The following is a 58,962-nucleotide window of genomic DNA, read 5'->3' on the forward strand; positions in this document are numbered from 1 at the left end:
TTCACTCCACTCTTTTTCCTCATGGTGTAAAATCTCATTGACTCTTTCCATTTTACAACTGGTGGCTTATAAATCAAAGTTATCTGCAGCCTTACTGTAAGTAGAGGTTTTATTCGTAAATCTGAATGCAATGAATGGATTATAGTCATAAAGTACTGTGCAAAAGTCAGAGACCACCCAACGATTATGTAATGTTAAGCAGTTAATGTTACTCATTTTTCAGTATGAAAGGTTTTGTTCCAAAACGCATTACTGTTTTTTTTTTCTTCAATATACACTGTTGGGAGTAGTCTTACTACATTATGATTAATAACATCTTCATTAGTGAAATAAATGTTAGCTATTATTGTTTTCAAAAACTACATACCTAAAATTGCTACAGCAATCTGGAACAAAATACTTCATTTATTTAACAGATAATTTCAGTGAATTAAATATAGTATCAAGTTCTTCAGTATTTACTGTGTCCACCCTTTGCGTTTATCACAGTATCTATTTTTTCAGTAGACTTGCTTTCAGTTTTGGAAGTAATTTACAGGGATGTTTTCCCACTTCTACAAAATCTGTCTCAGAAGTTGGTTGTATGTTGGTTTCTGGTTCTCTCAAAGATGAAAGCAACGTTAGTCAATATTTTTTTCCATTGATTTTGTTTTCTTATACATATATCTTACATAGAATGTCCTCAGAAACATCTTCTGAAAATGAATAACTATGATGTAATGTCTATTTTGACTGGAAATTAAATGTAGGGTAGTCTTTTGCACAGGACTGTATTTCATGGCTTATATGGAACATGCACTAAGCCATGTTGCAATCAGCTTCAGATTCATGTGGTCTACAAATACAGAGTAATACAGAGTCTGTAGAGTAAAATCGACTCCACCAGACTTGGAGGCCAAAGGCTAGCACGTGCTTCCTTTGAGGAATGTGAAGCAACATCACATATTTTCAAACTGCCGCTAACACAGCATCACTGGATAACTCAACACACTTGGAGGAGAATGCTAACTGCAAAGTCTGTTATGTTAGCTAACAGATACCACTGCGCTGAGAGAAAGGAGATGAGGGTCATCCACAAGCAAGGCCAATTATGTTCTACTTTGTTAAACTTTTGTTCATATATATTTTTTATATGTTACATAACTTTATTCTTCTCTTCATATTGCTATTTTCTATGAGGAGTTTTGAAGAACTGCGCAGTAATCTACCTGTGCAACGAAGGCTAAAAATAATTCACAAAAATTAAAAGTGGACTTTTAAGCACTACCATAAAACCTAAAATCCTAACATTATAAAAACATTTGCAAAACTATCACATTTTAATATGATCTATAAGCCATCAGCTAATTTATTCACACATGGAAATGCATTTGCTAATGTTAATCAATGCACAAATAACATTTTATTAATGATTAATAAGAAATACCTAACACCTCACCAATGATATATTAACACATCTTATTACAACTGGTTACCCAATCAGAAGAAGAACTCTTTGTATAGTGCAAATTCAACAAAGACTGAAGAAAAAGTAACAAAGATTGCCTCAAAGATGTAAAAGGTCCTGCATTATCGTAGTATGCCATTAAATTTTGTTTTGGATTGTAATTACAGGTCATCTGTAACTTAAGCCTTGAAATGATCGTTGAAGTGTAAAATGTGCTATTCCCTTTTTTGTCTTACACATACACACAGGAAAGCTTTTGATCTCTTTTGGGTACAACTAAAAGCATAACACCTGGTCCATTTGGAAAGGTGACAGTATGATGTGCCTTTGGTTTTGTGAATATCAAAAAGGACAGTAATTTAATGCTTTAGTTGCAGTGAGCACCCAAGTTTAGGGTTTGTGAGAATGAGCAGCAAATCTATCAATTAGAAAGTTGACAGTAAGGCACTGACATTGTGGTGCATGTCTAGAAAGCAAAATTGGTTTCAGGTATTACCTGCAAGCTATCTTTTACTACTTCAAATGATGGTCTGGTACAGGAAAGAGGGTGAGAGATCCTTGGGCAGTGATAGAAAGGCCAGGGTAATTCTGTTCTCCACCAAACACTGGGCTAATGAAAGGATATCTACTGCACACCTAACTAAAGGTGTGTGTAACACATTATATCTTGATTTTTTTCTTTAAAAAAGACTATTATGTGTTATTTTACTGGTCATGCTTGCTGACACACACATGCAACTCACTCTTGCAGACATAAAATTACTGTGTTTTGGTATGTTTCTATTTTTACAGACACTGAATGATTTACATTGGAGGAGAAGGGGAGCCACAAAGTCATCTAAAATGAAATCTAAAATGAAAAAAAAAAACCTAAACTAAAAACATGGTCATCAAAACTGGAAAATACCTGTTATGTCCCGGCATGGCACTCTTATGAGGAGCTTTCTGAGGTTTCAGAGGTGTAATGTCAACATAAAAAAAAATCAAAACTAAAAAATACAGACATAAAAAACACGGATTTCATCCACCAATGGGAAAAAAAGTCAGCCACAGGACAGAAGCGGAGTGGCGTGGACGGTAGGGTAAGTGGTGGAGAAATACACAGAAGTCATCGCTTCGCTTTGTCCACCTCACTGGAGGCACCTTTCTCTCAGGAACCACACACACAGCACATCTTCTCCATCAGCCACCTGGGATTCGTCATAGCACTTCATCTCCAGGCCACATTAGATGGCAAGCCAGTGTTTTAGCTGCAGGTACAGAGTGGCAAATACTTTAGTATAAAGAGACATAAATTAGAACCAGTGAAACTTAACAGCACAGTAGCAGCATATCCAGGCCTAATGCTCTCATTTAAGTGCATACAAACAAAGTTTTGAAAAACACATATAATGGAATGCTATGTTGTACTTGCCTATTTATAAATAAATATGTTTAATGTACCATGGTTTGGTTTCAAAACATAGACATCCTTAGTCCGTAAAGTCTGTATATGGAAACATTTGATGCCACAAAAAAACTATACATTTACACATATTCAGTTCACAGTACTTTAGCCCTACCCACTCAAGCTGAAGTTTTAAGGAGTGTTTCAGCACTTGAAGCTTTTTAAATGAATCTCAATACAGGGAAAGAGAGGTCAGTTACACATATCAGTCTTAAAGGTGTAGTAACTGAAAGAGCCTATTTAAAGCTAAAGGTTAAAGAGAGGTTGACAAAAGGGAAAAAATAAAATGCAAAAAAATTGTCGGATTTGGCCCTTTAAGTGGATGCATGTAAACAGCAGTCAATGTGAGATAAGCATCACAGATTATCTGACTTGTGATGTCAATTGTTTTGATTATTATTATTATTATGGACTATCTCTCAACAACATTGTTGTTATTATTATTATAGTTTTCATTACCGGCACATTATTTACGGATTGAATATTGTTTATTGGACCACTTGAGTACTTGAATATGTCTTATGAGCGGGACCCAGTCGTGGGCCGGAAGGTCGCCGGTTTCATCCTGTGGCAACAGCATATGCCTGAGGTATCCTTGAGCAAGGCACCTAACCCCCTACTGCTCCCCGGGCACTGAGGATAGGGCTGCCCAGTGCTCCAGGCAAGTTTGCGCGCTGCCTCCTATTGTGTGTGTGCTCACTAGCGTGTATGTGGTTTTTCACTGCACGGATGGGTTACATGCATAGGTGCAATTTCCCTATTGTGGTACTAATAAGGGTCACTTAATAAACTTAGAAGAATTTTGATGTAAGCTTGTCTAGGCAAGTACATATTAGGCTCTGTCATGTACGTTAAAGTGAATAATTTGAATGTGCTTCATTATGAATATACTCATAGGCAAAGGTTTGGACTCCTCTGGTAAAATGACATTTCGTTGATTTTCTAAGGTAAAACTAAGGTCACATTCTGTACAGGGATCACACTGCATATGTTCAATGCACAATTACTATTTATTTACTGCTTATTACTGTGAATTTAACATATTGGAAAAAATATAGCCTGTGTAAAACTTATGGCACATGATATATTTTATGTATTTTTTTCCCAATATGTTGAACATAAATATATAGAAATTGTGCCTTAAAAAGGCCACATTTAAGTTTGTGCTCAAAAGATCTCCAGGGCTGTGCCAGGTTTTGCAATTTGTAAATGACTATATTTAATATATATTTTAATGCATTCAATAAACGTTTCTTTGAAATGCATTATACACTTTGGTGGCTTGCTTTTCTTGTTCCTCTACAGCACTATATTGCCAAACTGTGCAAAAGTGTAAGCTGTGGTACGTACATGTTTCTGTGTCATTTTGAATGATGTCCATCATGTGAGATTTATGAGACTGAATAACTCTTACAGTGTCTGTGTGCTGTACTGTATTCTACCGGAAGCCTGCAGTTTGAACCTGCATGTACTTTCCAAGAGGGTAAGTTTTCTGGTTTTGAATGAAATAAAGCCCATTGGATCAGGTTGTAGACAGTATGAGTGATACATGTTCAGATATCAGGCAAAAATAAACATTCTCTGTCAATGTCACTCACCCAATGAGAACCGTAACCTAATGTGACATTTCACTTTAAACTGTTAATAATGCTATAAGAGCAGGTCTTACCTTAAACTGCCTCACATTCCCCTCTGCCACCAAGTGATGTTCATGCTCGGGAGTAATGCAGTATGCTATCCGCTGCAAACGAGAGCAATTGAATACAGTTGAAGAGCTAGAAAGCCTGAAGAGAGTACTTGGAATGACAAAAAATAGATTTTAAGGTTGCTTTCCTTTGTTTGCTAAAGTTTGAATCAGATTTTGGATTTTTGAGACATATCTTTTTATTTGGTTTGGTTGGTTGCACACTGCAATGACTGATATGCATCAAATTACGCACAAGTGCTTGTTTATTGGTTCATTTGCAAGCATTCAAGCTGTTGCTATGATTTGAGCCAAAAAACTCCAACTTCGCATAAAAATGGAGACATTTAACATCTATATACATCACGGGCAAATAAATAATTATAAACCTTATTTGATAACAGATTGCTGATGCAATATGTTCTATGATCCATGTGCTAAAATTAAAGACAAGTTATTAAGTTGTTGTTAGGAGCAGCTCATGATATGAACATCGATGAAGAGACAGACTTTGAAACAGACAGATTTTGGGGACAGTAAGCATGAAAGCAGAAAAGCATACTCTTCTACTGACTATTACAGTAAACAATTGCCTTGTTTAGTGTGGTCCATCACAAAATGTGCTCCTACCAGCAGCAAACCCAACCAGGGCTCACTTGGAAGCCAACTGAGACCCAGACCATTCCTTTAGTGTGCATCTCATTTTGTGTTTGAGTGTTCATGCCTGTCAAAATGGATCAAACTAAAGAAAAGATTCAATAGGTCCACAGTGCACTAAAATAGATCACAATGCATACCCGATCTCATGTTTTATTGTTAGATCATATTTTGGAAGCCCCTCCAAACACAGGCTTGTTATTAATCTGTTTATAATCTTTTCATAGTGAGCTAATTACCACTGAATTATTAGGTAGTAACTTGAAAATTCACTAGTGTTATTCAGTAACTATTATGAAACTAACATGTAAATTAAACAGTTTCAAGAGTGTGGACCCATTTATGGGATCTTAGAGTTCAGTAGTTGAACATATGAAAATTTAGGGCTGTGCAATTGCTTAAGTCACTTTGAAAGCCGCATGATTGAGGAGGCTACAGTCACACATTCTATCACAGCAACATACAGTGCCTGGGCAGCTCGATTTCAGCCCAAGGACTACCATAGATACTTAGAAGGGTCAAACTAGCAAAATGTATTAAACATGTTAAAAAATAACATTGATGTAAATTAATAATTTGTTAATTTAATGCACACATTCACTGCCTCACTTAGAATATGTTTATTATAGTATTGGATCAGTTAACATAAGCAATATGATATACCAAACTAACCTGCTTAAAGGTGCCTGGCAAGCTGAGGAACTTGTAGATGGCGTACAAGGGCACGAACATCATTGAGGACATAGCGATGCCCCAGCCCACCAAATTAGCCCAGTAAGGGAAGATGTAGTTGTCATATTTGAGCTCACGGGTGGTGAGAATGCTAGCTATCACCACAACCTGCAAAAAAGAAGAGAGACCTCATTAAACTGTTGCACTGCAGTATAACACAGTGTCAGAAAATGCACTTTAAAGACCATAAATCTGTGTTATTTGTGACAATTTTGACCTCAGACTCTAAAAGTTGTGTCCTGTGTTTGTTTCAAAAAGAACCATGAACAAAGAACACCATGCTCCAAAGAATTGCCATTACCATTACGACTGCATCCTGAGGTTTATTACTGTAAATTTTCCCTCCAACATGAGCAAAGCAAAAACCCGTGAAACACTATCCTCCCATTTTTATGGATTGTGAGGGCCTTAATGCAAGATGAAATATAGAGGTGGCTTACATCAATACTTGTTTTTAATCATTGTTTTGTTCCCTGTTTAACCTTATAGCATGAAAAGCTGACAGGCTGGTTAGTAATAAGCAAAGAGTGGAAAGCGTGATCCAAGTCTTAGACTATGTGGAAAAATGTTTTATCCTGAAAGGATCATATGCTTCTCATAATCCTGTTCACAGAAACCTTTCAACGCAAACATCTGTATTTCATTGTTATAAAACATTTGTTATGTCTGTAAAGTGGCCTAATCTGTTCAGGACTGCATTTAAAGGTTCTGCTTTCTAGCGTACCTTCATGGCACTGTGCTTGGTATGAAATGAGAGGGAAAGTGTAGTGCAGTGTAATCAATGTGACTGTGCCCACTTCTGTGTGATCATTATTGTTGATAACGCGTGACTGGACTGTGGTAATTGCACCAATGCACCAATCAATTCAATGCAGTTTTTTTTTCACAACAGGACACAGAGCCACTGGCCCAAGCACTTCTGAGCAAGTGAGATACAAAAGCCATGAAATATATAAATAAATAAATATTAATTTTTACACTAATAGCAACTGCTCAGACTGTTGTGAGTTAGGCTACCCAGTCTTTACAGAAGCAGCCATGAAGTCAAGAAACTTTTTTTTTCCAGAAAAAATGAAAGGTTGCTGGTAGCCATGCAATGATCCAACATATATCCTTGGTAAAGAGAGAAAAAGCCTTATTTTAGGTAAAATAAGATGCCAGTAACAACAAAGTTTAGTCGTTTTTGTCAGTTCATAACACAATTTGAAGTAATGTAGTTTAATATGAAGTGCAGTATTTAAGAGGATATTAAAAGGGAATTCCACTGATTTTCAAAATCTACTGTCTCCATAATGATAACACTACAGGTGAAGGAAAAAACATACTTTACTTTTAATGTAAGTCAATGTAATCACAGTTTTTTCATGCAGGGCCATTTCTTGTGGTCCATTTTATCATTAATTATGAAATTTTCACACAAACTAAAGGGCAACAAGTATTTTCAAATTAAGTAAAAAACTTAAAAACAACAAAAATGGTAGGTATGAGGTTTTGTTATGACATCAGCTAAATGTTTATTTTTTTATATATTTCTTGCACAATTAGCTTATTTTGAAGACGTTATTTCCCTTAGCATGTAGCCCTACATTCAGTAAAACCTGCAGGTTTGACTGAAAGAGTCATGGAAACGTATCAAAACTGGTATTTACTGGCTAACAGAAGTGGTAAATGTATCCTTTAGTCTGCTAACTTTATACATTTAGCGACAGTCAAATCTGTGCCCTCTCAATATTTTTAATGGCTTAGAATTCTCTGTCAGGTACAGTCTCCTCTTCAAACACCTTCACATCTCAGCCATGTCTTCAGCTTCTCATGTTGGCTAATAATCTTAAACTAGTGTTTTCCTTGCCTTCAATTATCCTATAATTAAGAGAAAAAATGCTATGTCATGCTTGTCCACTGTGTATGTCCACTGATGATTTTGGATTCTGGGTGAATAAAATAGCTGTATTTGTGTTGTAGACATTGTGACCCTCGGTTCCTGTCACCATCATTGTAAAGAAATCGAAATCTTGGATTTCTCCAAAGCTTCTTTACAGGAAGCTATTAAATAACATAGGTATAAATAATACATCACCTGATGTCCAACACATTGTTTTATAATAGCTTTGAGATAATTTGCAGCCATTGAATAATGCAGGTTTTCAGTAACATTCCCCTTTAACAAGTCTCACAACAAGGAGCTCAACAAATAATAACTTTTATTTTTTCAAGGTTATGATGTCAAAATTGAGCAGTCAATGTTGGAACAAGGGACAAATGTGTTCCAGGCCAAGCCGCAGAACTAAACCATGAGTGTGGCGTCCAAAAACTGTGTAAAGGCTATACACTTAAAAAATATGGGCATAAAAATCCATGATACATCTGTCCATGGAAGTTATATATATATATATATATATATATATATATATATACAGGAGGGCACTAAAGATCTGTCCATTCAGGAAACACCTTTCCTAAAGTACAGCCAATACAATATAATGCACGCAAACTGATGTTCATCAGTTTAATATTTTAACTGGTTGCAGAATGCACAAAACTTAATTTCCTACTTTGATTTTTTGCTGCTTGCCACTACAGATGCATGTACAAAACAGTGCCTCACTAAAAGACCCCCTGAGGCCAGGCCATTAATCAAACTCTATAAATAAACCAATTTAAAAGCAGCAACGGCATTAACAACATTATCAAAAATGTGCTATAACTTGAAACAAATGTTTTCTCAAATTGAAACAATGGCACATATTCAGAGCTAAATATATAGTCATCATTTAGAGATTACTTTCTACTGGGAGGTGGCTGTACCAAATCCTAATCCCTAAATTTCAACTTGTGAAAATAATACGGATACATTTTTTGCATTTTTCTTCAATGGTGTTTTTAAAAACATCATTAGTTATTTGTAAAATATAGTTGACAAATGTAGATTTATCATAAGTTTCACTTTCAAAATAAAACAAATATATATATATATATATATATATATATATATATATATATATATATATATATATATATATATATTTAAACGTTTTCATGTCACTACACAGGAAGCAGGGAATGGGACTGCATCCCTGTCCCTCATGGCCTCATGGTAAGCAGTCAGATCCCATTTTTGAAGTAAATGAGTCCCCAATTAATGTGTAACTTCAGTTGTCACTACTGAAACAAATTTTCTGTAGTCTATTAACTGTGATTTATTTAATTATGATTTTATGTGTGTACAACTGTTCAAAGCTGCATTTGCTAGTCATGTACTTCCTACATTTTTGAGCTATGCTTAAAATGAGCTACCGAAACAGTCACCTCCGTAACATTCGGTTTCAGTAGTGCTATGATTGTCCTTATCTTGAGGAATGAAAAAAACACCCTTTACATATTTGCCATGTTCTGTCATTTATTAACATTGAATCAAAAGGAAAAAAGTCAGAAGTACAGACTAGAACCTGTCATTAATTCTTTACATAACTATGTAATTATTCATATATTCATATTTCATATGAATTCATATTATTATTCATAGTATAGCAGGACCACAGCAATAATTCAACTTCTAAGTGCTAATTATCTTCAGTCCCAATTTAAATACTTCAAAGGGCAAAATTCTAACATAAGCTATGAAACTTAGTAGTTTGTAACAAGCAGTCTACACAATACTAACAAAGACTGATAGGTTTCTTATCCTTTTTAACCATAGTATCATGTAAATTTCATCCTAGTCAAATTAGCCTTTCTCAGGGGAACCTGATCCTGGATAGGCATTCTTACTCTGAGATGATTAATATGTAGGGGTCTAATCTTGTTACAGCTGCACTTTTTTCCCATGCCTTCATCATCACTCACCAGTAGAAAAACAGGGCTGACGAACTTCCAGCAGAGCCTCCAGTAGAGTCCTGGCTTGAAGCCCATCATCCGTTCAATGTCCTCACTGAATCTGTCCACGCCTGAGGGGCACACACATACACAAACATCATTTCCAGCAAGGGAATACACTGATACAACTTATCAGCAAAAATCTGCACTCTCAGCTTGACCTGAAGCCTGCGCTGATAAATTATGCAATGAAGTTACAGTGAAAGGGAAGGCGGGGAGACACCAAGACTGAGTAGGAAAGACGGATGATAAAAAAAAAAGTCTGTGTGTGATACTGTCAAACTTCAGAGTCTGAGAGCACTTTGATCGGTTCCTGCACTGTTCAGAAACTCTGATTAAAAGCTAGCTCAAATTAATCACTGCTTAACTGTGGTCCAGCTTCTTAACAAAGAAGTTAAAATGTTGGATTTCACAGTAATGAGCTGTTATTTGAAAAGCACATTGGAAAAATAAGTGCTTTTGTGTCAAGCAGACTGTCTTGAACAGCCTGTTACTATTATAATTACTGTTCCTATTACAATGAATTTTGTAGTGAAGGTGGTTTTTGAACTTTACTCTGGCAACACTCTTGATGGTCCTTTTCTTCTTTGGCCTGGAGAATATGAAGTCCATTATTCCCATAAACAAACTTAAAAACTGACCCTTCACATCACAATACACTTTTCCACTGCGCATTAGTCCATTTCAGATAAGATGAAGCCCAGAGAAGTTGCCGTTCCTGGACACTGTGGACACGTGACTTCCACTGTGTAGAGTACAGCCTTAACTTGCATTTGTGGATGCTGCAATAAAGAGCGTTTGTTGACAGTAGCATGCTGGTTTGCAATGCACTGCCATCTGACGCCATGCCTCTCTAAAAGACTCTGGTGTATAGCAGAGCTGATCTGCTGGTGACAAGCTAGCATTCAGCTTGAAAAACAAATGCTGGTTTCCTCACAGAAGTGTGCAGTTTTGTAAATGTGGTAAAAGGGTCGGACACTTCAATGGCCTTTCAATTTTTGAGGATTTTGAGAATTGTATTAAATGAATAATAGCAAATATTTGCTGCAACACAAGAAGGAAGCAGAGATATTCTGACATAAGTATAGATTTTAAACCTTTAGTCAACAGAACTTTTGTGTTTATAAGTAGAAGAGGAGATATTTTATTATGACTTGAATTTGTCTTTTTGGCATCAAAGCACTGGCATTGAAACAAATATAAATGTAATTATTTATGCTGTAATTTCTATAATTGTGTAATTGCATTTGAATAGTTTAACAAAATTACAATCTGAACTATGGATTGAGGGGTTAAATGGGTCCTGGGATTGAGAAACTTGTTATGACATTTTTATTGGCTTTTGGTAATCAAACAGTAGCCCCTAGCTATGGTCTTCCATCACAGCTTTCTTACACAAAGAGCATCATGGATTGAGTTGATTGAGGACTTAATCTTAGTGGCTTCAGAATGACCCGCATATGACCTCGTCCAAACCTGAACAAATGTCCTTCAGTCACACATTCTTTCTATAAAGAACATCCATGCTAATCACATTATTTACAATAGAGAAAAGTCTTTTCACTTCGTAATTGTGTTTATCAATTGGCAAATGAATGCATTTGTGCAAAAGAAATGGAGACAGTAATTAAATCTTAACATTATGTTATTCTTCAATGATACAGCTTCCACAATCTCATTTTTGGTGAGGCAAATCACTGTTGTTGACAGTAGTTGTAGTTGAATCATAAACAGGGTTATTTTAATCCACCTGTTGCCTCATGTTTTGACAACTTAGTTGGCTGTTTGAAATGTAGAGGTTTGAGCTTTCAAATGCAGTTTAATGTCCTGTGATTATTAATGCATTTACCTACTGGTCATTTCTTTTGGTGGAAGGCAGCCCAGGAATGGAAATGTCACAAACATTTCTCAGCATTTTTTTTTTTTTTTGCAAAATGGGGTTGTAATTGGGGCAATTAATGAGGAACCTCCTACCATAGAACCAGGACACTCCTACGGCCTCCACGAGAACCCCAAATAGAATAGACGTCCCTGCAGCATAGGTGTCCAGCAGAGTGAAGACATAGATCCCTCCCTGTGGATGGAGCAGAGAAAAAAAAAGCAAAATGAGATGAAACTATCAGTGCTGACTATGAAAACTGAACATCTGAATTTAAAATTCTTTTTAAAATTTAGATTTTTTTCATGTGCTATTTTAGAAATTCATATTTTAGAAACTATTTTAGAAGTTTTAGAAGTATTTCTCTTCAAGCTGCTTTTAAATGCATGAAATGTTTTTGCTTATTATTTAGTTGACTTGAAAAAAAAACAACTTAGCTGTTCTTTGTTGTCTTCATTATTATTCTATAGTCAAAACATGGTAACTGAGTAGTTTCCCTGTGCTTTTTTATCTGATTGGACTTGTCCATACAGCATTTGTTCAAACACAATTTACATATGGGAGAATGCTCAACATCCTGAACCAACTGCCAGTGATACCAAACTAATGTCTAGTAACACCTTAGCCATTACCTGGGATACCATAGGAATGGCCTAGTTACACCCTAGCAACCACTTAACAATATCCTTACAACAAGCTGAAATACCATAGCAAATACTTAGTTACTTCATACATGATAAAATGAAAACATATTATTATTATTATTATTATTATTGTTACATAAATCCAATTAAGTTTTCAAAAACTATCACAAGAGTTTGTTATTCCTATTATTATTATTCTGTGGTACATCAGTATTGCTGGCACATTACTTTATTTACACATTAAAGGAATGCATCATTTGTGTAGTTAAATACTAATTCAGCCATCTTTTTATCTCCTAAACAACGATTTGCCTTTTCAGGCCAGAGTATTCCTGAAATGTTCCCTACTGTTCACTGAGCACATGTATTAAATCATATGAACCATGGCATGCAAGTATGAAGACAATGATCCTCTGTATTTGCAAACCTTCAGGTTAAATGACAATTCTTGCTCCTTGTTTTCTCAGGAGTCTATGAGCAAATTAAATGTCTCCTATGAGCATAGGCATGGCTTCTAAGTCTGAGTGTTATTATGTGTTTTCCAGTAATGGTTGGCGTAGCACTGGAAGGAGATCAGGATGAACATCAAGCTGAGCATTGTGAATAAGGTCCAAGATTATGGTGGAATGCTTGTTTGCTGTTTAGACATATTACAATATTCTTCAAAATAAAGGTTGCAAAAAGGGTTGTCAGGCTTACTACACACTAAGGCTTATTAATAATTAACTAAAGGGAATTCAGTGCAAATAAGTAGAGTTATTCTTATGTTATAGAATTGTGTAATTAAAACTTCGGCTCCACAGGCTGGGCCCATGGCCATGTAAAGGGTTAAAGAGCAGTCCATAATGTAGAGCTTCTTTACAAATGAAAAGCTTTTTTCTAGAATCACACATCCAAGCCAGGAACTTTTACAGAACTTTTTTTAAAACTGTAGATATTGCTAATACTATTAATTTGTAAAAAAATTAACTTCTTAATGTTTAATTACTGAATGGTTTGCTGATTTTCAAAATGTTAAGTAAGAGAATGAAACATACTTTGGTAATGCACAATAAGGCAACCAGAAAGGTTCCAAATGCGGTGACGAAGGTGAACAATTTCCTGTTCCTCCTGAGGATTTTGAAGTCGTCTGTGAGTCCAGTGATGACTGCTTCCATTCCACCCATCTGAACAGAAATGACAGAAGAATGAGTATGTGTGTTTGTGTACATAATATTGGAATAATGTGAATGAGAAAGAGTGCAAGTGTGTTTCTTATGCTAAATTTTCTTCAGAAGTTCTAAATTTGCTATATTTCTAGAATTGTCACAAAATCACGTACTAGTGTTCTGCCATGTTAGTGTTTTTGAGAAATGCTTGATTTCTAGGCATTTTGTAGTTAAAGGAATGGGTCAGCAAAAAACTTAAACACAATTTTCCACTTACCCCAGATGTAGTCATTCAAGGCATGTTTGGCATCCAAATTTTGCTTCTGTATTTTAGTGTGGTATGAAAGTATGGTGCTAACAAACACATGAAGGCAATAGTCATCCAAATCATTTCTGTAAAGACAGCCCTAAAACTTCCCTCAATCTCTCAAACCACAACCAGGTCTTTATTAAAGTCATACAGACCTTAGGTTGGTGTAGTTTAGGCTACAATATGACTATAAATATGAACAAAACACCTGGGTGACTACTAACTTTTAGTGTTTGTTGGTGATGTTAGTCGTTCTAGCACTGAGCTAATGAAGCAAAATTTGGATACCAAACATGTTTTGGCTGATAGACTACATGTAGTGTAAGAGAAAAATTTGGATTTTTTTCATCAGATAATTCCTTAACATTATCTGCGTGTGTTAATGTAAGATTTTATAGTCAATTTATTATTATAAAATAATATCTGGGTCCTATTTCTATACCCATCCATGCCGAGCTTGAGTTCGTCCATCTCTTATGTTCATTAACTGATGAATGACAGACTTGATGGAATACAGTCTAATAGTCCAAATACACCAGAGATGTGTTAGTAAAATTGAATATATTTGATGACAAATTAGAGAAAGCCAAAACGAGAGAAGTGTCAGATGAAAGAAAGAAGACAGCCTTTCCAAAAGGGAACATTCAAGAATCCCACACACACTGCACAACTGCAGCAGTTCTTCACGCTTGATTACAAACCACAAGCTACACACAATAATTATAGATCATTATTATGTGTTCACTCACAGAACTGTCGATGCCGAGGGTCAGGAGCATGATGAAGAAGAATATGGCAAAGAAAGTGGAGCCAGGAAGAGTGGAAATGGCCTCTGGGTAGATAATGAACACTAGACCAGCCCCTGCAAGAACACACACACACACACACACACACACACACACACACACACACACACACACACACACACACACACACACACACACACAGACCACCCTTTATATATTTAATCAAAACAGCCTTTCAAAACCGTTTAGATATGAGTATCAAGTCATTCGTTTATCAGCATCAGGAAAAAGAAAAAACATTATATCAAATCTTTCAATACTCAGTGAGTCTACACTTTGCCTTTAGTACAGCTTCCATTCTTTTCAGGTTTTTGAAAGAAATCTGGAGGGATATTTTCTCACACCTTCAAAGTTTCTGGATCCAGGTAATCCCAAACACATTCAGTGTTGACGTCTGTCTATGGGGTGGTCAGCCCATTGTTTTAAGAGCACCAGTAGCCTCTTTATTTTTGTGAATAGCTTCCTAAGAGCTACACTTGTGGATTTTTCAGATCTGAGGCAAAGTAGAGCTTGATTTTCTCCTGTCTCTGATGAAAGCTTGAAGATGACATTTTTATAAGAGCTGTTTATCCAATGTTAAAGGTTTTGGTGGTCTAGATCTTGTGCAGTTGTTAGGAGTTCCATTTTCTCTGTTTCTTTTAATCATTTTTAAATTCCAGGTTTGGAAACCTCAGCTTTTTTACTTACATTCTTTTTATTTTATCCTTCCTTATGCAAGTAGATTATCCAACAACTACTCTTCTTAGAAATATCTCCAGACAAATTAATAACTTGGCTGTTTGGACCGGAAATTAAATAAATTAAGTTTACTGACTTTTGCACAGTTCTGTAAATGCCCATGAAATATATTCAATTATTGACGAAATGCATGGCAGCCAAAATATAATGCAGACCACTGACTTGTACAGAAACCTTGCACCATTATAAGGTAATAATAAAAAAAATCCTTCATTCTTCTTCAAGCTGTGTCTGAAATATAATAAAAACTGATGATGAGATGAAAGAGGATAGTACACTACACATACCTTCAGTGGCCACTTCCTTAATGCTGACACCATGCTCATGGGCCATGTAACCCAGCACTGAGAAGATGGCGAACCCTGAGAAGAAACTGGTGACGCAGTTGATAGTGCTGGTCAGGATGGCATCCCTGCAAGAGCACAAATCAACAATACAATGCATGTCAGTGTCTATGTTCTCATTAAAAATTGTGGGTTTTGGATCTGTGCTAGTTTTCATCACATAGCAGTGACTACAAAGTGACTTAAGCCTGGAGCTGCACTCCTATTTTAAAATAATGTATTTTTACACATTTTTATTGTGTTTTATTACTTTTTCTGAAGGTCCACTCATGCATATTTATTTACATTTTTTACATTATTTAAACTTACATACTACTTAGTCTTGCAGGGCCAGATGTGATGTGACGAGAATGTGTTGCAACATCTATGAGAAATTATGAGATAAATATGGGTGGGAACAAACTGACTGGTTTCTAAACTCATCCAATGCCTTGTAGAGCCAGCACTCAAAGTAGAGAGTTGAAGGTGCACTGCCTGAAGGGCAACAACCTGTCATTAGCCTATGGATGTAGTGAACATTAGCATGGCTAATAAAGTCCCCCAAAAAACATAATAAACAAGAAACGTAACCTCTTGCAAGGGAAAAATGGTTTACTACTACTAGCTTTAGATGATATCTGTGGGCTAGTGATAAAAGTAAGGATAGCAGTGGCTGTATGTGGCTTCTGCTTTTCACAGCAGTGCAAAACTAAATTATCGAGCAGTGGTCCTGAAATATAATTTTTTAAAGAATTAATGTTAACTAACAATAGTGTTTTGCAACTTAGCTTGTTTTGCTTGTGTTCACAAGAGTAGTAGAGGAATAGCTGGGTATTTTAAAGCTTGTTTGCAGTGGATCTTGCCATAATCCAGCACCAATATTTTAACAACATGTCTCCAAACTTCATCAAAATTATGTCCTGCAAGATTACATACTACATACTAAATACAGAAAAAACGAGGACAAAAGTAAAGACAGCTCCTCACTTTTGGTATGTTATGGGCCCTAAGCATCGCTGGCTCATTGGAATGGGTATAATGAATGATGTTCATGATTTTGAATGTGGCATGATAGTTGGTGATAGTACTGCCAGTTCTAGGTCATTCTGGGCTTTTCATACATTCTACTCACTAGGTAGGTCTTCTCCAATCATACAAAACCACCAGTACAAAGAGGGTGAAGCTTCCTCTGACTCACATGAAGCCATTCTTTTTTTGCAGAATGTCATCTCAGCACATAACACATATTGGACTTTGTTGAGGGCTGATGTCAGAGAAGAATAAGACAGCACCTCTCCAATGGGCACAAGAGCACCCAAACCTCTCCGTTCAGGAGTGGAAAAAGGTAGTTGGCTAAATTCAAGTTAATTTAACATCATGTTGTTGGAATGATCCACATTTTGAGCAAGTAACAAGAGTCCATGGAGCCATGTTTAGTGTATGGATTATCCATGCTGACCATCATAATTTGTGCATGCATGTACAACCTGCGACAGCTGTCAAAGTGCCTGATCATGCTAATATGAAAGTGTTGGAGGTACTGTTGCATGTCATTTCATTGTTTCATTCTTTTCTTGGTCTCAACATCATTTGCACTTGATGTTGTCTTAGTCTCAGGGTAAGGTGGACTCAAAACCAGATGATTTTCCTAGGATTAGCTTTACATTAAATTCATGAAGATATTATTTTAAGGCTGCTGTTTCTGGACTGTTTCTGTTGAAGGTTTTTAAGCCTTTCTTATCAGCCTTTTATAATTTTAATCTTTTTCAATTTAGTCTTGTTCAAAGTGATATTTACTGTGACTGGCTGTTTTTTTTTAAATGAAATATTTTCTAAATAAACTACTCTATTTTCCACTTGCATATGAGTGAAGTAAAGGATTTAAAACAAAGTAATCTTATTACAGTTTGAGAAAAGTAATTACCACTTTGTGATAGTAACTCGCTCATCACTGCTGCTAATCAAGTTCATCCCTTCATGGCATCAGTTTATCCACTTGAGTGATAAACATGGTGCATTATCTAGCGTGATAATGTGCCATGTCACAAGGCACGTATCAGTGAATGGTTTCAATAACCTTAAAGCATTTTCATTACATCAGTAGCGTTCCCAATCACATGATCTCAACCCTGCTGCACCATGTTTGGGATGAGTTAGAAAGGGCTGTTTAAGACTGTTGCTGTAAACTGTTGCTGTTCATTTCGCAATAAATGTGCAACACTGTCGTTTCCACATGGTGGAACAGCCCTGCATCCAGCATCTTGTAGAATTTGCGCTTGGGCAAATTCATGTTCTGACGGCCAAAGGAGACACAGCAATTACACAGGTGCACTTAATAAACTTACACAGTGTTTACGTCAAGGTGAAAGGACATAATTTAAGACAGTGACGACAGTACCACTATCTATCATTCCTTCAAATATATAATCTATGACATTTGTTACAACAAAAACAGACCTAAACCATGTCCAGTTAAAGTCTTTCAAATGTGTATGACGCATGTACTCTTTCACCAGCTCTCTGATGTTTCCGAAACAGGACGATAAATCCAAAATGACATTTTTATTGAAAGCAGGTCTTGGCTGTGAGCAGCATTACATCATGTTATCCAAAGACAAGGAGATTTCGCTCTTCCGCTAGTGTGGATTCATGGCCAGTGCCAGGCCATTGTTTGTCGAATAAGGGCTGAATAAGGTTAATGAGGAGCGGGACCCTTCCGGCCACTGTGTGAGATCCCATGTTTAATTGCCCCATCGAGCCGTCACTGGGGCAGAGAGCTTGATCCCACACTGTTTACGTGCCTCACAAGACGACCTTGGACAACCTTCATGTGGATATGGTGATTTTTAATTTCACTGTCTGAAATAGGGCCAAAATGAACAACATTGTGCTCAAAGCTCTTAAAATCATGTTTCCAGGATAGAGAGTATAATCTGAAACTTAATGTATGACAGGGGATTTTTTTGATTGTTTTGATATTTAAGATCAGCCATTTTGGCCAATCCTAGAGCTCATTATCAGAGTACACCACTTACAAATCCTTCTACTTTAATCTAGTCAGAGATGTGTGTGTGTGTGTATATATATATATATATATATATATCAATGTGAATTCATGGTGTGAATTCATGGTGTGGTGTGAATGGGGAGCAAGGCTGTTAAATTTATTGTTCTAGGTAAAAAAGAACTCTCTGAGGATGTGAGAAATAGAATCGCTGCTCTCCACAAAGATAAAGCCTCGGCTATATGAAGATTGCTAACACCCTGAAACTGAACATGATGGCCAAGGTCATACAGCGGTTTTCCAGGACACTTAGAACACGCCTCGCCAGGGTCCAACATGTTCAGCGTCATATGCTCAAGTGGAAGAAGGAAGAGCTCAAAGCGTCTAACATCCACCAGCTCTGTGATGTCATCATGGAGGAACTGAACAGGAATTCCATGCCCAAGAGGGTTAAGGCAGTGCTAGATAATAATGGTGGTCACATAAAATATTGCCACTTTGAGCACAATTTGGACATGTTGCCAGCTATTTAGACATTAATGGCTGTGTGTTGAGTTATTTTCAAAGGACAGTAAATCTATACTGCTATACAAGCTGTACATTGACTACTTTAAGATATATCCCAGTTTCATTTCTATAGTGTTGTCCCATGAAAAGATATAATAAAATATTTGCAGAAATGTGAGGGGTGTACTCACTTTTGTGAGCTACTATATATATATATATATATAGTTTTGTTACTGTCTTACTGTTTTACCTAAAATTGCAAAATGCTTTAATATACCATGTTATTATAGGCTTTAATATTGAAAAATGTATTGACATTTTCAGTGTTTAAGCTGGTCAACCTTGATACTTGCCACAGAAACCTAGTCTTTATTAGGACACATGCACCTAACAACAACACAATTGCTCTTATCAGCTAGGCAGTGGCAGAGGCTTGGGGCTCCTTCTGTCTGACATGCTCTTTGGAAAATGACACAAAGCAGAGATGCTATTGGCTCAATGTGAGCAGAAATCTGGCAGCAGCTGTAGCTCTGAATTTAATTAGGCAACAGCTCCAAGGAGAAACCTGGAGATAGCTATCATTTACTTGCACTATGGTGCTTTTAACAAACCAGAAAGGTGTGCATGAGACTGACTAAGCTTCTCATTACACCACAGCACTGGTGATGGAGGCCATGATATCCAAACCCTATGCTTTGTATCAAAGCCCTGTCTTACCTGTAGCAGTTATTTTCAAATTTATTGTAGCTGGCAAAGGCGATAAGGACTCCAAAACCTGCCCCCAGAGAGTAGAAAATCTGAGTGGCAGCTTCAATCCACACCTGCAACACACAAAACATACATTCTGTACTGCAAAGAGTGATAGGAAACCATGCAGTACATATGGACATAATAAAATGCACTCACTGACCACTTTGATAAAAACAGTTACTGTCTATTTTCACCTTGCTGGTGTACAGTAGCCCTTTTGTGGATGTATAATTTGTGTTAAACCCCTAAAAACCACACTGCCTGTTACACTGCTAGAGCCTGTATGTTGCTGTCAGCAGGGTACTGTCAGCTTTAAACCAATTAAGGCACAGAACATGGCTATAAGGCAAAAAAACATTTCTCCCAATGCCAAGATGTAAACAAAACATTACCCTGTTCAACTTTCCTGGGAATATAGATGAGCTGTCTTACTTCCAGGCATAGGCTAAAACCTACATAGCTGGTGAGTTAGGTAAGTAGAATATGCAGAACATGGTAATGATCTTTTTGATAACTGTCCCCGCGACCCAGAAGGAGAAGCCTCCTCTTGTCGCCAGAAATTCATTGAAAATGAATGACCTCTGGCTGCCTTGTCATGCTGCACCGCTGCCGGTGTGAATGCAAGGTAATAGAGTGCACAGTGAGTGGACACAATGTTTAAATACTCCTGCAGCAATGCTGTATCTGGTCCACTTGTAACAGTGTAACACATCACCACCAAGTCAGTGCCACATACTATTATGACATGCGCCAGTCATCTGGGCCCCAAAGACGGCTGTGAGAGCAACTCCGAGCTCAGACAAAACCCCATAAAGACAATGGGGAGAAGGTGAAATCTGTGAGGGAGTGGAGGACGGGGTGCAAGTCCTGAGCCCCGCCTCCTGGGCACTGCCTCTGGTTGTTTTAACTTGCCTCATGTTGGCAACATTGGTTACATTGGTGGCCAGAGCAGCAAGATCTCTGTCCATCTCAGCTCAGGAGATCAAGCTGCCCTTAATGAGAGCCAGCTGATGCTGATCTGGCATGGCAGCATGGGCACGTTTAAAAGAGCAGATAGAGAACAAAGAGAGAAAGGGACAAACAGCAGCAGTGATAGAGTGAAGAGCTGGGAAACTTGAGTAAGAAAAGTACTGAAAAGTCTTGTTTGAAGCCACTGAAAAGAGGCCAGCTTAGAATCTGTTTAGGTTTTGTTTGATTTGTTTGTGTTTGTGGGGTGGAAAATAAAGAAATGGCTGTTGCAAATGTTTCTCCTGTCTCCAATATCCTTGCTGAGCCCAGGATAGCACATATACACACTATACATATTACATACACTATAACTATACACACACACACACCCACCCACATATATATATATATATATATATATATATATATATATATATATATATATATATATATATACTAGAAAAGTAATGATAACATTCACATCATGTTTAATTGTCAATTTACAGGTTATTTTAAAATAAAGTCAAACTGACTCACTTCAGGGCTGTTGAGCTTCTTTAGGTCAATGTGGAGATACGCACGGATTCCATTCAGAGCACCAGGTAGAGTGATGCCTCGAATCAGCAACACCAGCAGCACAATGTAGGGCATGGTGGCAGTGATGTAAACCACCTGCACACATGTACATACAAATGGAGTAGAATGAGATTAAATAGAAACTTCATTATTGATACACACCATTACTTTATCTGTATCTAAACTTACACTCATCAAACACTTTTTATAGGAACACTTTACTAATATTGGGTGGAGCCTCCCTTTGCACTCAAAACAATTATTTGATGCATGGATTCCACAAGATGTTGGAAACATTCAATTGAGATTCTGAGATTTTAGAGATTTTTGAGGTGCAGTTTCTTGCTATGAATTTCCCTTTATACCACATCCCAAAGGTGTGGGACTGGGAAGGCCACTGAAGAACACTGAACTTACTGTCATGTTAATAAAACCAGTTTGAGATGACTTCTTCTTTGTGACATGGTGCATTATCATGCAGGAGGTAGCCATTAGAAGTTGGTAAACTGTGGCCATGACAGGATGCACAGGGTCAGCAACAATAAGAGTCCCAAAGTGTGCCTGGAAAACATTCCCCACCCCATTACATCGCCTCCACCAGCCTGGACTGATGATACAAGGCAGGTTGAATCCAAGGATTCATGCTGTTGGCGTCAAATTCTGACCCTACCATCTGTGTGCCTCAGCAGATTCTTCAGACCAGGCTATGTTTTTCCAATCTTCAACTGCCTTGTTTTGGTGATCCTATGCCTACTGAAGCCTCAACTTTTTGGTCTTGGCTGACAGAAGTGGAACCCAACGTGGTCTTCTGCTCTTGTAGCTCATTCTCCTCAAAGTTTGATGTGTTTTGCATTCTGAGATACTTCTATGCTCAGCATAATAGTACAGAGTGGTTATCTGAGCTACTGTAGCCATTCTGTCAGCTCAAGCCAGTCAGGTCATTCTCCGTTGTCCTCTCTCATCAACAAGGCATTTCCTTCCGGAGAACTGCCACTCACTGGATGTTCTTTCTTTCCAGCACCATTCTGAGCAAACTTTGTGTGTGAAAATCCCAGGAGATCAGCAATTATAGAATTACTCAAAACAGCCATTTTGGCAACAACAGTCATGCCACCGTCCAAATCACTGAGATCACATTTGTCCCACTTTCTGATAGTTTATGTGAACATTACCTGAAGCTGTTGGCCTGTATCTGCATGATTTTATGCACTGTCCAACTGCTACCTGATAAGCTGATTAAATAACTTTATGAATGAGGGGATGTTCAGGTGTTCCTAATAAAGTGGTCAGTGAATGTATTTGACTCCTGTAAGCAGCTGTGATATCCATAATGCATATTCTAAATAACTATAAACTTGAGAACAGGTGTAGTTTTGCAGTGTATATATTACATATTATATTTTATACAGGTATTTTCTGTTGACACTCTGTTTTCTGATTAGTATTTTTAATAAATAAGCATAAACAACATAGTTTAGATGAATGATGAAAATTAGTACCAATACATTTAGGATTTCCATACCTTTCCAGAGGATTTAACACCCTTCCACAGACTGAAGTAGAGAATGAACACCACCACCACAAGGCAAAGGGTGAGTTGCCAGCGAGGTTCTTTGAGGTCATGAATCCCTTGACTCTCATGGAAGTGCAGCACTTCACGTCTGTCAATAAAAAATATATGCGTTTGTATTTCAGTCTTATTAGAGTCTGTGATGTCAAAGTTAATGTGATAATGTATGTGAATTATCCTTGAACTCTACCTTATACTATTCTTACCTCTTGGCATGATGCCACAGAAGAACCATTTTTGCTTTGCTAAAAAATGGACGGTTCCTTTTTAGTGGATGGTTCTTTATATAATAATTTTTGTGAAAGAGATTGTGAGAGTGTGAAGAACAATTTTTGGTTCCACATAATGCAAAGCTTCTGGAAAAACTATTAAACTGGCATTTTTATTAAATAGAATTATCAGGCTTATTGGATTTACACTCTGCAAGTACTGTACTACTACTGTTATTTCTTTGTTAAGTTTTGGTTGGAAACAAAAGAAAGCATTCTAGAAACAATCAACAGAAAATTGTCCTATCTCTATCCATGATAACTAGGTAGATACGGACAAGCAAGCTGTTCGAATGGTTGCATTTCATGTTGTTTGTTCAGGAGCTGGTTTGAAGGCCTAACCCAGGGGTCAGCAACCCAAATGTTAAGAAGAGCCATTTTGTCCTTTGAACAAATATCAAACCACCTTGGAAACCACAACATGTTATGTCCATTTTACCATTTTGGCTGTAAATCTGTTACTTACTTTGCTTTGCTTTAAGCTTTAGCTCAGCTATAGCTGCTTTTTTCCTGTCTCCAGCAGGAAACCTTTTTGCAAAAGTAAAATAGTTTCTTGTAAAATGTCTCTCAACATTCAATTTCTTACAAGGCTGCAGTCAGCTTCTCATTTATCAGGTTCTCATTTATCAGGTCCCTTAAATGCTGTCTGAATATAACTGTTGCGCCATTTAAGAAAGTTGGTGAACAAGAAACTGACTTTTAGTGTTTGACAGTTTCTCACTGCAGATTAAACATATCAGAAAACAAGCCAAGCACTTATGAATGCAAATAAGTCAGTTCGTTCCCAAATCACTGATGATTAACCTGATTAAGAATCAACCAATCACAGTAGGTGGGACCAACTTTGAGAGAAAAAAAAAACATCATTCTAGGCTATTTAAAAGTTCTTTATACATCACTGACTGTCTATCCAGTCAGTTTCAATGTCAGTCCGTTTCAGTCAGTTGTTAGAATGGAGAACAGTGGCAGCGCTATGTCACAGATCTTTACTAAAGGAGTCACTGCAATCATGCAACAAGGTAAATATATAATTAGCACTAATAGCACTAACTAAATATTACTAGAATCCCATAGGTGCACAACCTGAAATTAGCATCACTGTAGAGCTGTAGGTGCTTTTTTCCCACATTTTTGACATGCATGGCCAGGAGGTCTAGCATGGCCAGAAATAATCATGGTTCCTGGTGCCCCAAAAAACAGACAGCTAATAAGATTAACACATTTGAACAAATATTTGAGTAATCTGTATTTGTATTATACATCATTTCTAGACAGAAGTGAAGAGAAATAATCAACAACCTACAAAAGTTCAGACAGTCTATTGCCCCCAACAGACTTTGACTAAGTTATGATGCGTACACCACAACATACAAACCTTTCATAATTGGCAAAAACAGAAAAAACAGATGACACAGCTGAGTCAGCAGTGGTCTGGATGGAAGGTTTACATACAGATAAGATGAAGATAAGTCTCTACCAAAGAGATGGGAATGGGAAAGTGTGGGAAAAAACTGCAAGTGCATATGTTTCTCTGAAGATTGATCATAGCCTTTGGAACTATTTCACTGATTTTTTAGTCATGCTGTAACTCAATTTCATTGATAATGGCAGCAGCCCAGAGTGAACTGTAACATCTCATCTACCTGTTTAAAGAGAATCCTGCTCCATACACAGTTACTTCATTCTGCATCAAGCCAACAGTCCAGAATACATTGCCAATGTCTACATAGGGGGAAGTTCAGACATTGGGTAATTACAGGTGAAAGTCACTTGCTGTCCAAGTAAATCTCACTATTTACATCCAATCAAACTCTTTTTACAATCAGCAAATAAACAAGACAGTCGTGTCAGAATTTTCCTCAGAATCAATAAGAAAAGAACGTTGGCCTTGCCAATTCAAAACAACTAGCTCCAAAGAAAAGTGTCTTATTAAGAGTGTATGTATGCATTATAGGTCTCTATTTTATATATTTTGCACATTTTTATGAGGGTATCTGGAAATGCCTCTGTTGGATTTCAAATTGTTTGCAAGTGCTAATTTACTTACATTTTACTTTCAATAGCAATGATCAGATAATCACCAGAAGCTGGACTCTTGAAACACTGCTAGCAATTTTGGAAATACACTGGGGTAGCCTAATAAATTATGGAGAGCAGTAGAACAAGCTTCAAGTACTGAAATACAACTCTCAGATTTACCATTCATTAGCACAACACTCAAACGCCACTCCTGTTTCAAAAACCCAATGATAGCATCAACACTGACAGCTTGGTGGAAACTGCACAAGATCACTAACACTATAATTTCATCCTCCAAACACTCACCCATATGGCACAACCTTGCCTTTCCTGCCACCAAGGTATTACACACTTACATCCCATTCTACAGAATTAAAACTTTGTAACCATTTCACATCTAACCCAGGTATACGGCATTGAGAGTAACCAGTTTCTGGAATATCATCAGCTTAGATCCATATTAAACTCAAAAATTTTAAATAAAAAAAGATATACTAGACCTAAGTCCACTAATTTCAGAATTCCTAAACTTTCTGAACTTCAGAAATTCCTAATTTCTTTTCCTCAAAAAAAAAAACATCTAAAATTTATAAATTCCTATCTGAGTTAGACCAAACAATTTATGTACCAAGTAAAAAGCGGGAAGAAGATCTTTCGGTTACTTCCTCTACCGACCTCTGGACAAACATTCTGGAAAACACATTTATCATGACTAACAATACTAACCTCTGCACATATAATTAAAGGTAATTCACAAAGTACACTACACTGGGAAAAGGCTCTATAAATGGGAATAATAGACTCTGAAATCTGTATACACTGTTCTCTAAACACTCCTGACAATTACATACATGCCTTGTGGTACTGCACACCAGTCATGAACTTATGGCAACTTGTTAGAAATCAACTAACTCCACTGTTAAAACAACTCATCTCCCCATCCCCATCTGTTCGGTGACACATCATCAGTCCATCCAAACAAGGAAGAAAACAGAACACTTGTGGTGGCACTAACCATCGCTAAAAAGACTATTCTGACAAACTGGAAAACAAGGAAAAAGATTACCATCAATCAATGGAAAAAATCTCAGCATCTTTCAAAAAGAAACGAATACGAATACGAAAAAAACATGGTCAACACTTAACAACATTCTACAACCACCATAACTTCCATCGTCTTTTATACCTACCTGTCTGTGGTGCCTCTACCCAAATGCACAAATGCGCACACACACACACACACACACACACACACACACACACACACACACACACACACACACAAATAAATATATATGGCTGGTATTATAAATAGCTAAAGCTCTATTCACTCTCTGAAGGTACAAATATTATAATTTCTATTTTTTTCTGTTTTTTTTTCCTCCTTTATTCCCCCTTGTAATTTTTTGTTTGCTTGTATGATTGCAGTTTGTTGCCCACTCTCTACACGATGGCAGTATATACTGAAAGAAATTTGTAAAACCAGTAATAAAGAAAAACTGGTCCTCCAAAGAGGGGGGGTAGTGGCGGGCGTTAAAAAAAAAAGAAAAAAAGGGAAATACACTGGGGTGCTGCAGGTCTCGACTCCTACATGGAACTCATCTTTGTTTTTATCTGTACAGGGAGTCTGCTGAGGCCTGATCCAATATTTTATGGCTTCAATTCTCATTCTCTGACAAAACACACACTCTCTTCAACACACACCCAGCCCCCATATCAATGTCCTCAAGCAATCTGGCAGATCATGGCTTAGCAATAAGGCCCTGTGGACCCATTCTCCTCCCTGAGGTTCTTTTCCTGTTCTAGGTGGAGGAGCTTTCAAAGGTTCAAGAATTTTTATGGTTTCATAAATACAAAAGTATGAAAAGTATGAGAGATCTATAGGGCCTCACCTTTCCTGTGACAAATATTTTCCCTGCTGCATTTCACTTTGTGTGTGTCAATGCAAAAAAAAAAAAAAACATATCAGCCCCACACCAAGTGAGAAAAGGGCTGATGAATGCATCAATTTTGAGAATGGTGCTATCAATTCTGATAACCTAAGAACTGTAAAAGAAAAAGAATTTAATGCCATTGTTCTTAAGTAATAAACACTTTAGAAACTATAGAAACATACTGTTTTCTGCTTTTCCTTCTGACATTAGAATCAGGAACATGGGATACTGTTTCCTTGTATTTTCCAGTTTACAGCTCAGTTTACAAAATATGTGGTCATGTAGCTTTCACTTGCATGCAATTCTACATGACCACGTGCTGTCAGGGTTGCCAGGTCCACAGTTCTCCTAGTTTGTGTTAGTCCTGTGCTAGTTTGAAAATGCAGTTGAATAAAAATATTATTCTGCTTCGGCTTTTAAGCAAACTCTAGGCTGGTGATATTTGCTTGACCGGGCAACCCAACCTGTCATAGAGATCACTTAAAATACAGCAAGATCTGTGTATTATGATTAAAGAAAAAACAGCATTAACCAATTATTATGTAAATGGATTATGTAAATATTTTTTTTTTGTAATGAAAGTAAAAAATAATATAAAAGACAGCACTGCCAGCTGCATCTCCAGAATAAGAATTGCTGCAGTGCAACTAACACTACAATGTAGTTTGTCTGATACTTTACATGTTGTTGGTAACTGCGGCAGAGAGTTTTATTAGTAATAAATAAAAGGCTGGTTAAAGAGCTAACTTGTCAAAAGGCACCAATAAATTAGCTAGATGTTTATGTGCCGAGCAGTACTGAGTAGCTCAGCACAGTTTGTCTTGAAGATGGAAGATGGCTCTTTGCCAGAAATCACAAAAATCAATGAGTCTGAAATGGGAATGCAACTGACCACGATGCTAACTGATGACAGCAGAGCTAGTGAAGGTTTGTTTACATAGTGAGTGGAAGAATGTATCCCACCCTCCTATGGTTCAAGATTTAGTGCAGTGTAGTGCAATTTTAATTGTTCCTTGTTATTGATTTGCTGCTAGTAGTACTTGCTAACTATATCAAATTAAGAAGATTGAACAGGAAGCAGTTTGTGCAAGAAATTTTGTCCTCAAACGAGCACAGCATGTTCATTTTCTTGTACCATTTTAAACTTGCTTGAATGTTAAACTACTTGGCACAAGTCAGCTTATCCTGCAAAATAAAAACACATCTAAAATAACAGTACATTTCTTACATTCTGCAGTTCTCTATATGGTCTTAAAGGGTCTTCTTTCCTCCAGCGTGAAATACTGAAAACAACTGCATTTACTTTACAAGCACAAGAACACAGTGTAAAAATCATTTGCTGAAAAATAATGCAAACTAAAATATACAAAAATGCTGAATAGTGAGTGTGACATATGTGGTATACCTTGCTGCACTTGGTCTTCTAAGATATTATAATGCACAGACTTGTATAAGCACTACATGTTTAATGCCATGCTGGCTTGTAAACAACATTCAAAAGTGTCATTTTGGTGCATCAGGATAAACTACGAACCTTGATATTAGGAAATTTAGCAAATTAAATAAACTATATAAAATAATAATTACATATTATGAGAAAACACTAAAGTGACTAATTTCAGCATCAGCATGAAGGTTTTTCTTGCACTTGTTTCTATTGTTATGGGCTTCTCCAATAAGATGTGTTTACATAGATGGGTGGCATTTCCAAAATAATAAACTTAACAGGAGAAGGCAAGAGAGAAAGAAAGAAGAAGTTCTTGGGCAAAGATAAGAGTGAATGTTAGAGGGGCTTTCCAGCACTGGACAGAGTTAAAGGAAGTTAACATGCATTATGACTGACTCCAGATGTGCTTTAAATGTGCTAAACAGATCATTCTTTTGCATTGCACATTTTGTTCTAAAATGTATCTAAGTAGCAAACGAAGAAATGCACAAACTATGTCAGCTAGCTCCATTAGAAATGAAAAAAATAATTAGCAAAGCTAACAAAATAACTGGGGAACTTAACCCAACAAGAATATTGTTGTTGTTGAAACAGTACTTTGTATGTCCAAAGTGGTCATTTTACAGGAAAAGGAAAAAACTGCTTTACTTTTAACGCAAGTCAGTGTAATCAGACTTTTTTCCAAAGAATTTTGGGTCGTTTCTTTTGGTCCATTCATCATGAAATTCATACACAGTGTAGTGGACAAAAGGCATTTTCAAATGGATCAAAATCAAAAACTGCAAAACAACAAAAATGGAGATACAAGGTTTTGTTCCAACAACAGCGATAAGTTAGCTAGCTTCTGTGTTAATGGCTCGCAAAGCTGGCACTAGCAAACACAGCATATATTGCGTTTTGGATGCTGGTTTGCTAGTCAACCATAATAACCATGCAGGGTGACCAGCTAAACCAGCAACAGACCAGCACTAGGCCAGCATAAACCAACATTAACCAGCTTAGACCAGCATGGAATTTGTGCTGTTTTCTTCAGCAGGGTAATTAGCTGTGTACACTCGTGTTAGGCTTTTACAGTTGATGACAGGTTTTACGTTCTTGTCACATTTTAATACTGCTTGAATGTTAAAAGCTAGCAACTGATATGTGAACATTTGTAAGTAACCCTGAGGAGGTTGTAAAACAGCTAGTCTAAGCTAACTAACATCAGAAATAATGAGTATGCCTTTAAGAGGTAACTTAGCTGAGAAGACATGAGCTTTGATTGTGAGTGCACATCATCGATGAAACCTGGAAGAGCTGTACTTTTGTCCTGTAAGATTTACCAGCCTGACTGCAACCACTCTACAGGACTGCTAAATCGGTTTCTCCATGGCATATGAGCAAACTGCCCTTTCATAATCTGAAACAGACTTCACCTGTCTTGGCTAAAGTTTCCACAGCCAAGGTTTAAATATCCATCACATCTGTGTGGTCAATGAGAAGGCGTGTCAATTTGCCATTGCTTTTTCCTTCTCTCTTCCCATCCCAGCACTAGCAGATATATCCTCCAAGCGTGAGCGATTCAGCGGGTTATGCATTTCCTCCTACTGATGATGTCGAGCAATAATAACAAAACACTCCATCTGGATCTGATAGGTAGATTTGGTTCTAGTGCACTCCTCTGAGAGAGGAGGTTTTTGCCACATTTGAAAGCCTGTGGCACATGATAAACTTGAGAAGGGACTAGGCTTGTCTTGTACTGATAGTGATCAAAGCACAGCTGCGAGGTCCACAGGAAGTGAGCGATGAAATTGATAAAGACAAAGAGATGGGCCCCAAGGACCCTTCTGGGTTCTAGAGATAAACGATCATCCCTCATGGCTGGGCCTGCTTGATACACTTCTGTGATGTCTCACATTACAGTAATTATACAGATTACGTCACAAGGTAACCTGTGCCATGGACCCATAGTGTGACCTTTGGTCTATTGTCTGTGACCTAACCTCTAGCCTCTAATCTCAGTACATCCACTCATACTCTCTGCACAGATCTCCTCCTTTGATATCACTATGCTTATGCAAGAACCTTCTCCTATGCCCCCCCTTCAGGCCTCTGAACTTTCTTTCTGAAGTAAAAAGTTGTGATTACAGCTGACAGAATGTTATTTTAAACTATTTCTTTCACAAAGGCAGACCGTGAATATAATGACAAATATCACTGATCATTTGAATCTCATGTTGGGTAATTGTCAATGTGAGTGTCTCCTGTTCTCAGCAAGTAATGTTTTGATGGAAGCTATCCATCATGGACAGGCGTTAAATTGAACACAGCTGTGTTAACAAGTACAAAATCAAGTGCTGTTATTAAAATAGGCGATACTGTACATTGTGACATAAAGAGCCTATAAAGAATGCAGAGCACATGTTGATTTAAACGTAATGTGATATAGAGCTTACTGTATTCCTGACATCATGGCAACATCACAAATGGAGATTGAAACCAGACCAAAATTTTCAGGCTTGGCTCTTTTGCTGTTTCTAACTGGGTAAATTGCCTGGACTACTGCCATGGCTGCCCATGTTACTGAGCCCCATCTGAGATAGCAGAACCCCATTTCCAAAAATGTTGGGACACTGTGCAAAACGTACATAAAAACAGAATGCAATGATGTGAAAATCATTTGACCCCTATATTTAATTGAAAACAGTGCAAAGACAACATATCAAATGTTGAAACAGAGAAATTCTATTTTTACTTTTTTCAAAAAATATGCCCATTTTGAATTTGATGCCAACAACGTGTTCCAAAAAACATGTTTTGAACTCTGCACTTATAACAAGCTGAGTGGTCTATAGCCAGGAGTACAGTGTCCAAAAAGAATTCCAAATTTTGATTCATTGGCCCACAGGACAATGTTGTTTACTTTGCATCAGTTCATTTTAAATCATCTTGGGCCCAGAGAAGGTGCCAGCATTTCTGGATCCTGTTCATATACAGGTTTCTTTGCATTTTAGCGTTTACATTTTTAGAGTTTAATAGAGTTTTAATGTGGTTGGTTAGTGTAGTGGGTAACACTTCTGCCTTGTACGCTGTAGACTGGGGTTCAATCCCCACCTGGGTAAGCACACTACACCAATAAGAGTCCTTAGGCAAGACTCCTAACACCACCTTCGCCTACCTGTGTAAAATGACCAAACTGTAAGTCGCTCTGGATAAGAGCGTCTGCCAAATGCCGTAAATGTAAAATTTGCATTTCTGGAGGCGGTGATGAACTGTTCAGAAGTGTTTGTGAGCCCATGCAGTGATTTCCATTACAGAATCATGTCTGTTTTTAAAGCAGTGCTGCATGAGGACTCAAAGATCATGTGCAGCAAATACTGTTTTTTGACCTTGTCCCTTGCATACAGAGATTTCTCCAGATTCTCTGAATCTTTTAAGGTTACGTTGTACCATAGATGATGAAAAGTCTCAGTCTTTCACAGAGAGTGGTGAAGCCCTCCCCATCTTTAATTCTGAAAGACAATTAGCCAACAGGTTTTTTTAGCATTGCACACCATCACTAGCCTTTTTTGTGACGTATTGTTGGTGTCAAATTTAAAATGGGCATAGATTTTTCAAAATCAAAACTAAATATCTCAGTTTCAACATTTGATATGTTGTGGTTGTACTATTTTTAATGAAATCATTTGGATATCATTCATTTTAAATGATTTTGGAAATGGGATTGTAGAAAACATAAATGAAGACTAGGAGTAAAAGAACGCATACTGAATACGAATGTAATTGGCTGCATAACTCACTGTATATACCATCATGTAAATACCATCGTTTGAAAAAGTTTGGACACCCTGGTTCAAATGACATGTTTTGTTAATTTTCTAAGTGTAAATAAGAGTGGAAGAAGTGAACTTAGTTTAAGTTTATAAGTTAAACTTAGCAAACAAAAATAAATTTACATATTTTATCCATATTTTAATTTGCTCCCCATACAGGACATCAGAATCTATGATGCTGGGAGTGGGAAAAAAGCCAACCTATTTGGAAGCAAATGCACCTACTAATCAAAAACTGGGACTCACATATTGAAAAACAAAACTAGGCACAGATCGGTACTAGAGAGTACAGAAAAGTACTAAAAAGTGGTACCAATCATGATGGATTATTGGAATTCTTTCAAAAAGACAATGGGAAAAAAGAAAAGAAAAGAGAAAAATGTCATCTGAGCCCAACAGGCTTCTTGATGCATGGAGAAAAAGTAAAATTATAAAACAAGGTCACAGAAGTCCAAGTTCTGCAGGTATTAATGTAAAATGTTCCTTGTGCAATAAAAGCTATAATCACATAGTTGCCAAGCCAGCTAATCTACCAAATCTGTTTTTTTTAACCTAAAATAAAATGTATCTCTGTTGACAAAACTACACGAAGAGCAGCACCACTATGTTGCTGCCAGACAAACACATCTCAACCAAACACAGACAAAAATATTTTCAAGGAAAACAGCAGATATGGTAAAAATGTATCTGGCAGCTTTCTGACTTTTGCAAGAGAAAGTTAACTACTGTGGTATTTGTAAGTGTGGTGAACACATAGATACAGTTGGGCCTACAAGCAGCATTTTTGAACTAGCTAGCTGGCTAAACTACACTACTACACTGCTAAACTACACATAGTGAAATAATTCAATGATGATTTCATTTTCATTAAATGAGCCCAATTAAATACAATGTTGAATTTTCCTGTTGTGGGCAAGAGCTTTCACTTTGCTAGGACCGTTTTTCCTGAGCTAATTTGGTCATACAGAAGGAAACCACATCTTTCTTTAAATTGATTCATGTGGTTCATTAATGCTCAGATTAATAACTGAGCATCTCATTGTTTTATCCATCTACTCAAGCTTTAGCAAAGTTTAGTAATTCTGAGATTGATAACTGATCATTACATTGTTTTATCTGTCTGCTCACACTTTAGCAGAGTTTATTAATGCTGAGATTAATAACTGATCACATTGTTTTCTCAGTGTACTCACACTTTAGCAGGAACTGATTTCACAATAGTTAATAAACAATCTTTGATGTGTTTTTATGATTTAGTTTTTATTTAGTGAGAAAGTATTCTTAAAACAATCTCTTAAAAATGGAAAAAAGTAACTGTATTATGATTACTGCATTTTCAAAATGTGACTTGGACTGAATATAGATACTTAATTGCTGTATGCAGCATATGCGTTACTAATACTTGTATTCCATTATATCTCAACTGTGCCTGTGGGTTGATTCAACAGTGAGAATTACCCAGATTCTCATTGTGATTCTTGTTGCTCAGCCTGCTAAAGCCAAAAATAAACAATTTGAAACGGTTAAGCTCACATGCATTAACACCTGTCAAGCAACCTAGCACAGCAAGTAATCTAATCACATAGCATTTATAGTGCCAATATAGGGCCACAGAATAAACACAAAACATGTTCACTCAATAAGAGTTTACAGCTGAGGACCCTACCTATGCCAAAGGTTATCTTGCAGTAAACCTCACATGCGCGCACACACACACACACACACACACACACACACACACACACACACACACACACACACACACACACACACACACAGAAAGCACTCACACAGGCATATTCCTGAGCTCTGTATGGGCAGCGATAAAAGCAGCTTTTCTTTCCTCCAATCAATGACTGTCTCTTACAGCCATTTGAAAGAGGCTGAGCCAGAAAATCAAACTTGTTTAAGCGAGATTCCCTATTATTGAATGACTGCATAAGACTGGCAGGCACATTGGCCGGCTTTTCCTCCCTAGTGTTCTCTATCCTGTCTGAAGTCTTTTCACTTCGCTGTCAAAAGCCAAGCATATCTGATTACCTAATTTCACAAATAATACATATATTCTTTGCCAGGAAAGCAATTACAAAGTCTCAGAATTATTGTGCATATCTGCAGGCTCTAGAGCTAGGGATTTCCGCTTACACAGGCCAAGATATCTATAGCTCTGGTCAGTAAATGTATCTGATTAGACATCTTCAGACATTCTCTACATTAAGCTCTTAAATCCTAAGGGCCTTACTCTAATATCTACATTTTGCATCATAGTGGTTAAACTTTTATTGTCTACACAAAAAGCATCTAATTCTAACTTTTAATCGACTTTAATTCTGGAATAACATGATCTATGCATGATGGCACATTTCTTTTGGTAACGATCTAACAAAGTTGAAAACATCGCAGTGTCCAATTAACAAAACTTGGTGGTAACAGCGCTACACCATGCAAAATATGTAGCATAGTGAATAAGAACTATTCCAAACGTCACTGTGGCAGACATTAGTCCACTAATATTCTTCTAACAATACTCTGTTTTCACCTGTGTCCTAGATAAGAGTCAATCAAAAGATAAGAATCAAAAGATAAGGTCATATATGTTAAACACACACACCAAGTGAAGCTCAGTGTGACTGCCAATTAATTGATTAAAAGTGGAAACAAGGCTTCTTTGTCAAGAAATGCTGTTGATACAAAAAATCTAAAGTATACAAAAATTAGAAAGTCTTAAACATTTACTTTTAATTCAGCAGGTAAAATTTCATTTAACATGGCTAGGAATTCCAACCGTCTTCCAATTCATTTCAATTGCAGTTACACTTTCTACTGACATGAATTAAAGTTTCAAATGTGGTCATTTTTTCCATTCAATTAAAAAATCAATGTATGTGCTGAAGTTCTAATTACTATGGCAAGCTGCTTTTGCTTTCATTTCGAATTTTTAAGGAATTTGCAATCAAGTCTGATTTTATTACAGAGAAGAAGGTTTTGTGGAACATTGGATTTGATACGGAAAGAAAAGCCCAGTTTATGTGCAATGCCGTTTAAATGTGCCAATCAGAAATCCTTCTCATGCACATCATCTTTCTCCTTGTGTACTCCTGTACTCCTACTCCTAACAGCAGTTAGAGGGTTTCGTAGAGCCAGTTATGGTTACTGTGGTTCTGGTGTTATTTTGTGAAAGACTGTGTCAGGTTATGAATCACTACTGGCACATGTGATGAAGGAAGGCATGGCAGGGCCTCACATTGTGCAAGTGGCAAAACGTTCCTTGTTTAATAAATCCTTGTTTAAGAATGAGAAAATGTCTTACATCATAGTAAATCTGGCAGTGCCTCTCCAGTAAAAAATTATAAACTCAAATTTTGTGTTGACTTGCCAAAGCTCTTTGTGATGACAGAGAAATCTTTAAGAACCTGAAAAAACAGCTTCAACTCTCATCTAGTGCTTCCAAACATAGCAACATAAATAAACCAACTATATTGTGTAGCCACTGTATGATCTGCAACAAAAATTAATGTGAACTGATGGCCATCATTTAAATTTCCCCTCTGTTTACCTAAATTATTTTCTATCCCATTAAGCCAAAAGCAGCTGCTAGAGCATTTTGCCAAAAATGTCTGGTGAACATCCATCAAATAACAGAGAACACTTGTTGTGTCTGAACTCATTACAAAAAATTAGCTAGTCTGAGAACAAACACATTGGCAAAACAGCACCAACCTAAAACTGAAAAGAAAAATATAAAAACCAACAATAGGTAGAGAAACAGGAATCCATTGAACCCAGGCATTAGTGGTGTGTACAGTGTTCTAGTTAGAACTGTGCAGTCATTACCAAAATATAAGAAGGTGATGCACAGCTGGAAATGGCATTTATACACAATCTTTTATGCAGGAAAAGAAACGATACAGGCAAAACAAAGAAAGGTTTGAAATAGAAAGAATTGTGAGACAGAGATGCCATAGTTTGACCACCCATCCAAAAGAAATTGTAATGTGACTGAATATTAAGTTAGACCAAGTTAAATGTCAGTGATAAAATCAAATGAATGCTTATAATGCACTCACTTCCACTGGGGTCAGACCTGCCCAGCATCTACACACTCAAAAATAAAGGTCCCTAATGATTCTTTGCTTAGATGTAGAGTTTTAGCAAAAACCTTGGTCACACTGTATCTGGACAGCCTGCTGTAGATGCTTTGTAGATGTTCACCTTAAGTTGAACTTACATTCATTTAAGGGTCTATTAACCTTTTAACTGTCACCCATTTTGTGGGTGGCATTCCCAAATAAAAATAATGCTGTTCCCACATACTTTGGACTACAGCCATTGTCTTGATCTCATTTGAAGCGTAACACATGTTTTATTTCCCCAGCCATCAGAACAATTGTATGAATTACTGACAGAGTAACAGAGTCTAGAGTGGAGTTTCTTTCCAGCTGTGAATTCTAGATCATTATATGGTTTGCAGGTAGCAAATCCTTAGATTTCAAGCTTTCTCTCAATAAATTGCATCACTTTTGACTATCCATCCATTTGGTCAGGGTCATGGGGGGGTGCTGGAGTCTATCCAAGCAGTCATTGGGCAGAAGGCAGGATACACCCTGGACACATGGACAGGTTGCCCGTCCATCGCAGGGCAGACACTCACACCTAGGGGCAATTTAACATGTCCAATCAACCTGACTGCATGTCTTTGGACTGTGGGAGGAACCCCAGGGAGAACATGCAAACTCCACACAGAGAGGACCCCTGGTCACCCGGCTGGGGAATCGAACCCAGGACCTCCTCGCTGTGAGGCGACAGCACTACCCACCATGCCACTGTGCCACCCTGCTAGAATGTAAGTTCATCAAAATCAATATGCCAATTAATCTTTCAGTAGGATACAGCAGACAGGTCTAAGCTGTTTTTTTTCATCCATCAAACTACTATCACTTATTTCCTGCCAATTATTTAACTTGCATCTAGCTTGCATTCCTGCTTCATAAGATATATTTTTGGTCCTAGACTAAAAGTGATTTCCACTGGAAAATCCTTTCTTATAATTTGATTTAGTCCAAGATTAATGTGCGTCTGGAAGACCTCCCCATTGAGATTTTATTTGTCCCCTTTTTGACAACAGCTATTACTCTCTGCCCACCAAGGACATAGATTGACTGGCAAAACAATGCACTGAAAAGAATTGTGGGTGGTTAGCTAGTTGATGAAACTTTTCCTTTCTTGAGGTTGTCATACAACATCACACTACGCTTTGTCTGGCTGCCATGATTGATTACCAACTTCAGAAGAATTTGTGGTGACATGGGCTTTTGTGTTAACAGCTTCCTTAATTTTTGGTTGCCGATTCTATCCATTGCTGCCTGTTCCTAGAGGGTAACTGCACGGTATCGTCTTCTATGAATATCTTTGCAAACAGCTTTATCAGACCTATCTAATCATTCTTTGTTTGAGAAAAAGAACTCAATCAGTTAGCCAAACACGCTCAAAGTACATGCAGTTTCATCTTCAACCAGTAGCTCTACTGTTTTGGCTTTGTTGACATGTGAAGGACAGCATACAGCAAAACTAAAATCCAAAAAGGAGGACAATGCTAATGTAACTGTCGAAGCACAAACTTCTCAACATTTCTTCATTACTTGCTATACACTGATCAGGCATAACATTATGACCACCTCCTTGTTTCTACGCTCTTTGTCCATTTCATCAGTTCCACTTACTATACAGGTGCAATTTGTAGTTCTACAGTTACACACAATAGTCCATCTGTTTCTCTGCATACTTTGTTAGCCCCTTTTACCATGTTCTTCAGTGGTCAGGACCCCAATGGACCTTTACAGAGCAGGTACTATTTGGGTGGTGTATCATCCTCAGCACTGCAGTAACACTGACATGTTGCGCTGGTATGAGTGGATCAGACACAGCAGTGCTACTGGAGTTTTTAAACACTGTGTCCGCTCACTGTCCACTCTATTAGACACTCCTAACTTGTCAGTCCACCTTGGTAGATGTAAAATCAGAGACGATAACTCATCTCCTCTATTTCATCAGAGGTCATCCCCTACTTCATCAGTGATCACAGGACACTGCCCACAGGACAATGTTTTTTTTTTAAAAAGCCACAGGACACAGGACAGCAGTGATACCGAGGTGTTTAAAAACTCCAGTAGCTCTGCTGTGTCTGATCCACTCAGACCAGCGCAACACACCACCACCACATCAGTGTTAGTTTTTTAACGCATGACATGATCTAAAAAAAAACAAAAAAAACAAGTCTCACTAAATCCGAGCCACCTGTGACTTTTATATGACTATTTCAGAGTTTACAGGGTGACTTGCATATTTTAGCATGTTAGGTTGTTTCTTGTGTTCATTAAGTAAAATGTGGATACCAATTAAAGGTTTTCCTAGAACCACACATCCAAGCCAAGAATCATTTAGGAACCTTTTATTTTAAAGAGTTGGTTAGGTTAGGTTGTCTTGAAAGGCCTCATCTATCTGGTTTGCACTGTATAGGACACCTGCTGTGGATGATTACACTAATGAGAGGGCCCTGGGGTTTTGTGTGTTCAGACTTGATGTTAGGGTTAGTGTTGGCCAATGACTGCTACAAAAGACAGAGAGAAGCTTGAAGCAGGGTGCCAGAGGGAAATGACAGCTTTCCACATCCTCTCAGCCAGCCAGAACAGCTGAGGAAACCACCCTTCAAAGCCTTATTGTGTATGAGACCAGAGGCCAAATAAAAGGTAGGCAAGTGGGAAGCAAGGAGAGACAAAAATGTGTGGAAAAAGAAATCGAAGGTTTAATGAATCAAACATGAATATGGTCTTAAAAATCAAAGTATATAAAAGGTTCTTCAAAGTGGTGACAGAAAAAAAGTCTTTGTTTCTTCAAAGATTCTAAGAGAATAACAGTTACAGGGTTTTTCCAAAAAGCATACAATATCACAATTCTTTTTCATGATGCATGAAATCATAGTTTGATAAGTTGGAACAGACAAAAAAGATCCAGCATCAGAAGGAATATAATTTCCCAATTATGTAAAATTAACTAGAAATGTAATAATATTGTTTCACTTAAAAGGGAATGTTACCACTTTTTTACATTTCTGTATTCAATGGTTAAAATCTAAATAAAGTCATTCTGAGTGGTTTCATGTGGATGCTGTGTTCTAAAGGAACTTAGTGACCTGGAAGGTTTTATAGTGGTGGTGACTGGAACCAGAAGTCTGAAGAGTTTAACGCCTCTAAATGTTCCCTCATAGAAACTTTTTAAATAGGGCTTATGAATGCATTGCCTGATGTCTGATGTTTTTATGATGGAGAGGTACATGCAAGGCATTGTAAGGGAAATATTCCCCCTAAAAATTCATATTCAGATACAAGATTAAAAAAAAAAATGCTCTCTTTGTCATGGTCAGTGTTCTCTAAATACTAACAATAGCCACAACATGTGCTCAGAAAAGTGCACTATGGTGTATTATTTATTGTAATAACAATAACTGTCATATTGTAATGTGACAATAAATGGTCATATTGCCCAGTCCTCATGTTCTTTCCACGTTAAAAAGGTTTACAAAAAATGTTTATTTGAAGAACCATCCACTGCAAAGTTCTTAGAGATCCAAAATGTATTTTTTTTCCATGGCATGACTCCAAAGAACCTATTTGGACCCTTTATTTTTAAGATTGTATAAGCAAAAGAAAGTGTCAGAATAATAAGAGGGGGATGGAGACAGGGAGAAAAGTATCTGGACAAATAGGCCACTCTAGACGTCTGCTTTAACAGTGAGGTATTTTACTGTCTATAAGTGTAGGTGTATTATAACATGAGTCTTTCTGTTTAAAAGTTCAGAGTTTATCTCTCTGCTGTTCACTACCTTTTACTCACATTAACCAGCATTACTGTGATGTGCTCTGATTTCCAGTTTAGCAAAAAAATCAAACAACTCCTTCTCCTGTTTAGAACTTGAACAGCGTTAGGACAACAGCTGTATTTATTGAGGAACCCCTTCTGCACAAACCTTCTCAAACGTCTTACACTCAGCGTTCTTCTTCTGAGTAAATACCACACAGTCATTCTCCATGAAAAACTTATTTTAGACTACTCTTAGAAAAATGGTATCTAACCGCTCAACATGTGACCATGAGGGACAGGGTTAGAGTTTCACTTCCTGCTCTAAAATGCTCCACCTATGGACTAAAACTCTGTGTTTCAGTAGTTTCATTTAAAACATTTTGTTATTTCAAAAATTAAACTTGTGATAAATCTAGAAGTTTCAACTTAAACATATATTTGAAAAAATCTTAAAAACAATAAAATACAAAAAAATATGTAAGTATTATTTTCACAGTCAAATTTAGGGGTTAGGATTAGGGCCAGCCACCTCCCAATAGAGAACACCCTGGAAATTATGAGTTAATACTATCTCAATTGCCGCTAATTAACAACAGAGTACAACAACAAAAAAGCACAAACCACTGTCTTAGGTTATCTTTAAAACAGGCTCAGTTACATCACTCTCATTAGAGCATCAATATCCAAATGGTCCAAAATGGGAGGCAAAACCTCGTGATGTTTTGAGCTGGTTGGAAGATCCCCTTTGTTTAAGGATGGAGCTTAGATATATTTGATATATAGAATATTACACAAAGAAAAGAATTTCCAGTGAAAGTTACAGATAAAGGTACTGCACTATTTGTTACTGTCAAGCTGTGCTGGAGTGAATGTAATGCTATTAGAAGGATGTAAGCTGATAGGAGCAGAACCACTTTTGTTTCCACAGCCTTTTTTGTTTGGACATGTGTTTATAAAGAAGTACTCTGATGTTTGATGTTTATCGCATCTGCATTCTGTGCCTAAACGTAAGAAGTACTGTGCGTTTGGATTGGAAAACCAGATTATTACATCATTAATAAGAATGGTTAATGTCATTTTTATCATATTTGTCTAGCTACACATTTCAAACAAAACAGTAGCTGTTTTATATTATTATTATTATTATCATTATTACTATTATTTTTTTTCCATTCTACTTTATGCATCAATAGGGGGTGCAGTACCCCTACTTCCAGTGGTGATGTATATAGAAAATTCTGTAGAAGTTTCTCTCATAAAGCATTTATAACAGGTACCTAGTCATAAATATCAACAATGTAATTATTCAGATGGTTCAAATTAGTTATAATAGCTCTATATTCTAAACTCTGGCCTTTATTTCAAAACACCTGAAAAAGCTCAGTTTAAGAATCTCCCATTTTTCTGTTTATCTGTTTAATCTTATCTTAATACACACATTATTTAATAACAAATAAATAGATAAAGATTTTAACAAGCTCTTCACTTTGACATTATGTAGCAGGTCAGTCATGTCACTGTAAGAAACCATTAATCTAAAGAATGAATGAAAAATTTTTAATGGCATCATTCCAACAAAAAAATTTTAGTTCCATTTGGTGCTATTATTTTTAGAGTGTTGGTTAGGCATCTGGTTTTACACATTCTGTAGAACAATGCCCTAAAAAACCTTTTAGGTATTCAAAGAACCCTGTTTGCAAATGAGATGTGTGAGTTTGAACAAACCTTTTTAAAGTTTAAAGAACCTCCACCCAATGAGTTAAGCAAAAATCGTACTCATATCCTACATTTTTCTTGTATTTGATTTTTTACTGAAGTCCATTTATAACATATATGTGGTTTTATATGCCAAAAACAATTCATTTGTATAGGGCAATTTTCCAAAATCTAGTTTTATTCCTTAGATGTAAACAGGCTGTTTTTGTATTGGTCCTTTATGACAGATATATGTAAATGCTCCAAGTAACCTTTTTGGCACTTTTATTTTCATCTATTTTTGAATTTGGTGAAAGTAAATTGTCTGTTTGGTCTGTCAGAGAAGAGAAAGGTATCAGAGGGAGGGTTTCCTTGAGTCATTTCTACCTGAGATCACAAAATTCTTTCAGGAACCTTGAAGACTTAGCATTAGACCAAAGAATGCATTTATTTGGCATAAATATATTAGCATGATCAGAATTTGTGAGGGGCAATGTGTAAGGGGGGAGCTCATGCTCTCAATAGGCTGCATTCACGTGGCTCTCGGCGTGTTCTGTTTGAGGCTACAGCTAACGATTGGCACATCAGCTCAAAGATAAACCCTGTGCATTGTCCCAGTCACTGCTCTGACTTCCTCTGGGCTGCAGAACCCAATCTCCACACAGACCCGGAACTGCCTTTCTTTGAAGTGCAAGCAGAATGCCTTTCTTCCTCCCTACTTCAAACGTCAGACACTCAGTGTTTTTACATAGCCCAGAATATGGCAATAGGCTAGAGGCAGTAGAGATCCCAGGGTTTGGGAGTCTAGAAAAGTTTCAATGGGAGTTTTGGTAGTGACCCACTTTTTACTCTTCACATGCACCAAAATAACGTGCTCATGTCAGGCATTCATAGGAGGAAGCTATAAAAGAAATGACAAATTACAAAGCGCCTAATCAGTGTTCCTGTATCACTGTATGGACTGGGACTAGTGATAGGCACAGTCTAGTTATCAGAAAAAAAATGTTTTCAGGAATTATCTTCATCCTCATTTGGCAAATCAAAAACACACCATCAAAAAACTAAACAAAGTACATAAGTGATACTTTTTCAGGCTAAACACTGGCTGGACCAACATTTTAGCCCATGACCTCATGTTAAGAGTTTCACACCACATAACATAATCATGTCTGTGTTTTTCTGCCTCCTTCCCTGAGAAATCACAAGCCAAATTACCTACTGCTTTTCACCAAATCCTGCCTATAAATTTTGTCCAGTCTGAACACAAATCTCTGTGATTTTGATGGATTTTTCGTGCAAAAAAAGTTCAACTTCAGCAAAAAATCTCTGATCATGTGTTACTCCTCATGAGCTAACCAAACACAAAAGATGATGGGTAAAACTGAACCAGAGAGCAAACGTGAGCCCACCTCACCACTATTGAGTAGTGTACTTTAATGTAGAAATGCAATGTTGTGTCTTATTGCTAGCAGATCTAGCAGATCTAGCAGCTCTGAACACACCCTAAGGTGCAAATACATGAGAAAAATATCATCCATGGGCTTACTTACAACAACTATTTGATCTGCTTAGTTTAAAACCATTTCTTAGTGTATGAGCCAAAAAAAAAAAGGTTATCCAGTCTAGTATAAACCGTTCTATAGGCTTCATGTCATGGCTATATATATCTAATTAACACACAGTAAAGCACTTCCTGTTTCAAAAAGACAATTAGAAACACTTTTTAAATAAATAGTTACTTATATATATATATATATATATATATATATATATATATATATATATATATATACTTTTACTTGAGTAAAGAAAATATAAATTCACATCTGAGAGTTTTATCATGGAGACGTGTGAACTTTAATTTCATTGTGACAACATTAAACTGGAGTTCTATCTATAAACAATGTTCAGAACCAGGGGTTGTAATGTCTACAACACAAATATAGCTATATTATTTACCATCCAAACCCACCAGTGAACCTATACGTCTTCTGAGCTTTCAAATACAATGTTGATAGCTGTCAACCCATAAAGTTGTCCTCAGTTTTGGGGGCATACAGCTGTATAAAGCTGGTAAATGGGAAATCCAGTCTAATAGGGTTTTACCCATACACACTGGACCATTAACATAATAATTCTGTGCTGTTCTGATTAGTTTTTTTATTCTTTTTTGTTTAATTGCTCATAAGAAGTGATGTGCTCAGACTGTGAGTGGTGTTGTGTCAGTTAATGTGAAATTCTGCGGTACAGGGGCAAAATTAAAAGATATTACCACACATAAGAAACATGCCAAGCCATCAAAGAAAAAGTATTGTGCTGTCATAATCATATTGTCATTAGTGGGATGTACGTTGAATTTTTTGTGTGTTTCTTGACATGAAGATGCATTTTGTAGCATAATCTGCAAATGTATTATTCAATTCGGCTTCAAGTTGTCTTTTGCTCTGTCTGTTCATCGCAGAACACAACCTGATATTCTCTCTCTCTGACTGATTGACTGTATTTGCATATACATTTGACTGAGAGAGACTACTTAGAGTTATTTAACTTTCAAATAAAGTACAGGTAAAAAGAACAATACTGCAGTAACTTTGACTACAAGAGAATATATGAAAAGTAAAGAGTAAAGAGAATCAAACCTAGATCATTCGATGTTATGGTAGAAATGTGAATTTATAGAGTTTGTAAGTTTGTATATATATATATATATATATATATATATATATATATATAAGGGTTTCTGTCTCCTGAGCTTGACACCTATGTAAAATAAAATTTCTTTAGGCACTATTTTGCCTTACAACATCCTGCATGTACCTTTCCACCATGAAAGGATTTTGAAAAATATGTTTTGTGGCCAAATGCTTATCTCAAAACTGGTGTAAAACAATGTTTTAGGCACCAGTCAACATGTTCATAACCATTTCCTCTAATAGCTTCCTGTGATACAGCTTTTAGAGGCAATAAACATTTCAGATGTCTGGTTCCTAGCACCACCACTGTAAACAATTCTTGTTAAGTGTCGCAAAGTGCCATTTTTACTTCACACCACTCTCAATGACTTAGTTGATTAGTTGATCATGCAGATATTTTGAAAATTCTATGGAATTCTTTCAAATGCCTTTCTTTCAGTGCACACTTGTACAAAAAGATAAGTATTGGTAACAACGAAATTGTTTCCCCAAGTACAGGTTGCCTGCCTACTCCTTTTCCAAAAGGAAAACCACAATCACGGAAGGTTAATTAAGCATGGCCCAGCAGCTTGGTATTGTGGGCATAAAGTTAAATAGACTCTGACTCAATGTTTGTAACACTATCTTTCCAAAGAATTGTACAGCAGAAGAGAGTCCCACTCCAGATTCAGATCCAGATCTGAACTGAATGACTAAATGTACTTCAATTAGCCTTCCATAAGAAACTAGGATTCATTAAAGGGATGTTCCTTTAAGGAACCCATCTTCCATAAATAAACTAGAGAGTATATACTTCATGTCATACAGCTTCTTCATCAAGTAAACCTCCTTGTTTCTACACTCACTGTCCATTTTATCAACTCCACTTATCATATAGGTGCACTTTGCAGTTCTACAGTTACAGACTATAGTGCAGCTGCTTTTCTGCATACTTTGTTAGCCCCCTTTTACCCTATTCTTTAATGGGTAGTGGATCTTTTTTTAGCACTGCAGTGACACTGATGTCCAAAAAAGCAAAACAGACATTGAATTTGACAGTTTCAGTTACGATTTTGGCCTCTTTTGTATGTGGTACTGAAATCAGATATGTATCCGATACATGGCAATGTAAATTCTATTTGTAGAGTCAGATTGGAATTCTTTTGCAGGGACAACAATGAAACTTGATTTCTTTGTAAAATGACATTATAAAGACAAGGCAACTTAATATTGGATTTTGCCAAGCATATCTACATGTGCTTTAACCCTTTATATACTTCCCCTAAGGCTACTATTTAGTAATCACCTGGAAAACAATGCAAAATGTTTTTCTTAAAACTATAATAGTGAGAAACGGAAACTTGGAACCACCAGTGGCCAATAAAGGGGTTAACTACAACAGTCCTGACTGATGCATCAAAAATAGTACTCCCAAATGTTTTTTGGCTCTTATATGTGTTAAGAAAATAAATCATGTTAATATTAGTTGAAAAGACCCTTTATAAAATGTACTTTAAGTATTACCATTGAAAAGTACACTTATTGCAAATAATTAAACCAGCCAAAATCAAACAAGTCAAATAAAAGGGAATTAATGCTTCATGGAATTTTCACCTGCTATCACAAGACACATACCCAAATACATTACAGCTGCTGTACTTAAAATAGGATGTACTCCACATAACTCCACAGTTAGGGGAACCATTTTTTAAGATGTCATACTGTATATTTAAATGGGATTTGTGAGTTTAATTAATGTGTTGACATTTAATCTGTTGCTATTAGCAGCTGGAGAGACTAGCAGGATACAGATTTTATTGGCTCTTCTCCTTTCTCCTTGGTATCTTTTCTATGTTCACATTTTTTATGTTGTTTTTTTTTTATTGCCAAGCCTTGTTGTTGGCTGTAAAAGCATGTTACCACATTCTGTATTACTGAGTGTAGTTCTAGATTGAATGGGCATCTCAGTAGCTCTTTTAATCCTATTGTTGTAAGAGTAATTGGACCAACATAAGTTGGTAGCTTATGGTAGCTTAAGTTGGTAGCAGGGTCAGATTGTGGTGTTAGTTAGATGGCAAAAAGTGTGATTCAACATTTCCAGTCGTGTATAATCGGGTCAACATCTTTCATGGATATTAGATAATCAGACTTAGCTTTTTCAATTAGGAAGCAAATGTTGTTGTAATATCTACACGGTCAGCAAAAAGACCAAAAATTTGAGCTTTGTTTCTTTTGAGGATGTACCATCTTGGTTTAACATAAACCAGTGCTTAGTTCTCCTCTTAACCCTAAACGTCTTTTGTAGGTTGAGCTGATCAGTGGTTTTATTCAACCAATGTCAAATAATGTGTTACACAAAACAATTCCTTGTAAATCAACGTCTCTAAAAAAGCCATACCTGTTAAATCACAAACAAAAATCTAGAATTTCTCTTAATAACATGAAAAGCAGATTAGTTCAGTTTGGTTTCAGGCAGTGATCAAGTCCTGCAGCAAAACACAACTGGATGTATAATGAGGAGGTCTATTTGAAAGCGATCCACAAAGAGACACTGTGCAAGTCTCGCTCAGGGAGAGTCATTAATTTGACATTTCCTGGAGGAGAGAGATCTTTTTAAGCTTCCATTAAAACTTTCACTACACACACAACATAGGGAGAGTGACTGTTGGAATGCAACCTGCTCCACTTTCACACAGCAATCTGATGCTTATACGCCCCACTGCTTTCGGCTAGACGAAATCAATTATGGCATCCTCCGTGGTCTACTACTGTTAATGATTAATGCCCAGAACCTTTCAACACGTCCCATCAGTAAAATCCCATTTTAAGCATGTTTTTCATCTTTCATCTGATAGGCGTGTTTTTATTAATCTGCCAACATTGTGCAGATGCCTTACCCAACCCCCGCTAACAGAGAAAAAAAAAACAATATGCACAATGGGGCCAAAGAGATAAAAGATGGAAAACAAATGCTGAATTAGAATGGAACAGGCGAGAACCGTCCATTAGGAGCTCTATCGGTCAGCTATTATAGGATGTACTGAATGACTGGGACAACATGACAAAGTAGAAGAATATGATAAGAACCATTCCAAGTACTTCTAATGAATGTGATAAGTATCACTTGGCACGCTTAGTACAACAACTTTAAAATTAATTTCTTATTTGAAGTGGAAGTTTTTCATGGAATTTTACACTAGACCAGTGTATCCATATAATGGTCCATTTTGAGGCAGATGTTTGCAAATGTCTTTTAGACTTGCTGTTCTTCATAAGTTCCTAGAAGGACTCACACATGCCTCACTTTAACTTCAAGTTACTAAAGTGAAATCAGGTTACTGTAAAATGTAACCAGGTTACTGTGTTCTGTTACAGTTATCAGATCACAGGCACATTTGGTTGATCTGTTTTCTTAGATAGGTATGTCATGACTTGAGTAGAACAGACCCCTGAGCAAGCAATGGTTCATGACCTTTTATAGGCTAATCTATAGAACTAAGTTTAGCATCTTCCCAAAGATATTAGAATGTATCATTTATCTTAGTTTTACATTATGCTTAATTCTACAGCAGCAAATTGCAAGTAAGCTCTTCTTTTCTAATTTTTTGTTACCCAAAATTCTACAGTTTGATGAGCTCTCACTTTTGCTGGAGTGAGCTAATGTTAACCAAGAATAACAAGAACAGTTTTCTAATGATGGGTACAACAATGTTGTAATGGCTCATTCTTCATATCCCACTTAGTTTTTGTGTGTAAATGAATGCCTTTGAAAACTCATTATTAATTATTCAGACTACTTAAAGCTAAGAAAGATTTATAAGCTGCTACAGACCTTATATCAGATAGAAAACTGATGATTTGCAGTCAGAGTAATAATTACATATTTGTAATTATTGTTGATGAGGGGTCTGAAAAGAAGACTTCCACCAGACTGACCTTTTGACTTCGATATAAAGCACAAACAATTAGGTGACCTATCATATATCATTTAGTTTCATATAACAGCACAGTTTTCCTGTTTGTCCTGTGTTGAGTTAAAGTTATCTGGCTGGAATAGTTCTTCTCATGTCTTTATTTAATGGTATGACTTTATAAAAACACATAATTCAAATATAATGAAATGTAATACAATTACATTACTTTGATATATGAATCTTTTGGATAAAAGTAAAGATTACTATTGTTAACAAGCAGTCTGTACCGGAATGAACAGAATTAAAATTTTGTAAATGTTAAAATAACCGTCACCACTTTAAATGGATAATTCATCACAGGCCAGATAAATTCAAGCAGGACTACATGTTAAAAACAAAGGTTCCTAAATGGGTTTTGGTTTGGAGGCAGGCCTGTGCCTCAGCAGCAGTATTCCCACATGTGAACAAATCTTTTCAACCCTGGGTGATGCTATACATGTAACCTTCATATAACATTTATCGCATCTAACTTAGATGAGATTGCTTCTATTGGACAATGTACATTTTAGGATATTCTCACACCCTATTGTTAGGTTTTATACTGAAAAACAACTTCAATCCCAGGAAAAACACATGAGAGAAACACGTCTCAGCTCTCGTTCATCAGGCAAAACAGGTTGTTTTATATGGCGTCAGGCGAAGAAAGGCAAAGGGCTAATCTGAGAGACCACAAAATGAATCAATGTTTTGTGGCCAAACTAATATTAAGAGTTTACCACAACCAAGACTGAATTTTGCTTTATGTTCTTTTATCTGTCAAAAATTAAGACAACTCACATACATATTTTTTCTTCTGCACCCATTTCAGTGTAAGAAACCATCGGAAATGTACTGGACAAAACAGGAAAAGAAACTACCACCCCCCCCCAGTCCCAACCTGGTTTAACTGTTTACCATGGTTATTTTCCATATGGTTACAAGAGACCTCTGTTATTGGCACATACCTACTTGCAAATTCCAGGGACTTGGGAATGTGTTTTAAGTTTGGGGTGCTAACATTTTAAGCAGCATACACTGCTTAGTCAGTCAGTATATAAGTATATAAGTGACGTGAATGCTGACATCATGCAAAATGATTTTCCTTTTTTTTTCAACAATATACAACAATATACACTTATAACTGACGCATACCTTGCTCACTCTGCTCTCTGTCCTTATGGATGAAATTTATGCAAATGAGCTGAATGCTGACCTATCAGACTGTTAATATGTGTCACTCCCACAGTCACATGCAAGATTTAATGCATATCTATGGAATGCATATCTAGCAGGAGATGTAGATGTAGTGGTAAAAAAAACAAAAACAAAAACAAGTGTATTCAAAAATCATTAGATTAGACAACATTTTAAAATTTAAAAACAATGTTAGGCAGATTTGTGGCTCAAAAATAGCCAACCGCTCTGCATACACTTTTCTTTTTTGCACCACAACCTGCTTGTGTTTTAACAACATGCACCCAAAGTGGTCAGCTGTTGGCCAGGCAAATGATCTGACTCGCTTTCACAGAAGTATATTGTTCACTTAAACAATGTACAGCTACTGCAGGCTTTTGAAACTCCACTCTAAAACAAGCACTGAGGTCTGTAGATGTCTCTACTATGTTCAACTTATTTAATAATAATAATAATAATAATAATAATATTTATTTCGTCTTTAGCAGTTAATCCTGACATCTGGATCCTAGCAAATTTCCAACAATAAAACAATAAACAATAAAACAATGGTCTGGAATACAGCACAGATAATCAGTTTATGAACCTAACGTTTTGAACACCTAAAATGAAATTTGTTTTTTGTCATGTAAAAGTAGAATGCCATAGTTTCTGCGGCAACAGTGGTGCTTGAGATTGACTGGCATGTTGCTGTAAGAAAACAGCAACTCATAAGCACAGAAAGGACAGAACTTAGACTTTAACTTAGACATTCAACTTTAGGGACAAAACTCAACATGATACTTACTCGTAGAATTCTGCAGCAGGCGTTCTCTTGTACTTGGCATAGGATGCATTACCCAGTAAGGAGGAGCCATTGATGAGTTTGGGGTCTTTGCACAGGGGGCTGTTCCATGTGTTGTTACAGTGTTGCCAGGGCAGTTCACTTGTGAATGAGGAGAACAGGTAGTACAGAGACCACGCTATGATGACGTTGTAGTAGAAGCCCACATACAAAGCTATGATGATCACAGTGTAGCCAACGCCTGCAGACGGAAAACATATGACCTGATAAATGCTCAGAATGATCTGCAACTACGTTTCATGAATGAAGGTGCCTTCACTATAAAATAAAGCACAACTAAGTGGGTGGATCAGTCTAACCATATGAAGCTAAGAGAAGAAAAATAGATTTCATAACCAGACCTTTGAAGACAGGGCAGATTTTCCACACAGTGGCTGCACCTTCTCTGTTATACTGGCCCAAAGCCAGCTCCATGTAAAAGAGTGGCATCCCCGCAATGAACAGGAACATGATGTATGGGATCAGGAAGGCCCCTGGAGGAATGAATAGCATAGGTTTTAGCTTTGCAGAAACAGAAAGAAAAGAGAGAGAAGGCTTTATAGTTGCACTACACGGAAATTTGCAAATCGCTTATAAAGTGAAAAAAGTGAATTATGCAATTATGTGAGAATTCTAACAATAGACAACCCATTTACAGTTGTGTGCAAATGTTTTGGCACCCCTGGTCACTGTGGAGCCTGTATAAACACCAATTAGCCGTAAAATTAAAACCACCTCATTTCTACACTAATTGTGGTGGATCATTCTCAGCACTGCACTGACACAGGCGTGATGGTGACCTGTTAATGTGTCTTTTGATGGTACAAGTGTATCCGACACAGTGCTGATGGAGTTTTTAAACACCTCAGTGTCACTGTGGTACTACAAAATAGTCCACCAACTTAAAACACCCAGCCAACAGCATCTTGTGGGCAGCGTCCTGAGAGCACTAATGAAGGACTAGAGGATGAGCAACACAAATTGTGCAGCAGCAGATGAGCTAAATATCTTCTATAGTTATGTAGTTATTTATTTACTTATATTTTATGCTTCTTTTTTTTTTCAACAATATGCTGTGCCCTAAAATTAGTAGAAAAATGCCACGATCCCTTTAGAGGATGTGTTAATTTATTTCACTTAGAAAATCAATAAAACATTTAAATTTTGCATAACTGAAATTAAGGATTAATAATCACATAGTGCTGAAGAAAGTAAAAAGATACCTTTTAAGATGTCAATAATCAGAATATTTCAAATTTTGAGACTGTTGTAATTTGTGATTGTTGCAAATTTGCAAAAAATGTTGATAATCTGCCAACAAAATAAAACAATTTCGATAGATAAAATGACAAACTAGTAAAATGCCTAGAAATAAATTGAGCAATCTTATAATATTCTCACATCTCAAAATAAAATAAAATAACACATACTGACTAGATTTAAGATTATTTCACTTGCCAAGATATTGTGTTTGCAGTGTAACATAACAGTCATGTTTCTATAACAGATTAAGCCAAGTCCTGCCTACACTGTACACTCAGTGGAGATTTATTCTAGTGTTTGTCTTAACCTACAGTATTAGTCATAAGTTTGAAAACGTCTATTCATAGAACACTTCTTGATGACTATTTTCCACTTTTAAAACAATGGAGAAGACATTAAAACTTTGCTATAACACAAGCTTTACACACTCTTGATCATTCTCTCAAGAAGCTTCTTGAGGAGGCTTTCCAAGCACATGAGCTTCTCCAACAGGACAAAAGAAGATACATGTGTGCTGAGACCTTGCTGTATTGTTTTCATCAACTTCACTGCTAGCATTTGTCTTAGAAATGAATTTGCATTTAGAAATAAGACTTTAGATCAAAATGACTTTAAGATGATAAAGATTGCATAAATATTCCAAACTTTCGACTGGTCTATGCTGTATTATTCTTGGGCTTTAGCCTAGCTAAAGTACTATGTGGATGGACGTCCAAATGCAGTCCATGCAAATTGCCATATCAGTAATTGTTAGGGCTTAATGATTTTGGGAAAACACCTAATTCTGATTTATTTAACCAGTATTGGGAATGCAGTTTATATGTCAAATATCTATATATATATATCAAGACCCAGGCCTGTTTTTTGGCCAAGAAAAAAAGAAAGTACTTCCACTTTCTCTGGCTTAACACAAACACTTGATGTGTTACTATGAATGCAACACTTTTATTACTGTCTAACTTATCTGTAGGCAGTTCACATGACTTCTGCTATAGGGTTAAATTCCTCCACTCAAAACCTGTTAGGACAGAGTTGTTGATAACATAGGTTATTATTAAAATTGCAGCTCTGGTGACTTGAAAACTGCGCTCCGTCAAATTGTTATGCTGATATAAAAAGGATGAACTGTTCAGTCCTAGTAAATACTACTTCATATCTCATGAAAATGAGTTCTCATAGTGTTTCTTGACTGTAGAGGCACTCAAAGACTTCTACTCTATGCTTTGAGACTCAAGCCAAGCCCATATTTTCCTATGTCAGGTGTACAACTCTGAACATGAATACATTTATGCGGCAGCACTGACTGTTGGCTACACATTACCAAGCTAATAACAATGCTAATGACACACTGCATTCACTTAAGACAGCTGGTTATACTATTAGTGTAAACGACATTATGATTAAAGTAAACAATTGGACATGTTTTCTACTGATGAGCAGTCAAACACATTGTGTGTGTCATTTTTTTTGCATATCCTTTGCATATTCCAGTGCATTAATGGAGTAGCCAATCCCATCTCTTTACTAAGATTTTGTATCCCGTTTGAATTTCAATGTATTCTGGTAATGTATTCTGGTACAGATGATCAATTACCTGTTAAAAAAATTAATTTGTAACCCAAGTCAAAGGATTACAATCTTAAAGTAACAGTCTGTTTACTTTCCATTACTTTTTGATCACTTTTTAAAGCGATATAATTAAATAAATTCCACAGAAGAACAATTTCAACAAGATGAGCTCCTAACACAAGGTAAACAGACATGAACAGAAATAATACAGGTGATGTATAACAGTGTTTTATATGTGATGTGTGTAACATTTAAACACATTATTAAATATTGTAGTGGAGTCAATGAGGTATTAAAGAAAGGAATGTGTCGTTTGTAATATAAAAATGAAATATCAGATTGTTGTGCTCCCCAGCTTTTTATTCATATTTTCTGACGTACCCTCATAAAACTGCACTCCCATGAACAATATGGATTTCCTGGCTGAGCACACTGCTCATAGCGTTCAGTTGAAATAAGTCTGTCAGACATGTGCGCTTCTCTTTTGTCTAGTTTACTTTCTGTGCCTTGTGGAAAGCTCAATTAATGTCTAACTTACACCTGACTTCCAGCTAGAATGCAGACCTACATCACTCTCACTGGTAACAGGAAACTGTGGAAGAAAAGCAAGATTTACTGCATAAAAGCTTAATTGAACTCAACCTATTAGTTATAAGTTAACATTGTTGTCATAGTAAACATGCTGTGTGTTCTGAGATTTTTATCTTTCATCTGGGTTTCATCTCCCTCCCCATTTAACTCATCGACAAAAGTGCTTTTAATGCAATCTTGTTGGTACCTGTTACCTGATGACTATTGTTTTTCTGTAACAGAATACATGATAACCTCACCTCCCCAAGTAAAACTGATCCTGTTCTTATAGCACTTAAGTGGGCTAAAGACAACGACTTTAAATATATTAAATGTGAAAAATTCTCCTCAACTGCTGCTTTTGAGAAGTAAGCACAGGCGATGTGCAGTGTTTATTAAGGAAAACAAAGGAGTGCTGTTAATTTGTAGGAGTTCACTTTTTTGGTTCCTGACAACTTCTGAAAAGTCGCTCTTTCAGAACTAAAGCCAAATCTTATAAGCCACTTCTCCTTCTGGGTGTGCATAGTATACACATACTCTAAATTAGCGGACTTAACAGCTGAGTAAAGTTAGTTTACATGTTCAAATTTAAATGACTTTCTAATTAACTTATAGGTACATTTTTCAGTGATCCACACTTATTCAGCAGATGAAGTTAACTCTAACAGCCCAATCGCTTTAAATAGTCTCAACTGAGCAGATAGTACTCTTCTGCTTACTATTATGTTTTAGTTGGGTTAACTTGAATCAGCATAGTTAGGTTAACCTCTCATTTAATTGCAATTAGTTCCACAAAGTCATCTGTGTGCAATGCATTGGTGTTAACTGTGAAACAGCTCCATTGTTTTTAGTGGATTATTTTAGACAGGGATGAATACATGACTGCCAATCCAATGGCTACATATTGTCTGACCCATTTCTTCATATAGTAATGAAAAAATAGATAAGACAAGGGCCACCCATTTCTGAGGACTACAATCCAGTCAAGCATCTTCACTATTTGGTTTAGAAACTGCTTGGGGGCTGATATCCATGGATTTGCTTTCAAACTGGTAAACCTTGCTTTAGGCGAACTGATAAACCTGAGCACAAAACACTCTCATGGTAGGAATAGCAAAAGTTTGCAAAGTGTATCGCCTGAAAAACAAAGAGTTAATCAGCAGAAGCCGACAAAACTGCTCAGAATGCTCAGCGGTTTTTCAGGCAAAAGACTCTTCAGTCTGTTGGACTTCTCCAAATAAACTCATCTTAACAAGATTTGCCTCAGTAATTTAGGATTATACAAGAAATAGTAAGCATTTGTAAGTTTAACATATGAGTGCACTAAAACAGATCAGGTTAGTGCCATTGTCGTGTTTTGCAGTGCAGTAAGGTCACCTGTTTTAAATAGTCCACTGGGAGTTTATTTAAAGGGGGTTATTTTGCTCTGGACACAATAATGCCATAATACTACAGCCCCCAAGTCATAATTTTGTGGAAAGCCCTGAAATGTTCCATCAGTTCCTGAATGATTCACTAAACAATGGCAGCGCCGGCCTGCTGGTCAGCAGCAGCCTACAAAACGGGTCAGGAAGATCTACATAAACAGAGCAGCGGCTTTGTTACAGATAGCCACAAAATAACTCATCTAAATTTGGAGAACTGATATTTTCATTTACTTTACATTTTATTTGAACAATCATGTAGCATTAGCCTTACCTTGAACAAGTTAGTATGAGCAGAATATCAACAGCATTAGGGTCTGTTTAAAAACTGCACGTATCATTTTTAATAGAATGAAATACACTTCAGGACATCAGGTTATAGGGGACAATGTACAGTAGGTAATGTCAGCATAGGACATGCCTGCAATAGACCTTGAATGCTAAAGTCACTGTTTAGTTCAACTGCCCACTAGAAAAACCTCTTTAGAATTAGAATGGAATTGAAGAGTGCTTTGGAGATTGAAAAAAAAAATCCTTCTATTTATCTTTGTCAATCTAAACTACTGTAAACATGATCTTGGAGTAAGTAGCCTGGCAACCTTCAAATTTTGAGTTAACTGGACCTCTCGCAGCATTTTAAAGGGCCAATACTCTCATTTTCTAGTTTCCCTCTTCTGTCCACTTCAGACATTTGTGTGCTTTTACCAGTTCATTTTTACCTTGAAAACCTTCCAACCGCTCTTCATCTCCTACAACTAAACAGGCTGTTTTTTGCTACTGTGCTTGTAATATATATGTAAATGAGCTCTACTCTGATTGACTGCCCTGTAATGTGCTTTATTCAAAAAGCAATCCACACTAAAACACTCCTTATAACTTCAGCATAACTGGACGGAGCTAGACTGCAGTGGATTGAAATGCCAGATTTAGGCAATGCAAATGTGTTTTTTTTTTGTAACATCACAAAAACAATGAATTCAAAGTAAGCTGTATGGGCAACTTAATTTCCACATTATGGACCATATGGACTGGGGCGTGAGCGCTACTCTTAGACACTTCAACCATTTTTATTTACTATGTCAAACAGCTATTTTTTAAAATGCTTCTGTGATATGGGCTCTTTAACATAGTTTTATGGCTCTTTATTTGACTTACTAGGTTGATTAATAGAATCAGTACAATTGCTTGTTACCCAAGAAATTCATGCTTACAGTGAATTGTGTTGTAAAGTGTCTGTGATATACAGACATAAGCCTAAGTGTTGTAAGGAGGTCAGGATGGTGCACAAACAGTAAAGTAAGAGTAATTAAAGTTTTACCTCCTCCGTTCTTATAGCACAGATAAGGGAACCTCCACACGTTGGCCAAGTCCACAGCAAAGCCTATGACGGACAGCAGAAAGTCCAGTTTCTTGCCCCATGTCTCCCGGTCTTCGCGATCGGCGGAAGAGGAGGTGCGGGGGCACGTGCGCGAGCCCGCCACGCTCGAGCTGGTGTACTGGACGCCGTTGTGCTCCTTGACCAGGATGAGCTCCACATCCTTCTTCTCCGCATTGTACGGCTTCAGCGGTGCCACCGAGGACAGCTTGTGCTCGGACATCACGTGCACGTTCATCGCGGATCGCCGGTCGCGCGCCTCTCCGGGAGCTCGCCGCGCTCGCGCTCTCGCTCTTGTGCGCCCTTCGGTGTGGCGAAGGGGAGACGGGTGCCGCTGCTAGTGATGATGGTGATGATGGCGATGATGATGATGATGATGATGATGGTGATGATGAGGAGGAGGAGGTGGAGGTGGAAGAGGAGCGTGGACAAAGCGCGTCTCCGCTGAGAGACTTTGCGTCGTGGCGAGGTGGAAACGGCTCCTCTGCTTCATCAGCTGTGCGGAACACATGCAAAAGAGCAAGAAAATGATTAACACAAAGTTTAGCAAGTGACGGAAAGCGCGAGAGGCGCGAGACTATGGAACACAAACAAGTTTACATTTCAGTTTTAAAAGCAGCCAAAAACAGAGGAGGAGCCGGTCCGGTGCGCAAAGGCACAAGCAGATACAGCAAAGCAGTTCAAAGGGCGACATGGAAAATAACAACTTTTCTAACTAACATCTATTAATCTTCTCGGCACATTACCAGCACTGGGTTCTCACGCTTCGATCAGCTCAGCTACTAAAAAGCCCTCCATGCGTTTCCAGCGCGCTCACAGTCAACAGGTTAAGCCTGATAGCCGCTCTGTTCAGCTCTGCTCTCTTCAGCTCTGCTCTGCTGTACTGCTGCTTACAGTCACTCTCAGCGGAAGTTTGAGCGTAGTTCGTACTTGTCACGCGGAGAGGCTTCGGCCACGGCCGCCTGCTGCTGCGCTGCGGATGTGAATGTGAATGAGCGCCTGCCCATCCTCATCCAAGTTTAAGTGTCCCCTCCCCTGGAGCCAGAGGCAGCACGAGAAGGGAGGATGGAAGTCCACATCCCCCTCTTCCACGTGATGCTTTATATCTTAGCATGAGTGAAACTTTCATCATCATCATCATCATCATCATCATCATCATTTTAATCTTCTTCTTTTTCATAATAATAATAATAATAATCATCATCATCATCATCATTGTCATGATCTTTGTCATCATTATTTTCTTTTTCTTCTTCTTGCTTCACATTATGTTCAGTATCATTATCAAGTTGTGGCCTATATGCTACATATAAAAGCTCAAATATGGTCAAGTGCAGCAGCTTTGCACAGTAGTACAATTCCAACTAGTACAATTCAGGTGCTGAGATATTAGGAATCACTTAAAGAGCAATTGAAATGAACCTGAAGCCAGTGGTTAACACAACCAGTCCTGAGACCAGCTGCACTCACAATTTGATGATTTCCTTGCACCTGACTCACATCATTAACTAATGATCCAGTCCTTTTTCTTAGCCGAAACAGGTGTGTTAACGCAGGAAGACATGAACATGTGCTGTGGATTATGGTGATGAAGTTGGAAAATACTGTCTTAAACTGCAGATAGAATGTCATCGGAACTTTGCCTTCGCATCAGTGCCCATATTATCACCAAAAGTTTGGGAAAGACAAATAAGTAAACGAGACCTTCTCAAAAATGTTTTATTCTTCCCTTTAATTGTCTGTTTCTTCTCTCGTCTTCTGCATAGATTCAATTACCTGGTTTCTAAGAAGCGGTAAAAGCATTGTGTTCCATGTGTAATCAAATCTCACACAGCTTTAGCCAAAGGCTACGATTTCTATTAGATATGGGTGATCAGTTCATCCCATTAAAGTCAATGAATGTCCCTTTAAAGCTTTCCAGTGCTTCTTTTATGAAACCTTTACAGGCCTGTTTTGGGGAGCTTTTGTTGATACTCCGGCAAAGATTAGATAATAAAAGTAAGGAACCTGGTTACACAAACTGATTTATGCACTCATTAATGG

The 58,962-nt window shown here is 37.1% G+C and overlaps 1 protein-coding gene across 2 annotated transcripts; it reads right to left on the bottom strand.

The window, feature by feature from the left end:
- Positions 1–205: 205 nt before the first annotated feature.
- slc6a2 (solute carrier family 6 member 2) lies at positions 206–57,892 on the bottom strand. Of its 2 annotated transcripts, none has more exons than XM_037534696.1 (15): positions 57,850–57,892; positions 56,863–57,415; positions 51,081–51,212; positions 50,683–50,920; positions 22,996–23,134; positions 21,435–21,569; positions 19,917–20,020; positions 15,653–15,777; positions 14,571–14,683; positions 13,401–13,529; positions 11,815–11,914; positions 9,811–9,911; positions 5,908–6,075; positions 4,564–4,635; positions 206–2,697 (listed from the first exon to the last, which is right to left on the bottom strand). In XM_037534696.1, the coding sequence occupies exons 2-15, from the start codon at positions 57,155–57,157 to the stop codon at positions 2,674–2,676; spliced, it is 1,875 nt and encodes a 624-aa protein (XP_037390593.1). In that variant the 5' UTR covers positions 57,158–57,415; positions 57,850–57,892; the 3' UTR covers positions 206–2,673. The 2 variants fall into 2 exon arrangements, with proteins under 2 accessions (XP_037390593.1, XP_017579470.1); XM_017723981.2 differs by lacking the exon at positions 57,850–57,892 and adding an exon at positions 57,666–57,832.
- Between the last annotated feature and the right edge of the window lie 1,070 nt (positions 57,893–58,962).

Source organism: Pygocentrus nattereri, chromosome 25 (assembly GCF_015220715.1).
Source record: "Pygocentrus nattereri isolate fPygNat1 chromosome 25, fPygNat1.pri, whole genome shotgun sequence".
In the NCBI taxonomy this organism is placed as follows: domain Eukaryota; kingdom Metazoa; phylum Chordata; class Actinopteri; order Characiformes; family Serrasalmidae; genus Pygocentrus; species Pygocentrus nattereri.

Excerpts from the sequence above, each read along its gene's own strand:
- slc6a2 (XM_037534696.1), bottom strand. The coding sequence starts at position 57,157 with ATGAACGTGCACGTGATGTCCGAGCACAAGCTGTCCTCGGTGGCACCG. Across the intron at positions 20,021-21,434 it reads AGAAGCTCAACAGCCCTGAA|GTGTGGATTGAAGCTGCCAC; the intron begins GTGAGTCAGTTT and ends TGTGTGTTGCAG. Across the intron at positions 4,636-5,907 it reads TGCCAGGCACCTTTAAGCAG|CGGATAGCATACTGCATTAC; the intron begins GTTAGTTTGGTA and ends TCTCGTTTGCAG.